The sequence below is a fragment of the Emys orbicularis genome, chromosome 12 (assembly GCF_028017835.1).
Source record: "Emys orbicularis isolate rEmyOrb1 chromosome 12, rEmyOrb1.hap1, whole genome shotgun sequence".
Taxonomy (NCBI): domain Eukaryota; kingdom Metazoa; phylum Chordata; order Testudines; family Emydidae; genus Emys; species Emys orbicularis.
This window is the reverse complement of record NC_088694.1, coordinates 42,892,837-42,964,925: the sequence shown is the minus strand read 5'-3', so window position 1 is coordinate 42,964,925 and position 72,089 is coordinate 42,892,837. Positions and strand designations below refer to the sequence as shown.

The 72,089-nt window shown below is 45.9% G+C and overlaps 4 protein-coding genes across 4 annotated transcripts; 3 read left to right on the top strand and 1 right to left on the bottom strand.

Annotated features, from left to right (window-relative positions):
* Positions 1 to 10,104: 10,104 nt before the first annotated feature.
* LOC135886235 (olfactory receptor 5A2-like) lies at positions 10,105 to 11,034 on the top strand. Its single transcript, XM_065414069.1, has one exon. The coding sequence runs from the start codon at positions 10,105 to 10,107 to the stop codon at positions 11,032 to 11,034; it is 930 nt and encodes a 309-aa protein (XP_065270141.1).
* A 19,797-nt stretch (positions 11,035 to 30,831) lies between these two features.
* Positions 30,832 to 31,758, top strand: LOC135886724 (olfactory receptor 5AR1-like). The gene has a single exon (XM_065414505.1). It carries the CDS (start codon positions 30,832 to 30,834, stop codon positions 31,756 to 31,758), a length of 927 nt encoding a protein of 308 aa, XP_065270577.1.
* A 12,410-nt stretch (positions 31,759 to 44,168) lies between these two features.
* Positions 44,169 to 45,077, top strand: LOC135887146 (olfactory receptor 4E2-like). Its single transcript, XM_065414928.1, has one exon. It carries the CDS (start codon positions 44,319 to 44,321, stop codon positions 45,075 to 45,077), a length of 759 nt encoding a protein of 252 aa, XP_065271000.1. The 5' UTR covers positions 44,169 to 44,318.
* A 4,179-nt stretch (positions 45,078 to 49,256) lies between these two features.
* Positions 49,257 to 50,192, bottom strand: LOC135886234 (olfactory receptor 4Q3-like). Its single transcript, XM_065414068.1, has one exon. It carries the CDS (start codon positions 50,187 to 50,189, stop codon positions 49,257 to 49,259), a length of 933 nt encoding a protein of 310 aa, XP_065270140.1. The 5' UTR covers positions 50,190 to 50,192.
* Positions 50,193 to 72,089: the final 21,897 nt, after the last annotated feature.

Genomic DNA, 72,089 nt, shown 5'->3' with positions numbered 1-72,089 from the left:
TTAGGTGTTGCAATGGTCAATATTACAGCATCTAACCTTTAGGCAGCTGGCCACCCAGTGGAATCCACAAACCCCAAGTTAATCATCTAGGATTCCTGTACAATGAATACAACATAAATAAGGTCCTAGGGAAATCCGAGCTTAAATAACTTACTCAGGGTCACACAGTAAGTCATTGATAGGGAAGAGAATGGTCCAAGTTCCCATATAGCATTCAAGCCACTAGAACATGCTTCCTGACCACTCACCCAGCTGTTGGCGGCAGTTTACACTCATTCTTTAATCACTGAGCCCAGGTGTTACTGATGACACAAGTTGAAAAAGCAGCAGGCACTCAGCCCATAGGTGTTCATAGAGAATCAGCCCATAGGTTCCTTTGGAAACAGAGACGAAAAACTACACAAGAAGGGTATTTTAATCCTTAAAGAGAAATCCCCAGCTGGTGCCAATTGATACATAATGGACACTAGGGGCAGCAGAGGGTGAGGCTGGGGAAGGGGCAGCTATACTGTATAATGGGCACTAGGGGCAGCAGAGGGTGAGGGTGGGAAATATTTTACTGGATAATGGGCATTAGGACACTTAAGGGATGATCAAGGTGCTGCTCTGCTCCATAATGGACACCAGGTGGCAGCAGAGGATAAAGCATGGTCAAAGAGAGGCTGTGTTGTCACACTGTGGTGAAGAATTTTGTTGTATTTTATTTCATTCTCCAAATCATCAGCCCTGCAGTCTGGTCGAATTCTGTTGAATTCAAGGGGTGCTACACAAAATGACATTAGCTGGTAAATTAATGCCCATGCAGCTTTGCGTTTGTAAGCCTTTCATGATGGTCATGCTTTTTTGTGTTAGTCACCCACAGAGGTTAATTATCTCTTGACAGGGCTGGCTCTAGACACCAGATGAGAAAGCACATGCCTGGGGCGGCACATTGTAAGGGGCGGCATTCCGGCCAATCTTGGGGCGGCATATTCCGGCCGCCCTGCCGTGGTTTTTTTTTTTTTTTTTTTGCTTTGGCAGCCCGGTCCGCAGCTCCGGAGCCCCCGTCTGGCTCCCCGTGCTCCGCCAGTCCCAGCCCAGCCCTGCAGGGGCACAGATCCCAGCCTGGGGGCACAGGAACTAGCGATCCCCGCCGCTCACTGTGCCGCCGGGCTCCCCGGGACGCGCCACTCCCCGCCGCCTGCACCGGGCTCTGCCTCCCGCGCTTCTCTGAGCCAGCAGGAGAGGCACCCCAAGGCTGGAGGGGGGAGCCCCTCTCACCCAGCTGCGAGCAGACTGCAGCGCCTGGATGCCCATGGGTGGAGGGAGTGGGCGGGCGCCACCCTTCACTCCCCTGCGAGCTGCCTTGACCGCCCTCCATGCGCTCCTTGTGGCTGCCATTTTTTTTGCTTGGGGCGGCAAAAAAGCTAGAGCCAGCCCTGTCTCTTGAACAGCTCACTTTCCCTTGGAAGGGTGTTTGTAAGGGGGGAGAGCATCACAGGATTATTAGAAATAATGGCAAGGCCTTTGATTATTCCTGCAGCTTTAGATTCTTTTGTTGGCACAGAGCAGTGTATTCCCCGGTTTTCAGAGGCAATCACCCATTTTACTGTAGCTAGGAAGATTAATCAACATCAATAGAATTAATTATTCCAAAAGAGTAATCGCAGTACTGGAAGGGACCTTGAGAGGTCATCTAGTCCAGTCCCCTGCACTCAGGGCAGGACTAAGTATTATCCAGACCAGCAGTTCTCAAACTTTAGCAACTCGAGGACCCCCATTTTGATTTAAAAATTTTCAGGGACCCCCAAGCCCCCCCGCTCAGTCCTTGTCCTGCACCTTTCCTTGAGGCCACACCCCTGCCCAGCCCCTTCTCCGAGGCCCTGCCCCCACTCACTCCATCCCCCTCCCTCTGTCATTTGCTCTCCCCAACCCTCATTCACTTTCACCAGGCTTGGGGAAGGGAGTTTGGGTGGGGGAGGGCAGGAGGGGTGCAGGCTCTGGGAGGGAGTTTGGGTGCAGGAGAGGATGAGGGGCGCAGACTCTGGGAAGAAGTTAGGGTGCAGGAGGGGTGAGGGGTGCAGTCTCTGGGAGGGAGGGAGTTTGGGTGCACATCCCTCTGGCAGTAGCTCCTGGGCGGGGGGTGGGCAGGGGTCTCCATGCGCTGCACCTGCCCGCAGGCACTGCCCCTGCATCTCCCATTGGGCATAGTTCCTGGCCAATGGGAGCTGCAGAGTCAGTGCTCAGGGTCCACAGGGATGCTTCTGGGAGCGGTGTGGGGCCAGGAAATGTAGCAAGCCTGCCTTAGCCCCACTGCGTCACTGGACTTTTAGCATGCAGGAGGTGCTGGGAGGGAGGGAAAGGAGTTGAGCGAGGGACAAAGAAGGGGGAGGAGTTGATCAGCGGGGCCCTCTGACCCCCTAGGGTTCTCTTGGAGACTCCCAGGGTTCCGCGGACCCCAGTTTGAGAATCGCTGACCTAGACCATTCCTGACAGGTGTTCGTCTAACGTGCTTTTAAAAATCTCCAATGATGAAGATTCCACAACCTCCCTAGGCAATTCATTTCAGTGCTTAACCACCCCAACAGTTAGGAAGTTTTTCTTAAAGTCCACCTTGAACCTCCCTTGCTGCAATTTAAGCCCATTGCTTCTTGTCCTATCCTCAGAGGTTAAGAAGAACAATTCTTTTCCTTCCTCCTTGTAATAACCTTTTATGTATGTGAAAACAGTTATCTCCCCTCTCAGTCTTCTCTTTTCCAGACTAAACAAACTCATTTTTTTCAATCTTCCCTCATAGCTCGTTTTCTAGACCTTTAATCATTTTTGTTGCTCTTCTCTGGACTCTCTCCAATTTGTCCACATCTTTCCTGAAATGTGGCACCCAGAACTGGACACAATACTCCAGTTCAGTAATGGTTTGCCACAACCAATGCAAAATCTCCCTGTGTCTTTTGTTGAACTTTTTGCCCCACACTCACAAGTGTAGCCAGGGCAGGAGATATGCCTGGACCTGGTATGGTCCTTGATCATTTTCCATTCACCACAGGATCAATGTGGGCTTGAATTGCAAAGGTGCTGAGGTCTCATTGACAACAATGGGAGCTGTGGGTGTCAAATGTTCCTGTATATTAGGCCCAACGGGGTGACAAATAATTTACCTAGGGAGCAGAAACTTTCCCCTCCCAGGCTGCTGTTGGGACATTTCATTCAGAGCAACAAGGATAATGCAATGGCCTATAACTGTCTCCTAACAACAGTTCCCTACTAATTTGGTGCTGTAGTTTGATTCTGTGTAAAACAGGAGATAATCACTTCTACTCTTCTGGGGCTGTTTATTTCCTAGAGATTGTGTATGTTTGTCTTGAAGCTTCACATCTATTGTAGCTGTGCTTGCTTCATCCCCAAGACCAACAACCACAGATCACTGGTGTATTTAATATTGTCTAGGATTTCACCACATAGGATCACAAAGAGTTTTAGCAATGCAGCCAAAGGCACATCAAATTCATAGAATCATAGAATCTTAGAAGATTAGGGTTGGAAGAGACCTCATTAGGTTATCTAGTCCAACTCCCTGCTCAAAGCAGGATCAACACCAGCTAAATCATCTCAGCAAGGGCTTTGTCAAGATGGGCCTTAAAAACCTCTAAGGATGGAGATTCTGCCACTTCCCTAGGTAACCCATTCCAGTGCTTCACCACTCTCCTAGTGAAATAGTGTTTCCTAATATCTGACCCAGAACTCCCACACTGTGACTTGAGACCATTTCTCCTTGTTCTGTCATCTGCCACCACTGAGAACAGCCGAGCTCCATCCTCTTTGGAACCCCCCTTCAGGTAGTTGAAGGCTGCTATCAAATCCCCCCTCACTCTTCTCTTCTGCAGACTAAACAAGCCCAGTTCCCTAAGCCTCTCCTCATAAGTCATGTGCCCCAGCCCCCGATCATTTTCTCTACCCTCTGCTGGACTCATCCTTTCTGAAGTAGGGGGCCCAAAACTGGATGCATTGCTCCAGACGTGGCCTCACCTGTGCCGAATAGAGGGGAATAATTACTTCCCTCGATCTGCTTGCAGTGCTCCTACTAATGCAGCCCAATATGCTGTTAGCCTTCTTGGCAACAAGGGCACACTGCTGACTCATATCCAGCTTCTCATCCACTGTAATTCCCAGGTCCTTTTCTGCAGAACTGCTGCTTAGCCAGTCAGACCCCAGCCTGTAACGGTGCATGGGATTCTTCCATCCTAAGTGCAGGACTCTGCACTTGTCCTTGTTGAACCTCATCAGATTTCTCTTGGCCCAATCCTCCAATTTGTCTAGGCCGCTCTGGACCCTATCCCTACCCTCCAGCATATCTACCTCTCCCCCTAGCTTAGTGTCATCTGTGAACTTGCTGAGGGTGCAATTCATCCCATCAGCCAGATCATTAATAAAGATGTTGAACAAAACCGGCCCCAGGGGCACGCCACTTGATACCGGCTGCGAAGTAGACATTGAGCCATCGATCACTACCCGTTGAGCTCTACAATCTAGCCAGTTTTCTATCCACCTTATAGTCCAGTCATCCAATCCATACTTTTTTAACTTGATGCTCTTTTCAACTGACCATTGAAATGAGACACCACTGTAGGGCAAAGCAGCTAGGGTATAATGTCACACAATGCTATTAAACTGAATGTTATGCAAAGTGGAAACTCTATGTGTGTGTGTGTGTATGTGTTTCCCTGCTGCCTCCTGCAGGGGTGTGAGCCCTGTGCATAGGTGTGTGCTGCCCCCTGCTCGAGGGAACAAGTCCTGCTAAGTGTGTGATTATGAGGGCACGGCACCCCCGACTGACCTCTCCATCCTGCTCTTTGCACCCAGCACTCCCTGCTGCTATTGTGGAGAGCACTCACTCTGAGTACAGAGCATCCCCTACTGAACCTCCCATGCTGCTCCCAGTAGCTCATCACCACCTTCTGAGATGTTCAAAGGAGCCTTAGGCTACGTCTACACTACGGGGGGGATCGATTTCAGATATGCAAATTCAGCTACGGGAATAGCGTAGCTATATAATATATATATATATATATATAATATAATAACAATATAATAACAACCTGGCTGCCGTATCTCCATTAAAACTGAGATTTAGTTTTAATGACTGCCCTTAAAATACAACAAGAACACACTGTGAAGTGTGAAGAGCTCCCAAATGTCATGCAACAAAACAAAACCTGTGTTAAATAATTCATCCTTTGGGTTCAGAGTTTTTTTCTGATCACATTTTCCCCTCTGACTTCCGTACATTTACATAGTTCTTTTGTTACTCAGGATGGAGAGCTTCCTGCTACATTTGCAAGACCTTGTGTTTCAAAAGATTTCATAGATTCCAGGGCCAGAAGGGCTCACTGTGATCATGATGCAGACCATGCATCTTCCTCTAAATAATTCCCTTTGAGCTACAGCACATCTTAAAAAAAATTCCAATATTGAGTTTAAAATTCCCAGGGATGGAGAATCCTTCATGATCCGTAGTAAATTATTCCAATGGTTAGTGACTCTTAGCGTTAAAAAATTACGCCACAAATCTGAAGTCTTGGTACCTAAAAACCCAAGGTAGATGTTTTTTTTTATCATACTTACATTTCCTTAAGGCTAACTTCAGCTGATGAATTTGAATTCTTGATGCCAGGGTAATTACACCAGCGATGAATGTAGTTCTCATTTTATTCCCTTAAAAATCTGGCACTAAATCTCTGCTGATGTGAATCAGTAGAGCTCCATTAAGTTTATGGGGTATAAGGGATATACGGGACTGCTACGCCTTGAATGATTAATAACCAATGATTCCTTCTGGACCTCAAAAATGAGAAAAGCTATCCCACCTCTGTTTATCCCACAATAGGATCCATCTATGAAGACAATAAGAAAATGCGAGACTCTTTGCCAAAGGACCCACAAATCAGCCAAGATCTGACATTCCCCTCCACAGATATAGGAACAAAATGGCTAAATGAGGGTCTTGTTAATCACCTAAGCAAGAATCTCTCATTATTTCCATATATATAAACCTCTTTCTCCCTCCCAAGCTAGCTAAACAACTCCATGTTACCAAACAAGAGTCACACCCTGTTTTCCTTTGCAAAGTGGCGCATTGAGGAGATTTATGAGGAGAGGCTGAGGGAACTGAGCTTATTTAGTCTGCAGAAGAGAAGAGTGAGGGGGGATTTGATAGCAGCATTCAACTACCTGAAGATGGGTTCCAAAGAGGATGGAGTTAGGCTGTTCTCAGTGGTGGCAGATGACAGAACAAGGAGCAATGGTCTCAAGTTGCAGTGGGGGAGGTCAGGTTGGATATTAGGAAACACTATTTCATTAGGAGAGTGGTGAAGCACTGGAATGGGTTCCCTAGGGAGGTGATGGAATCTCCATCCTTAGAGGTTTTTAAGGCCCAGCTTGACAAAGCCCTGGCTGGGATGAGTTAGTTGGTGTTGGTCCTGCTTTGAGCAGGGGGTCGAACTAGATGACTTCCTGAGGTCTCTTCTAGCCCTGAACTTCTATGATTCACATTGAGTGGATCAAGAAGAAATGGGAAGGGATGCTGGAAGTTAAAAAAAAACCAACAACTAGAAATGTGACTGTAAGATTGAAGGTCAAATTGGGCAAACTGTTACCCCAAGAAACCCAAGCCACATGTTTTCATCCCAAACTTACTGTAAACTATTGTTTCCTTGTAAATCAAATATATCAGGTACAATCTGTCTTTCACCCCAAATTAGAATTTGCACATTTGTTTGGCCGGTGAGTCAGATCTACATCCTTCTATATGTGGAAAATGTCTCGTGTTCTATTGCATGCAGTGTTGTTGTAGCCATGTGATCCCAGGATATTAGAGAGACAAGGTGGGTGAGGCAATATCTTTTATTGGACCAACTTCCATTGCTGAGAGAGAAAAGCTTTCAAGCTAAGACAGAGCTCTTGTTCTATTGTAAGTCCTAAATAATGCTAAAGGCTTAGTATAATCAAAGAATATATGGAGTATGTTCTCCAAATGTAGAAGCATGCAAGGACATTCCTGGTTTTCATTGTAAATAATTGTTACACTATAGAAGTAATAGGAGTTGCCTAGCACAAGGAAGGAGAAATGTCAAAAGATATAAACCAGGGTATAATTTTGGGATAGTAAGAGAAATTGCTTAAAGGGGGAGGGGTCCCAATTGATAGTAGGTGCAAATAATGAAATACAATCCTTGACATTAATCAAATTTAAAAAGCCTCCAATAATAAAAGCATTATAGAAATGTGTTATACACCAGCACCATTTACTGGATATTAATGGAAGCAGCAAAGGAATTAAGAGAGCTGAAATCTCAGGACCCCCTTTGCATGTGTCCAATAGGAATCAGAGGGCGGGCCTCTTCAAGAAGCCCTGAAACTAGGGTATATACACTGAGGTCACCATGTGCTCAAGAGAGTTGACTGAACCCAATACAAGAAGAAGCAGAACTGTAAGTGTACGAAATGCCTGAACCAGCCATGTGAAAAGGATTCTTCCCCATCTCAGGGTTAAGAGGATAAGAAGTGGTAAGATTTCATCTGAAAGATTGTATTTCCTCTTCTCTACTTTAACATAAATAACTGTAGGTTATCTTGCTGAAACTACATTCTCTAGTGAGACCTCAAGTAACCATATTTTAGATTTTAACTTCTTTATAAATCCAAGCAAATTGGCTTAAAAGAGATTGAAAATAATTGTTTTAAACAATTGGTTTTAATATTCTAAACTTGTCCCTTTTAGACCAATCTAGTCAAAGAGAAGTAACCATTGTCTTCAAAGTGTCTTAAAGACAAGTGCACCCTTAAAACTGTAATAAATAAAGAATTGAGAATTGTTGATCATAAGTAAATGTCATAAGAAATCTTGAAATTTGCATTATTCTTTGCTGTAACTACTGAGCTTCAACTCTAGTCTGTGATAGTAGCTTGCAGCACTGTTCTCTGTGTGAAGTACACACAATTGCTTGTGATTACATTTGAATGGTGACCGTTGATTAAATATTAATGTGGTTCTGAGTGAATTAATGAATTGTTGGTTTGTTGAGAATAAGCAAATGTCCTGATTTGAGAAATACAGCTTAAGTTAAAAAGTTGACCTGAAAAAAAACCCCAGCATTAAACTAGTAAGCAAATTCTCCCTGGACTCAATAAGAGGGGTTATCCTATTGGATTCTAATATATTGCCAAATCTAGTTTGTGAGATTTCAGCTTCAAAATCTAACTGGCACCCTGGCAAATTCATAAATCAAACTCCTTTCATGCTCACAGGGGCCAGATTCCCAGCTGGTGTGAATCAATTATCTGCATTTAAAAGTTAATGGAAAAACACTGATTCACACCAAGTGAGAACTAGCCAATTGCCTTTAATGAGATTAATTGGGAGAATAAATGCTACTTATGTTGGTAGGACAGTAATCTAGTTGTGACCTCCATCCAAATTTTCTTTTAAAAATTATCAATATTCAATAGATGCAGTCCATGTAATCCCTTATTTGATAATGTAATGATCTTCTGTCTGTCCCCAATTTCAGCTATGCCACAACTAATTCATTGCTGCATAGCATGTTTTTAAATGTTATGGTTGCAGGCAATATAGAAAAATGATAGATGGTTGGGTGGATGGATAGATGGATAGGTCAGAGATAGTTGATTAGATAGACAAGTGAATAAGGGGAGAGAGAGAGAGAGAGGGAGGAATGGATCAATATAGAGAGAAAAAAGAGTTTGTGTGTCAAAGAGGGACAGATGGACAGAATATGAACAAACAGATTTATAGATAGAGGGATTGATAGATATGTATGGGGTGACCAGAAAGAGAGAGAGAGAGACAGATGGATGAACAGATGGACAAATAAATATTCAGAGAGGGGGGGGAGAAAGAGAGGTAAATAGACTGATAGACAGAGAAAGGTAAAGCAAAGCATTAGGAAACAAGGGGAAATGCCAGCTGTTAAAGACTTAGATAACTTCTCACTTAGACAGCAGGTTATCACCAAGGTGGATGCAGTTCACCCTTCTCTACTTGAGGAGCTGTGGAAAGAAATTATCTCTGTTTGGTGGAGAAAAGAGGTAGAGAACAAAGAAAGGGCATATTGGAAGTCACTGGGAGTCTAGAATTAATTCAGCAAAGGGGATGAGGTTAAAATGGCTGAGATTTTTAAAGGTGCCTAAGGGAATTAGGTGTCCAAGTCTCATTGAGTCCATTGCAATTGGGCTTCTAACTCCCCCTCAGGTCCCTTGGAATATCATAGCCATTAAATACTGGTAGAATTAGTATCTATCTATCTATCTATCTATCTATCTATCTATCTATCTATCTATCCCCATATACACCCATGTATCTATCTAATCAACTGTCTCTCACCTATCCATCCATCCACCCATCTTTAGATATCTCATCTAAATCTGACAAACTCATTTGAAGTGAGTGAATATTTATGACTGCATAATTTATTAGGAAAAAATGCTCCTTGTTTTCTAATTGGGAATTGTACTCAGGTACCTTCTCAATTGCAAAGATGTAGTATTTATTTGAATGGTTGTTTAGTTTTGATTGGACTCGCACTGGTCATATGTTCCTGTTTCTGTCTCCTTATTGGACCAGCATAATCCTTCATTTATTTATTTTTAATGTAAACAAAAGACAAAATCTGAGCTGGAAAATTGCATCATCCAAACATTCTTTCCTATATGATTAAAATTCACTTTTCTCAATTTTTTTTTTATGATTCAGTAGGCTAGTCACAGAACACACATTTTTTCTCTGTGCAGAGGACCCTCACAAGACCTGTATGCTGCTTAATATTCTCTTAACCACAAAAATAAGACTCAATACCTGCAAAAGGTCAGTGTCATGAATTAGCAAACACAACAATGCAGAAGAAATATTTTATTCCAGTGAACTATTTTTGAAGCATTCATATCATTCCAGACATCAGTTGTATCTTCAAGAACAAGCAGAAGATCTCTGTTCTTTCCAAGATCCAAATGAAATCTCCCCTCATCTTTCTCAGTTTCTTCATCCATTAATGACACTGTTGACCTTTATTTCTGGTTTTCCTATCACTGCAGGCTATCACGATTCTGAACATGCTAATGGAGAATCAAACCACACTGAATGAGTTTACTCTCCTGGGTCTTTCCAATGAGCCACACCTCCAGATTTTCCTGTTCCTGGTGTTTTTAGCTATTTATCTAATCACTCTCTTGGGGAACATGATGATAATGCTGGTGATATGGGCTGACCATCACCTTCACACCCCCATGTACTTCTTCTTGAGTAATTTATCCTTTCTCGACATCTGTTACTCCTCAGTCACAGTCCCCAAAATGCTGGAGAGCTTCCTAGCAGAGAAGAAGACAATTTCTGTCCATGGGTGCATTGCCCAGCTGTTCTTTTTCTTTTTTCTAGCTACCACGGAGTGCTACCTCCTGGCTGTGATGGCTTATGACAGATACACTGCCATATGTGAGCCACTGCATTACTTGAAAACGATGAGTGAACCGGTCTGTATGTGGATGGCAGGTGGCGCATGGATAGCCGGCTTGCTAAATTCCCTTGTCAACACTGTCCTTGTAACTGACTTACACTTCTGTGAGCAAAAGGAAATTAACCATTTCTGCTGTGAGCTTCCGGTTCTATTACCACTTTCTTGCACTGACACATTCATCAATGAAATGGTGCTGTTTGCCTTCACTATAATTTTAGGGATGCTCTCCCTCCTGTTAACATTGATCTCTTACATGTTCATCATCTCCACCATCCTTAGAATACCCTCCAAGGAGGGAAGATGTAAAGCTTTCTCCACATGCACCTCCCATCTCATCATTGTTGGTTTGTTCTATGGGACCGGGCTTATAAGCTACATACGAACTGACTCTAGCTACTCTCTCACTCTGGAAAAGGTGGTGTCCATCCAGTACAGTGTCTTAACTCCCATGTTCAACCCCATCATCTACAGCCTGAAGAATAATGAAGTGAAAAGTAGTGTGTGGAGAGTGCTCAGAAATTGCAAATAGGAAGAGATTAATGTGAACTTGGTGTCTGAGGGTGAGATTTTTAAAACTGCCATAAGGTCAGATTTTTAAAGATATGTGGGGCATATGGGATTTTCAAAAGCATCTAGGTGCCTAACACACATTGAAATCAAATCCCTTAACCACCTTTGAAAATCTCAGTCATAAGACATGATAACTATTAGCAGTGAAATAGAAGTATCTATAAATGTGTTGGTAATGTGTGATATGTCTGTTTGTCAGGGCAAGATCCTCAGCTGGTGTAGCTTGCGAAAGATCCATTGACTCCAGTTGGGCCACACGGATTTATGCGAGGTGTCAACCTGGCACATTGCTTTCAGTAGAGCCATGCCAAGTAAAACCAGCTGTAGATCTGGCATCTGGCATGCCTTCAGTGGAGTTACACTGATATAGAAAAGCTAGGGATCAGTCTTCTTGACTCCATTTGTGTTATATCTATTTATACTTACTGGAGATACGATTCGTTGAGTCCAACTCAACTATGCTAAATTACACCACCTGGTAATCTGAGCCCTATTTTTCTATTGAGAAATTCTTCTCACAGTTCATCTATAGAAAATTAAACATGCTTGTAGTACTGCTGTCCTGTTCTCCTACATTTGTTTCACTCAGCTATTAAATTTCTTCTTAATAAAATTGTAAGATCTTTGGTCCATGGATTCTCTTTTAGATCCACCTGTAGAGTTCTTATACTAGATGCTGTGGGCTAGATTCACAAAAGGACGTAGGCACCTCACTGCCACTTTAGGCACCTAAATCCCAGAATCAAGCCCCACTGGGATTCACAAACCCCCTGCTCTGCTTCCACCTAAACTTGTTCAGCACCTACATTTTTACACACACACCAATGCCCCATGCCAGGCATCTGGATGCCTAAGACACAGAGTGATTCAGAAATGGGGAAAGATAGGTGTTCCTCCACCTACCTCACAGTGGTGACTTGGTAAATAAAGAAGGGATAACCTAACCTAACTAAAATCCATATTCCCCAAATGAGAACTGGGTAAACTCCATTTACCCATGTCTACTCTTGACTACGCTATTGCTGCAGGGCCCGGTCTCACCGGCATGCTCCGAGCTTGCCTACCCAATTGGGCCCTGTGAGACTCTGTACTTCAGAGTAGTACCCTTGACCCCCATATTCACCACTGTGATGTGATTATGATGTGTTTTGTACAATGCATTCCTTGTGAGGTATCATTTGAGAAGTCATGATCTGGTGAACATTAATATCCTTTGGAATTATGTGTGTTACCTGAAGTTGTACCTGAAGTAATGGAGTTTTGTTATGTGTGTGTTACTGAAATACATTATGAGGTTGAGAGACGCCCACAGCCCGCCTTTCAGTGACAACAAAGCAGTAACTGACAAGGCAGATTTACATCAGGACCAGCCAGACATGTGTTGATGGCTCATCAAAGAATCAACTCTCCAAGAGACTCCTCAGAGAGGCCATGTACCCAATGGGGGCTGCCTGACCCCCACATCTCAGCAAGGATCTTTATAGCAGCTGGAAGAATGTATAAAAGAGGGACAATGACATTATCACTTGGCCTCTCTCCTCTCCCCATCTCAACATCTGGAAGATCGTTTGGAAGATTGGTTCCCGGCTGGGAAGGGGATCCTGCTTGTGTAATAAGAACTGTAAACTGCCTGTGTCATCTATTAGGGTGAAAAACTGTTTGATTCAAATCTTGCTTAGTCTGGAGAATTTAGACTGCAATTTTATTTTTTATTTCTTATGTAACCAACTTTGATGTCTATGCCTGCAACTTATAATCACTTAAAATCTACCTTTCTGTGGTTAATAAATCTGTTTTATATTTTATCTAAAACAGTGTGGTTTTGGTTGAAATGCTTGGGGAATCTCAGCTCAGGTTCACATGGACTGGTGCATGTCCTCTACCCTTTGTCAGAGAGGCGAACTAATTATGAGCTTGCACTGTCCAAGGGATATTTTAGCAGTATAAGATGGTATATTTCTGGGTTGCAAGGCTGGGAGCTAGGGTGATTTTTTGGTGCCTTTCTTTATACAACTCATGAGTGGCTTAGAGAGGATTCGTGCAATTTAGCTGGGTGTTGGTCTCCACATGTTGATGGCTGAGTGATCACAGCACCTGGAGAGGTTTGCTGCTTGTCACAGGCATAGCATTGTAAAAAACAGCAATAATAATAACCATAATCATAAAGGGCCAGACTGTGATACACTTACTCTACCACCATTTAAGGACAAATTTTCACAAGTATTTAGGCAGGTGAGACACCTAGGCCCAAACCCATCAAGGGACTTAGTGTATTTCCACACTACAACTGCTCCAGTGGCACAGCTATGGTACTGCAGCACAATAGTATAGATGCTTCCTACATCAATGGAAGAGATTTCCCCCCCATCTATTCAGGTAATTCACCTCTTTGAGAGAGACAGTTGCTAAGTCAATGGAAGAACCTAGCTATCAACATAGGTACCATCACTCAGAGAGGTGTTGTTCCTACAATGGTGGAAAATCTCTTCCACTGCGGTAAGCTGAGTCTACGCTATAGGGTTATGCCAGCATAGCTATGTCACTGTACATGCTGCTATAGTCCCCACAGTGTAGACAAGCCCTGAGTATCATACAGACACAGAGAGAGATCTGGGCTTTGTTAGGAGAATGTAGACTGGTTTTGTTCTGTTTCTGTAATTCTGATACATATCCTGAAGGAACTATATTGAATTAAGTTAAACTTTAGTGAATTAGAATTACAGAACTGAGTTCATTGTGGGAGAATCGAGTCTCAGGTTTACACCCATAGGTTTTGGGGTAACAAGGGGAAGAAGAGGAGTGTGAAAGCTCAGACCCATCGCTCTAAAGAGAAAAATGATGCAGGATGCAAACTGTGACACTGACAGACCAGGTGCCAGCTCATGCCAAGGCCTCACTGAACACAGATGAATGCCCAGCTGGAGACGAGTCAGGTTCACCCATACATTAGTATTGTTAAATAGGTATTAGATTTATAAAGATGTGCAATACATGTGAGTTGCTGTCTGCATTAAGCTCACTTATAATGTCTGTATCCATGTTCTCAGTGTTTAATATTTAAGCGTTTGCTCCGTAACTGTAAAAGTGTTTGCCCTGAAACTGTCAAGAAAGGAGCATTACCAAGTGTGAAATAGGAGTTTACCACAAGAGATGTCATCTCCTCTCCAACAAAGGAAGGTCCGTAGACACCAAACAAGCCATTGTGGAACATCAGTGGACCAAAGACTTTGTGGATTGCTTGCCCCTGCCCGTCCCCCACCCCCCAAACACACACACAAGCACTCATCTCATCAGCTTGAGCTCTAGGTGCAAGGAATAAAAATCCATGTTAAGAAATTGTTGTCTCTATGCTGCTAGAACTCTCAGGGTACATCTCCACAGCAACTAGACACCCATGGCTGGTCTGTGCCAGCTGATGCAAGCTCATGGGTCTCAGGCTGTGGGGCTGTTTCATTGCTGTGTAGATGACGGGGTCCGGGCTCTAGCCCCCTATGAGGGTGTTGCCGGCTCAAAGGGCCCGAGGGGGGCAACAGCGGGTTTCGTTGCCCAGTGTGCTTTGCACCAATAATCACACCAGGGGTGGAGAAGCAAACCAACTTTATTCAAGAGCTCTGAATAGGCACTAGGAGACCAGCATGTCTCAAATCAAGCGCAGCAAATACAAGCAAGTGTCCCATTTTATATTCCAAGCTGTTTCTGTGCAGGCTTTGTCTGTTTTCACCCCTACCCCTCCCTCCCAGACAACAGTTACAATAGGCACTCCATTGATATGTGAGAAAAGTTCTTGTTCATCTGTTTATCTGTGGCCTTCGCAGGTTAAGACGTAGAGGCTTCTCCCTCCCCCTTCCTTATCTCTACTGTGTTTGTGAGCGAAACTACAGCTGTCTGCTAGAAAAGCTGACCAGTACATTTCCTGCTACAGCATGTAAGCAGTTAGCATAGAAGTAGGTGAAAGTTCACAAGATGGAGTCACTGTGGCTCACTTAGACCCAGAGCGCAGGAGTTTCATCGGCACTTATGGCCTTCCACTCCCCTGAGTTACCTGGTAGCTATGCCTAGTGATACCAACAATCCCTCCTTTGAGAACACTCAACAAACCTTTGGCAGAGTTTTCTCATACTCTAACAACAAAATGCGATTAAGCTCCATGCAATTGGGATCATCAATGAGAGAATATAAAGGAACCTCTGGGGAATGGGAGGTACAAATCTTACGTATGAGCACTTTACAGCAAGCGAGCAAAAGGAAAAGGACAAAACATATCACAACACCTGTGAGCAAGATGCGAACAATGCTTCCCCCTAGTCCCCTTAGACCAGGTAACCAACCCCAAAGGGAATCAAAAATGGTGGGTTCTCCTTCCTGGGCCTTCCACTGGTTCAAGGCCTGTTCGGCTGACAAGATATGCTTGTTAATATCCTGTGAAAACTCTGGGACATAGGTACAACATTCTTCTCCAATAAGGGCACAGACCCCGCCCCGTGAGGCTAACACATAATCTAGGGCCTGGCGGTTTTGTAGAGCCAGCAATCGAAGCTGGTACAGCTCAGAACTTATGCTCTTCTCTATGGCCAGGGTATCATTGGCAAACTGAGTGAGAAATTTAGACAGTCTTCTGTAGAGTTGGGTTAGCCGTCCCACCCCATAGGTAGGGAGGAATATCATCCCAAACCTGTCTCCTTCACTGATGGGTTCAATGGTAGCTCTCAAGGACCGATAGTACCTAGGGCGACCTGAGGGAGCCTGGGTGAGAACACGGAGGGGAGGAGCGAGATAGCCTTTGTAACAGCTACCATGCCAACCACGAGGGAGCCATTTATAGGCACTATTACCACAAATCCAGAATGCTTCACCATAACTAGCCTTTCCATTGTTACCTTGTAAATCCCGTAGGGTGGCTTGTGGGGAAAGGGCAAAGAATGCAGCGCCGGTTTGCCAACTGGTGGCATTTAGTAAAGGAACAGTGAGACTTATACCAGGACCAATATAAAATCTACACCTACTAATGCCTGCAAACCAGGTATGATTGCTTGTACTGGCTGGCTGATAACATATGAGACCAGTGGGTGGAGACCGTAAACGAATAGGCTGGGGCTTAAGACTGCTACTATAGTGGGAATTCCAAGAGCCATTGTGTAGGCCATAAGGAGCTTCCGCAGTACAGTTAGATCGCAGACTTAAATTGTCAGAGGTGCTACTGCTGGTTACCATCCACCTTTGACAATAGTCTTCACCAATTTTGGGGAACTACTCTCCAGGGCAATCCTGCTGAATGGTGGGGAGTCTGGGCATATATTCAACAGTGGGAGAGATTAAACTCATGGGCAAAGGCAATTTTCAGGGCCTCATAGGTATTGGTAGCCATATCTGCAGGGATGGCTCCCCATCCTGCATGCGATGTGGGTGAAACAGTAGGTAACAGAAGGATTGCTTCTGTGACAAAAAGGAATGTTGTGAGAGACCCTAAACCTGAACCCATATTGTGATTACAACAACCCAAATGCCCAGAAGATAAGAATTATTGACACCAAACAAATAAAAAAATAAAAGGACCAGGACCATAGGTTAGGTCGGCCTTCTGTGAATAGATAAAACCAATGCTCAGGGTTCTCGCGGGGAGTGTGCTGTGGCTGTTCAGAGATATCACAAAGCATTCCCAACGACCCTTACTGTCTTTTGAATAACAGCTTAAGTCCCAAATCGTCACTGGCAGTCTTCTCTGCAGGCTGGACAGTCCACTGTTCAGGAGTGGGTACTGCTTTCAGTCGAGAGTGATGAATCCAGTTCTTGTGTCCTTCGACCTTTGCCGCTGTGTGGGAAACAAGCAGGACGGTGTGGGGTCCCTTCCACTTCTCTTGGAGAGGCTCGTCCTTCCAGGTCCGAACGAGTACAGAATTGCCTGGCTGCAAGGAGTGGACCGGGGCATCCAGCAGAAGAGGCTGTGAATCTTTGGTGTATCTGTGAAGAGAAGAAAGAACAGCAGACAGAGAGCACATGTACTGAGACAAAAAAACACACCCCATCTCCCACTCCCCTGCCAGAACCGGTGTACCATTCAGAGGCCATGCCCTTCCAAACATAATCTCGAAGGGACTAAGCCCTAACCTGCCCTTGGGGAGAGCACGAATGCGGAGTAACACAAGGGGCAAAGCATCAGGCCACCTAAGAGAGGCCTCCTGACAGACCTTTGAGAGGTGTCGCTTGAGTGTCTGATTTGTGCGTTCCACTACTCCACTGGCTTGTGGTCACCATGGTGTGTGGAGCTTCCAGGGGATTTTCAGAGCACTTGATATCTTTTGAACAACTTGAGATGTGAAGTGTGTTCCGTTATCAGATTCCATCCACTGGGGGAGGCCAAAGCGAGGAATGATCTCCTTGACAAACTTAAGAGCCACTGTTTTGGCAGTGTTGTTACGACATGGGAAGGCCTCAGGCCATCCACTGAATCGATCCACCAAGACGAGGAGGTACCTGTACCCTTGGGTCCTGGGAAACTCAGTAAAGTCTATTTGCCACACCAATCCTGGGCCTGGGGTAGGTTCCAGAGTGGCTGGCAACACTGCTACTCCTGGTCGAGGGTTGTTCTTTTGGCAGATTAAACATTCAGCCTGTACCTGTGATGCTAGGGGTTTAAGTCCAGAGGTTAGAAAATACTTATTCATAAGCTGAGTAAGAGCCTCTCTGCCTGCGTGTGTGGTTTGATGCAATTTCTGCAACACTGGTCGAATCAGGCCTTTGGGCAAGAGGATTTTTCCCTCTGTGGAATAAAGCCATCCCTCCTTTTCCTGGAGACCAAACCTGTCAACCAGGTTTCTGTCATCATGGGAGTACTGAGGAGCTGCAAGCTCACCTACTGATGGGATAAGGGCATGCATTTGGGCATTCTCCTCTGTTGGTGACTTCAGGGTAGCAGCGCGCTTGGCTTCCCTGTCTGCTCTGGCATTGCCCTTGATTACATCTTGATCTTCTCTTTGATGGGCTTTGCAATGTACCACTGCTACTGCTGCAGGGAGTTGTACCGCTTCTAACAGCCGGAGAATTTGAGACCCATGCTTAACCGGAGAACCTTGGGTTGTTAGCATCCCTCCTTGCTTCCACAAACCAGCGTGAGCATGCAATACCCCAAAAGCATACTTTGAATCAGTAAAGATATTAACCCGTTTGTCTTTTGCCAGCTCGAGTGCACGAGTTAGGGCCACTAGTTCAGCAAGTTGGGCAGATGTCCCGGCAGGTAAACTCTCAGCTTCCATGGTATCATGGAGAGACACAACAGCATAACCCGCCCTCCTTTGCCCATCTACAACAGTACTACTGCCATCGGCATACCATTCCAAGTCAGCATTTGGGAGTGGTTGATCTTTTAAATCTGGGCGGCTAGAGTAGTGGGCATCTATGATTTCCAGACAGTCATGTTCCTGCTTTTCTGTTTCTGGTAGCAGGGTAGCTGGATTAAGGGAGGGACAGGTTTTCAGGGTAACTTCAGGATTCTCTAACAGTTTCACCTGGTACCGAGCAACCCGATCCTGTGTGAGCCAAAGACCACCCTTAGTATCCAACAGGGCTTGGACCATATGGGGAATATACACTTGCACAGTTCCTCCCAGTGTCAGTTTTTCAGCTTCCCCAAGCACTAGGGCAGTGGCTGCAACCGCCCTCAAGCATGCTGGCCAACCCTTTGAAACCTGATCCAGTTGTTTAGAAAAGTAGGCTATGGGACGTTTCCAGGCACCTAATAACTGAGTAAGCACTCCCAGGGCTATCCCTTTCCTTTCATGCACATACAGTTGGAATGGCTTAGAGAGATCTGGCAGACCCAGGGCTGGGGCTTCCATCAGCTTCCTTTTCAAGATTTTAAATGCCCTGTCTGCTTCTGGGGACCAGTGAAAGGGGTCATGATCCGCTCCCTTAACACATTCATACAGAGGTTTAGCCCACAGTCCAAACTCTGGGATCCATATTCTGCAAAAACCTGCCATGCCCAAAAATGCTCTGAGCCGTTTACGGTTGCTAGGGATAGGAACTTGGCAGATAGCCTCCTTTCTGTCATTTGAGAGCCTTCTCTCTCCCTGCCTGATGTGAAATCCCAGATACTGTACTTCAGAGAGTGCAATTTGAGCTTTGCTTCAAGCTACCCTGTATCCTCGGAGTCCAACAAAGTTCAGGAGACTCACAGTAGCTTTAAGACAAGGGATTAGACCCACAGCAGCAATTAGCAAATCATCTACATATTGCAGAAGGAGGGCTTTGTCCTCATTGTCCCACTCCTCCAAGTCTCTGGCCAGAGCCTGGCCGAACAGAGTGGGGGAATTTTTAAATCCCTGGGCCAATACTGTCCAGCAAAGCTGCTTTTTAACCCTTCTGTTGTCCTCATTATGCCTGGCAGTATTTTGCAGATCTCACAGTTGCTTGGGCACATTCAGGCCCCCCTTTCTCTTGGTTGTCAGCCAAGTCTTAGCTGTGAACAATGTCCTTGGATAGGGCCAGCATGACTGAGCTTGCTAGCTATATTTTCCAGTTAACTCATTCTGTTCTTTTTCCTTCTCCCTTTCTTGGCTTCTTTTAACTTACGAAGGAACCTTCCACTCTTCACTCATACACCTTTTCCCAACAATGAACACATACACATTGCCATTATACACCCTTTCAGTAACATAACTTCTATACAGAGCTTTGGAGCAACAAACCAGGACGAGCACACTCACTTTTGAGGATTCCACTCAGTACAACCTCTGGTGTCCAATAGCTTTCCTTTTTAAACCTTAAATGCCTTCTCTGTGCCTCCTCCCTAGCCTTAGCTATAACCTGATTCCGCTCCACCTCAGACAACAAGGTTCTCATAAGTATATTGCAATCATCCCAGTCAGGCTTATGACTTGCTAGACACCCTTCAAAGATTGAAATAAACTTGCTTGGATTCGTTGAGAATTCCCCTGCTTCTGCCTTAAAGGCAGCTAGGTGCACTGGGTTAAAAGGCACATGAGAGAACACTGGCACAATCTGGGCTGCACGCTCCTGTGTTCCTGGATGGGCTACCACATTCTCAGTAATCAACGGATACAATCCCACCGAGGGGGTACTCTCTGGAGCCTGTGGGGGTGGAGGAGCCGAAGGGGATACCGATTCTGCCATTACAACAGTAGGAGGGTTCTGGGGTTTAGCAGCAGGTACTACCGAGTCTGTCGGAGTCAAATGGCACTTGTGCAAAATATCAGTCCTATTTCTTAACACCATAAATGTATAAGCATAGAGATGTTCATTCCATTTACCTGTTCTCTGACAAAACAAAATTAACTGAAGGATCGTGTTGTAATTAAGTGATCCTTCCGGTGGCCACCTTTCTTGGCACTCTAGCTGATATTGAGGCCAATCAACTGTACAGAACTTTTTCAATTTACTTTTAATCAACTGGTCCGATCCATACACTTTCCAGTTCACCAGAATGCATTCTAAGGGTGTACACTGTACCCTGCCGGCTTTACTCTGTCCCTGCCCCATACTCTAGGGCGTCCCCAGGTCAAAACAGGTAAAGTCCCCACTGGACTGTTCCTACCTTATCCAAGGGTCCGGTTCTGCACCGTTGCCTACAGCTGCTTCTCCACTACTCGAGTGCGTTGCACCATTGTGCCCTCCGGGGTTGAGCAAACCATGTCTCCGCCGAGGCCCCCGATGAAGTCACCGGTGCGCGCTGGGCGTCGGTCGTCGCTGTAATCCGTCGGCCGCCAGGAGGGATCCGGGCACGGCTAAATTTCAGCCTCGAGCCCACCCAGGGACGCCAAAACTGTTGCCGGCTCAAAGGGCCCGAGGGGGGCAACAGCGGGGTTCGTTGCCCGGTGTGCTTTGCACCAATAATCACACCAGGGGTGGAGAAGCAAACCAACTTTATTCAAGAGCTCTGAATAGGCACTAGGAGACCAGCATGTCTCAAATCAAGCGTAGCAAATACAAGCAAGTGTCCCATTTTATATTCCAAGCGGTTTCTGTGCAGGCTTTGTCTGTTTTCACCCCTACCCCTCACTCCCAGACAACAGTTACAATAGGCACTCCATTGGTATGTGAGAAAAGTTCTTGTTCATCTGTTTATCTGTGGCCTTCGCAGGTTAAGACGTAGAGGCTTCTCCCTCCCCCTTCCTTATCTCTACTGTGTTTGTGAGCGAAACTACAGCTGTCTGCTAGAAAAACTGACCAGTACATTTCCTGCTACAGCATGTAAGCAGTTAGCATAGAAGTAGGTGAAAGTTCACAAGATGGAGTCACTGTGGCTCACTTAGACCCAGAGCGCAGGAGTTTCATCGGCACTTATGGCCTTCCACTCCCCCGAGTTACCTGGTAGCTATGCCTAGTGACACCAACAAGGGTGAATACCCAATTTTCCACTGAAAAACTGTTTTTGATGGAAAAATTTCAATCAGCCCTAGATAACAGCATACTGAAATCACAGAGCAATCTTCTCTCTCCCATTCAATAAGGAAAGAGATTGCTAGTCTGGGAGAATAAATCCAGTTCAGTACCTGTTCTGGGTAACACTTTGTATTTATGTTAGTCTTAAAGGTGCCACAGGACCCTCTGTTACTTTTTACAGATTCAGACTAACACGGCTACCCCTCTGATACTTGACACCATGCAAGGCACTGCATTTAGCCGTATGGAATGGAAATCTATCAACCTCATGAAGAAACTTGCACAAATACAGACAGATATCATCTTCCTTTCCAAATGCAAACGGATGGACATCATACCAAATGGACTGAAGGTGAAAAATCCATTGCTATCTACATACTGCACAGACCACAGTGAGAGATTATGCCATACACTATCAAAGAAACTGAGGAACCACCTGATCAGCATCCTATACAGCAAACAGAAAAACATCAAGAAAGAGCTCTCCAACCTGGAGACTTTCATAAATAACCAACCCTCCACACAAATGGACTTTACTAAAATAAGACAGGAGATCTACATTACACACTTCACCTCTCTACAAAGGAAAAAGGACCGTAAGCTGTCTAAAATCCTACCTGCCACTTGGGGCCACAACAGGGGTACCCCTAACTCACCCAGCAATATCGTCAATTTATCCAGCTACACACTCAAGCCAGCAGAAGAGTCTGTCCTATCTCGGGGACTCTCTTTTTGCCCCAGCACCCCCACGAACATGATACAGTTCTGCGGTGATCTGGAAGCCTACTTTCGCCGCCTCCGACTCAAAGAATACTTTCAAGATAACACTGAACAGCGCACTGATACACAGATACCCTCCCACCAACAACACAGGAAGAAGAACTCCACATGGACTCCTCCTGAGGATTGAAATGACAGTCTGGACCTATACATAGAATGCTTCCGCCGACGTGCACAGGCAGAAATTGTGGAAAAACAACATTGCTTGCCTCACAACCTAAGTCGTGCGGAACGCAATGCCATCCACAGCCTCAGAAACCACCCTGACATTATCATCAAAGAGGCTGATAAAGGAGGTGCTGTTGTCATCATGAACAGGTCTGACTACCAGAAGGAGGCTGCCAGACAACTCTCCAATACCAAATTCTACAGGCCACTTTCCTCAGATCCCACTGAGGAATACACTAAGAAACTGCACCATCTACTCAGGACACTCCCCACACTAACACAGGAACAAATCAACTTACCCTTAGAGCCCCGACCGGGGTTATTCTATCTACTACCTAAGATCCACAAACCTGGAAATCCTGGACGCCCCATCATCTCGGGCATTGGCACTCTCACTGAAGGACTGTCTGGATATGTGGACTCCCTACTCAGACCCTACGCCACCAGCACTCCCAGCTATCTCCGTGACACCACAGATTTCCTGAGAAAACTACAATGCATTGGTGACCTCCCAGAAAACACCATCCTAGCCACCATGGATGTAGAGGCTCTCTAAACAAACATCCCACACAGAGATGGAATACAAGCTGTCAGGAACAGTATCCCTGATGATGACACAGCACAACTTATTGCTGAGCTCTGTGACTTTATCCTCACGCACAATTATTTCAAATTTGGTGACAACATATATCTCCAGACCAGTGGCACCGCTATGGGCACCCGCATGGCCCCACAATATGCCAACATTTTTATGGCTGACCTGGAACAACGCTTCCTCAGCTCTCGTCCACTCATGCCCCTTCTCTACCTACACTATATTGATGACATCTTCATCATCTGGACCCATGGGAAGGAGACCCTGGAAGAATTCCACCATGATTTCAACAGCTTCCACCCCACCATCAACCTCAGCCTGGACCAATCTACACGGGAGGTCCACTTCCTAGACACCACCGTACAAATAAGCGATGGCCACATTAACACCACCCTATACCGAAAACCCACCGACCGCTACGCCTACCTGCATGCCTCCAGCTTCCACCCCGGTCACACCACACGCTCCATCGTCTACAGCCAAGCACTGAGGTACAATCGCATCTGCTCCAACCCCTCAGACAGAGACCAACACCTACAAGATCTTCACCAAGCATTCTCAAAACTACGATACCCACACAAGGAAATAAAGAAACAAATCAACAGAGCCAGACGTGTACCCAGAAGCCTCCTGCTACAAGACAGGCCCAAAAAAGAAACCAACAGAACTCCACTGGCCATCACCTACAGTCCTCAGCTTAAACCTCTCCAACGCATCATCAGTGATCTACAACCCATCCTGGACAATGATCCCTCACTTTCACAGACCTTGGGAGGCAGGCCAGTCCTCGCCCACAGACAACCTGCCAACCTTAAGCATATTCTCACCAGCAACCACGCACCGCACCATAACAACTCTAACTCAGGAACCAACCCATGCAACAAACCTCGATGCCAACTCTGCCCACATATCTACACCAGCAACACCATCACAGGACCTAACCAGATCAGCTACAACATCACCGGCTCATTCACCTGCACGTCCACCAATGTTATATATGCCATCATATGCCAGCAATGCCCCTCTGCTATGTACATTGGCCAAACTGGACAGTCACTACGCAAGAGGATAAATGGACACAAGTCAGATATCAGGAATGGCAATATACAAAAACCTGTAGGAGAACACTTCAACCTCCCTGGCCACACAATAGCAGATGTAAAGGTAGCCATCTTACAGCAAAAAAACTTCAGGACCAGACTCCAAAGAGAAACTGCTGAGCTCCAGTTCATTTGCAAATTTGACACCATCAGATCAGGATTAAACAAAGACTGTGAATGGCTATCCAACTACAGAAGCAGTTTCTCCTCCCTTGGTGTTCACACATCAACTGCTAGCAGAGCACCTCACCCTCCCTGATTGAACTAACCTCGTTATCTCCATACTGATTTATACCTGCCTCTGGAGATTTCCGTTACTTGCATCTGAAGAAGTGAGGTTCTTACCCACGAAAGCTTATGCTCCCAATACTTCTGTTAGTCTTAAAGGTGCCACAGGACCCTCTGTTACTTTGTATTTACTCACTCAGAAATTATCTGGGGCATATTGTGACCCAGTAGCCCCCCCCCCCCATGTTTAAAAACCCCTTTGTGATCACTTACCCATTATTACTTAGTGGCTGTGCTACCAAACTCCAGTGGGTGAAAGGGCAGCAGAATACCCAACAAGGAAGTGTTTTATAGTCCTTCCTCCTAATTCTCAGACTTTTCACAGAAGCGAGTAATTCATATCTCCTTTTAAATGCAAATTATTTTGGTGTTTTGTTGTTGACTATGCTATAGAATTATAGGAATTGACAGAAATTGACATAGTAATTATCAAGTTATGCATCTAATCCAGCGTCCTGATTCCAACTGTGGATAGAACCAAATGCAGCAGAGGCAGGTGTAAGGACCAGCCATAGACAGCTGAAGGATAATCAGTTCCCTACATTAGGTATCATCTTGAATCTCTAATAATTAGAGACTGGTGTAAGCGCTGAAGCATGAAATTTAATATACCTTCCAAAATGTATGTGATTATCACTTAACCCTGGATTTTCTTGATATCCATCAAATTGTCCAATCCCTTTTTGAATCTTGTTAAGATCTTGGCCTGAACCATTTAATGCGGCAATGAGTTCCACAGTTTAATTACTTGTGTGTGGGCGGGGAGTATTTCCTTTTAATGGTTTTGAGTTTCCCAAGTTTTATGTTTTAGTTAGCCTTAATTATTATGCCAAAATTGAACTTAGTGAGTTTATTCAAGCCAAAGCAATTGCTCTGACCAGCATTATTGAGTTTCAAAATAGTTGTATTTAAAGGATGTTTTAATATAAAAATAATTAAATATTGAAAAAATATTGAAAATTCAATGAGCCTATGAAGAGCAATGTAACATTTTTTAAAGTGAAAAACAGTATTTAAACTGGTTAACAGACAGAGTTTAGCCGTGCCATTACTGCAAATTGGAACACAATGGTGATTATGGAAACACAACTGCTGCCTCCATAGTACATTCTCTTACACGGAGTACATTTTTTCCCTCTCTGGGTGTCTAATAGATATCAGAACTGATGGACAAGAATAGAACTTCCCAATTATAGGTGTGATCTGCAAATTCAAGGTTTGTACTATGATGTTTTGACTATTGATTTTTCATGTTTTCTTTACTCTCAACAATGCTCACAATAGATATTATGTACATCAGTAAATATGATGTGTGTGATGCTTTTGCTGCTGAGTCTTTCTGCCATTGGTAAATGAGCCTATGTACTTGTCACCTCTAGAAAACCATGTAGTAAGACAGTTGTCTAAAGCAGTTACCACTGTGGCTAGTTCTCTATTACAGAAGCCAATCTCAAAATTGTATTTACATTAATTAGTTGCATTACATTGAATTAAACATAGTTTCTTTGGGCTGCTAGAAGGAGAGATGGAAAGGGTAGACAAATAAACATTAAAAAGGAGACCTTTTCAAGCCTTTAGGGTAAATTTTCAAAAGCATCCAAGTCCCATTTTAAAAAGTGAGTTGGAATTTAGTTCCTGTTTTAAAGTATGTAGGTGTCTGAAGATGCAGAAAGCACCTAGGGAGATTTTCAAAAGTGCCTAGGCACCAAGCTCCCAATAGGAGTTAGGTATCTAGATCCAGATTTTAAAAAAATATTTAGGTGCCAAACTCACTTGAACAACCTGGACCTTCAATGAGTTGAAAAATCCCACTAGGCAGCTAACTGTATCTTTGGGTGCCAAAATACCTTTCAAAATCTGGTCATAAGTGCTTTTGAAACTTTTACCCTTAATTTTACCTGAAATGTTGAGTACTAAGGCCAGTTGTCAGTGCAATTTAACAATAAAAAGGTAAAGGCTTGAGGTTTTCTGTGTGTTTCATGTTTTAGTTTGATGTTACTTGGGGTTTTATTGTTGTTATTATTACTACCTATTTTCAAGGGGGACATTCAGCATCAGCTATATAGTGAGACACTGGTTGTGACCTTAATTAGAGGTGTAGGGTGTAAAATAATACACTCAAAAGGACTACTAAACAAAATAGTAAAATGTACTCCAGAGTTCAGGGGGTTAAGTCAAACTCCCTTTTCATAAGAAAGAAAGAAAGAAAAATGGAAGGCATTTACAAAGAACTCCATAATTATGTATATAATTAGATTCCAGGATTGTCAAAACATATCTCAGGTCTCATTTTGTTCAGAATACCACAAGGTTCAATCACCAGTGGGATTTGTGGTCTGTTACCATCCATTTTTTAAGTTCTCAGCCATTTTGACTTTGAAAATTACACCTATCTGATGTACAGCTAGCATAAGGCATGTATCTATGCCATGCCCAGAGTTCTAGAATACTGGGATTTCAGCGCTAACTCAACCAACCACCACCCTTACACTACGGCTAATTTGCATGCAACAATTTCATTGGCTATCCGAGGGAGACTGCACACATAGGAGGTTACATGGCCCAATTGCCACATGCATTTCATATGTTGTTTCTGATACTGACAATATCTAGATATCGTCATAGATAGATAACAACTCATGATTTTAAGCCAATCTCATTATTTGTTCAGGCCTCACTCGTGATTTTTAAATAGGAAGGACTGGCTTTGCTCCAAGAGAAAATTGCAGCTCTGGTGATATGTGCCAATCTTGCAAAGACATACACATGCTTTTAACTTAACATATGTGAGTAGGGGTAAAGATGTGCATAAAGTCAAGCAGGTGTGTAGGCCATTGCAAACCCAGAGCCAGAGATTGGGCCAAGTCCACTGAAACCAGTAACACTTCTGACTCAGTCAAGACTGAATATAAACTGATTTAGTATTGAATATTCAGTATTTAACCCAGTGGGCCAGAAAGTCCAGTCGGCCAAGTTCACTTAGCCCCACTTACATTAGTGGGGCACAAAGTGAATGGAAAGTGTCTGAGTTAATGACACTCAGGTTTTCAGAAACTGAATTTTTCAAGGTCTGTTTTCTTTGGGAGATCTGCTGCCTCATGGAAAGCACATGGTGACTGGAGCATGTAGGTAAGTGTATGTCAGAAAGAAACAATTTGTTTAATATCGGAATACGTGACCCCTGCATGAAAACACCAAGGTGCAGAACAGTGTCTCTCCTTTCTCTGTGAAAAGAACAGACCGTAGTTAACATTTCATTTATAGTTTCATTGACAAAAAAAGTACAGTGAGGGATGAAAAATAATAGATTTGAAGGAGTAGAAGTGCAGTTCATAATTTTGCAGAGAATATGTATTTAAGACCCCAGTCATGCAAAAACATATAGGTGCTTTGCTTTACAAACTCTGACAAATCTGTTTGATTTTCCCATTGATTTATCTGAACATATTTAAAATATTTTATGAATTAATTAGCGCTTATCAAAAAAATAGAAAACATTGTGAGGAAATGCATAATTTGAAAAATTTTGGTAATTAATTTCTTTGTCTTTATGGTGTGATTTTCCATTTTTTACATTTTCAGTGTAATTAAAAATATTCTGTGCATATGAAAGGATTTTTAAAACATTTTTAAAAGAACAAAGAAGAAATAAATCTCTCTTTCTCAAAAGTAAGATGAAAAAATTTTCACATAAGAAGGGATTAAAATTGTTCCACTTTCATATGAAAAATATTTTGAAAAATTTGAATTTCAAAGATAAAACAAGTTTTGCTTTAGAATTTCAATTAATGTTTAGATTTATTTCTGTGAGGTGTGAAATGGTAAATCCCCATTGTACAGATGGCAAAGTGAGGTACCAATGGTGAGAAATTTTCAAAGGGGACTAAAGGAATCATAGAAGATTAGGGTTGGAAGAGACCTCAGGAGGTCATCTAGTTGAACCCCCTGCTCAAAGCAGGACCAACACAAACTAAATCATCCCAGCTAGGGTTTTGTCAAGATGGGCCTTAAAAAGCTCTAAGGATGGAGATTCCGCCACCTCCCTAGGTAACCCATTCCAGTGCTTCACCACCCTCCCAGTGAAATAGTGTTTCCTAATATCCAATCTGACCTCTCCTACTGTAGCTTGAAACCATTGTTCCTTGTTTTGTCATCTGCCACCACTGAGAACAGCTGAGCTCCATCCACCTTTGGAACCCCCATTCAGGTAGTTGAAGGTTGATATCAAATCCCCCCTCACTCTTCTCTTCTGCAGACTAAACAAGCCCGGTTCCCTCAGCCTCTCCTCATAAGTTATATGTCCCAGCCCCCTAATCATTTTTGTTGCCCTCTGGTGGACTCTCTCCAATTTGTCCACATCCTTTCTGAAATGGGGGCCCCAAAACTGGATGCAATGCTCCAGACGTGGCCACACCTGTGCCGAATAGAGGGGAATAATTACTTCCCCCAATCTGCTGGCAATGCTCCTACTAATGCAGCCCAATATGCCGTTAGCCTTCTTGGCAACAAGGGCACACTGCTGACTCATATCCAGCTTCTCATCCACTGTAATCCCCAGGTCCTTTTCTACAGAACTGCTGCTTAGCCAGTTGGTCCCCAGCCTGTAGCTGTGCATGGCATTCTTCCTCTCTAAGTGCAGGACTCTACACTTGTCCTGGTTGAACCTTATCAGATTTCTTTTGGCCCAATCCTCCAATTTGTCTAGGTCACTCTGGACCCTATCCCTGCCCTCCAGCATATCTACCTCTCCCCCCAGCTTAGTGTCATCTGCGAACTTGCTGAGGGTGCAATCCATCCCATCAACCAGATAATTAATAAAGATGTTGAACAAAACTGGCCCCAGGACCAACCTCTGAGGCACTCCGCTTGATACCGGCTGCCAACTAGATATCAAGCCATTCATCACTATCCATTGGGCCCGACAATCTAGCCAGCTTTCTTTCCACCTCACAGTCCATTCATCCAATCCATTCTTTTTTAACTTGCTGGCAAGAATATAGTGGGAAACCGTGTCGAAAGCTTTGCTAAAGTCAAGATATATCACATCCATTGCTTTCCCCATATCCACAGAGCCAGTTATCTCATCATAGAAGGCAATCAGGTTGTTCAGGCATGACTTGCTCTTGGTGAATCCATGTTGACTGTTCCTGATCACCTTCCTCTCCTCCAAGTGCTTCAAAATGGTTTCCGTGAGGATCTGGTCCATGATTTTTCCAGGGACTGAGGTGAGGCTGTAGTTTCCTGGGTTCTCCTTCTTCCCTTTTTTAGAGATGGGCATGATATTTGCCTTTTTCCAATTGTCTAGGACCTCCCTTGATCACCATGAGTTTTCAAAGATAATGGGCAATGGCTCTGCAATCACATCAGCCAATTCCCTCAGCACCCTCAGATGCATTAGATCTGGACCCATGAACTTGTACATGTCCAGCTTTTCTAAATTGTCCTTAACCTGTTCTTTCACCACCGAGGGCTGCTCGCCTCCTCTCCATTCTGTGTTGCCTAGGACAACAGTGTGGGACCTGACCTTGTCTGTGAAGACCAAGGCAAAAAAAGTACTGAGTACTTCAGCTTTTTCCAAATCATCTGTCACATTGTTCCTGCACCCTCAATGAGGCTTCTTTAAAATACAGCCAGCTTTCCTGGACTCCTTTCCCCCTCATATTAGCCTCCCAGGGGATCCTGCCCAACAGTTCCCTAAGGGAGTCAAAGTCTGCTTTTCTGAAGTCCAGGGTCCATATTTTACTACTCTCTTTTCTTCCTTTTGTGAGGATCCCGAACTCAACCATCTCAGGGTCACTGCTGCCCTGGTTACCCAAGGAATAAGAAATTAATCCATCCATACTGAGGAAAACGCTTAAACATTTGTTTAACTTTAAGCATGCACTTTCTCTTCTGAATCAAGATGGATTACAGCATGTGCTTGTAGAGTTTTTTGGGCAGAAAAATTTCCACCAGCCCAGATAAGAAGTTACCATTTTAACAGGAGCTTTAAACCTTTATTTTAAAAGAATCTGTCATTAAGATGGAAAAAAATCGAAACAGAGAATATAAACTTTGGGTAGCTGCTGAATTTCCATGATGGATTGATGTAAATTAGGACTGTGCAGCCAGAATAAATATTGAACATCAAGTGTTATTATTTAGGTTGTTACATGGGAATATATCTAGAAGTAATAATAATAATAATAATAATAATAATAATAATTAATAAACGTAAGTGCTTAAGGCTTAATTATGTTCCAAAGAGCTTGATAGACAGAAATGCTCCCTGAACTACAGAATGTGGTCTGAAAAGGAAGAGATGGTGGAGCATGTGTTTAGCATACTCATACCTTCTCTCCATTCCACCGTCTTGTATTATCCGCATGTTGTTTTCAACTGAATATATTCACCTTATTTGTCCCTGCACGCAGGTAAAGTGACAGACATGGACAATCAAAGCACAGTGACAGAATTTAGACTCCTGGGCCTCTTGAGCTTCCCAGAAATGCAGCTGTTACTCTTCATGAGCTTCCTGATTATCTACCTGCTGACTTTGGCTGGCAACCTCTCCATTTGCCTGGCTATCTGGGTGGATACCACTCTCCACACTCCTATGTACTTTTTTCTGGTCAACTTGTCTCTCTTAGACATCTCGTACTCTTCCGTCACTCTCCCCAATATGCTAGTGATGTTGTTTGCCAAGATTAAATCTCTTTCCTTCTCCAGTTGCATGACCCAACTGTACTTTCTCATCTCCTTTGCTGGATCTGAATCTTTGCTTCTTGCCCTGATGGCTTATGACTGCTACATGGCAATATGCCAGCCTTTGCACTACACAACCATCATGAACCACAGGACTTGTATGTGCTCTGCCATTGCTATATGGATAGGTGGTTTTGTCTACTCAATGTTACATACGTTCTTCATAGCCAGGCTACCTTTCTGTGGTCCCAATGAAATCAACCACTTCTTCTGTGAGATCCCTCCTTTGATCAAATTGGCCTGCATGGACACCTATTTTAATGAGGTGCTAGTTTTTCTGCTCAGTGGAGCAGTAGGTGGAAGTTGCTTCCTGTTGATTTCCACATCATATGCTTACATACTATCCACCATCATGAAAATCCGCTCAGCCCAGGGCAGACGCAAAGCCTTCTCAACTTGTGCTTCCCACCTCCTCACCGTCCTGCTGTTCTATGGCCCAGGTTTCTTCACCTACCTCCGCCCCTCCTCCAGCTACTCCATGGACATTGAGAAAGTGGTCTCTGTGTTTTACACCGTGGTCACACCCATGCTGAACACAATGATCTACAGCCTCAGGAACAAGGATGTGCAAGCTGCCTTCAAGAAAGCCATGGGAAGGAGTAGGAAATAGCCATGAAGAGGGAGCCAGTTCTTTCTTTGAATGCAACAACATGTTGCCAAAAAAAGGGCTCCCTAAATAATTTGGCAGCTGATTGAGCACCAGGATTCACAGTAGGGATGGAGGGAACTTGACTTTTTCTTCAGTTACCTCTGCCCCAAGTCTGGTGCATTCCCATTTAGTATAGATACCAACCAAAGACATTCCCATCCATTATGGCAGTGTACCTGGCCATTCCCACTCGCCAAAGTCATTGATTTATTACAATAATCCCACTCACCCAATCTAAGGGCTTAAAATATTCCCAGCCACCACATCCACAAGAGAGGCACCATTCCATCCATGACTCTGATCTTGTGAGATCATTCTAGACTCATGAACCATTGCTGTGAAAGTTTAGTAGCATATATCTCATGTACTTTGTACTGAAAACACCCTGGGAACTTTATGATTGTTAAATTATTTCAGTAATTAATTAATTAATGTTGTTTGGTCTGAGCATGTGCACTGCTGACTCACTCTGTGTGGCCAGACACCTAAGCCCCAGTCTGATTTATGAACTGGGGGAAGATAGGATTGTTAGAGGGCTTTCCCTTCACTCCTCCTCTGGTTCTTGTCACACAGACAGAAAGCAGAAGACCAAAAGTTCGAAGTGCAGGCAATGCAATGTTTATTGGGGTTAGTTCCAAGCAAACATATTCATAGCTCTACACGCCGGCAGAGTCTGTTTCCCAGTGTTCCGTTCCCAGCTCTGAAACCACAGAGCCTTGCCTGTGTCCCCATTCCAACCTCCTCCTACTTAGCAGGCCCAAATATACCTGAAATGCACACCTACAGTCCCACCCATTTTGTACCCCATGGGAGGGGTGAGGAGTGAGATTGTGCTATGGTCAGAGACAGGAATTTTGGGGAAATAAGGAATAGGAAATGGGGGCATAGAAGTTAGAGTGATTTCCCTTCACCCCTCCCCTGTTTCTTGTCACACAGACAGAAATCAGTGTTTATATTAAAATATATACATGTGGGCACGGGGGAAGAAATAACAAAATGCTTCCAAATGAATAACTCAACCCCACCAGTTTCTTCAGCACAAAGCTTCCAAAATGAAAAGTGAGGCATTGGAGTCTAACTTAATGGATGTTTGTCTCTTATTAAGTCATCTGCTGAGTCATTGCTGACCTCATTTCCCCAACATACTACAAAGGGATGAGTAAACCCCCCAACAAATGTGAAATTTACTGTAAAACATTTTGTTTTTAAATTAAATTAGTTCTGGGTCAAACAACACACACACACACTAAAATAAATGTACATATATACAAAATAAAATAAAGAACCTAAAATAAAATTCTAAAATAATATAATATACAATAAAGTAATGTAAAGTTAAAATAATCTAAAATGTAATTGAAATAAATATATTTGAAAATTTAGAAAACATCCAAAAATATATAAATAAATGGTATTCTATTATTCACAGTGTGATTAATCATGATTAATTTTTTAATAGCTTGACAGCCTAGATAGATAGATAGATAGATAGATGGTCTTTTTAAAATTTTAGGGCCAGATTTTCCTGATAATACCTAGTTGTTTTGGGCTGAATTTCCAATTAAACTGGGATAACATTGATTGCAAAATCCTTGGGACAGGGACCATCTCTCTGTTCTTTGTTAGTATGATGCCTAGAACAATGGGTTCCCAGTCAATGGGGTCTCTAAGGTGTAGTAGTAATAAAATAATAATAATAATGATAAATAAAATAGAAGGAGGAGGAGGTTTTGCACTCCCAGGGAAGTACCTAGAGTGTACTCTTGGATCTGTTTGTTCCTTTGCAGGTGACTGACTGGTTTAGTTATCTGGGTTACTGTTTATTGGAAATGTGGCTCCTTGGGATTCCACAGCCAGATCCCATGATAGACTATGAAGGGGATAAGGACAATATACCACCCAGGTCCTGTGAGTGATAACTGACAAGCCACCCGCTTGGTCTGTCTGCTTGAATGCAAGCCATGTAAGCAATCTGGCACCTTAGGATTCTGTTGGGGGTAACTCTCAAATGTGTGAGACCTGTTAGTACCTGTTAGGAAATAGTAATACTTTTAGTTCTTTCATTCTGTATATTTGATTTTTATATATTAACAATTCTTTAGAATTTTTAACTTCAACAAAGAGTATGTCCGAAGTCTAAGGCCTAGAAAACTGGTCTTGACCAATAAGTAATCCTATTTAGGAATTTATTCATTTTGCTATATTTAGTAATTCTAGGGTGCCTTCATGCCTATAAAACTCCAGATATGCTTGGAAACTGTCTCCTTAACATATTGTGACAGACCCAGACCAGTGGGGTACAGGAGTCTGGTAGAGGGCAAATATACTGGTCACTGGATGAGTAGTTTTCTGTTCCCTGAGTGACCAGAGAAAGGGCTGCACTAGAGTAATCAGGAACCTGCTAGAACCAGTTAAGGCAGGCAGGCTAATTAGGACACCTGGAACCAATTAAGAAGAAGCTGCTAGAATCAATTAAGGCAGGCTAATCAGGGCACCTGGGTTTTAAAAGGAGCTCACTTCAGTTTGTAGGGCGAGAGTGTGAGGAGCTGGGAGCAAGAGGCGCAAGGAGCTGAGAGTGAGAGGGTGTGCTGCTGGAGGACTGAGGCGCACAAGCGTTATCAGACACCAGGAGGAAGGTCCTGTGGTGAGAATAAGGAAGGTGTTTGGAGGAGGCCATGGGGAAGTAGCCCAGGGAGTTGTAGCTGTCATGCAGCTGTTACAGGAGGCACTATAGACAGCTGCAGTCCACAGGGCCCTGGGCTGGAACCCGGAGTAGAGGGTGGGCCCGGGTTCCCCCCAAACCTCCCAATTGACCTGGACTGTGGGTTCTTCCAGAGGGGAAGGTCTCCCCAACCCACATGGTGAATCTCTGAGGCAAGAAAATCTGCCAATAAGCACAGGACCCACCAAGATAGAGGAGGAACTTTGTCACAATATATATAAAATGTGGACATAAGCATATACAGACTTGGGAAATTAATAAGGGATTATTGTTATAACAGATGTTTTCTATTGGGGAAATCAACATGGAAGAATGATTGTGGGATAAGAAAGACCCACTGAGATATATTAACTTAAAGAATTGTTAGTCCTCTTAGTTGTAAATAATCATGCCTTCTCACATGAGTCAGGTAAACCCGGATCGGCGGGTAGTGATGGATCTATCGGGGATCCCTGATCACTCTGCCATTGACTCCGGAACTCCACCGTGACGAGAGGCGGAAACGAAGTCGACGGGGCAGCAGCAGCGGTCGACTCACCGCCGTCCTCATGGCCAGGTAAATAGACCTAAGATACACCAACTTCAGCTACGCTATTAGAGTAGGTGAAGTTGCGTATCTTAGGTCGACACCCCCCCCTCAGTGTAGACTTCGCCTAAGACTGTATAGAAATGACATCACAACATATGTTTCTGGGAGAATATTCTTGGCAACTAGGGTTTCCTTTGTCTGAAATCCTATATAATGATAGTGGTATGAAAACATAGGTTGGGGGGAATGAAAACTGTGCGTCCCTTCCAGATGCAAGAAAAACACATATCTAGCTCTTAGTCTGACAACAAAGGGCGGTAATGTATCTATTGTGACAAAGTTCCTCCTCTACCTTGGTGGGTCCTGCGCTTATTGGCGGATTTGCTCGCCTCAGAGATCTTCCCCTCTGGTGGAACCCACAGTCCAGGTCAACTCCTCCTGTGTCTGATCAGGAGTTGGGAGGTTTGGGGGGAACCCGGGCCTGCCCTCTACTCCAGGTTCCAGCCCAGGGCCCTGTGGATTGCAGCTGTCTATAGTGCCTCCTGTAACAGCTGCATGACAGCTACAACTCCCTGGGCTACTTCCACATGGCCTCCTCCAAATACCTTCTTTATCCTCACCACAGGACCTTCCTCCTGGTGTCTGATAACGCTTGTACTCCTCAGTCCTCCAGCAGCACACCCTCTCACTCTCAGCTCCTTGCGCCGCTTGCTCCCAGCTCCTCACACGTGCACCACAAACTGAAGTGAGCTCCTTTTTAAACCCAGGTGCCCTGATTAGCCTGCCTTAATTGATTCTAGCAGCTTCTTGATTGGCTGCAGGTGTTCTAATCAGCCTGTCTGTCTTAATTGTTTCCAGAAAGTTCCCGATTGTTCTGGAACCTTCCCTGTTACCTTACCCAGGGAAAGGGGACCTACTTAACCTGGGGCTAATATATCTGCCTTCTATCACTCTCCTGTAGCCATCTGGCCTGACCCTGTCACACTATTTATTTCTGTATTCTATATAGTGCTGTACTAATCTCTGATTTTAGATTAAATAATTTCAATTGAGCCTGTTATTTCTCAAGTCATTAACTCAGACTTGAGTCTGCCAAGTTACCGCCAGTTACAGTTCTGTAAAGGAACAGGCAAGCAGTCCCAATACTAACATTCCCCTACCTAATTCAAAGCAGGTCACCATGAGCGACATCACTCTGATGAGGATTTCAGAGACGGAGAAAGAAAGGATGCTTCGGGAAAGCATGCAAAGACCAGGGCCGTATGCCGCCATGCTCTGCAAGGCAATGATCCCGGAGTACTTGCTTGTCTCCTGGCGCGGAAAAGTTTCCTACCACGGAGGACCCAATAAGGCCGCTCTCCCCAGGAACCTGATGCAAAGGCTTTCCAATTACCTCCAGGAGAGCTTCGTGGAGATGTCCCAGGAGGATATCTGCTCTATCCCCGGACATATAGACCTTCTTTTCCAGTAGCTGCACTGGCAAGGACTAAAAAGTAGAGCGCCTAGGGCAAACTAATCATCATAAACCGGACATTGTTTGATTCTTTTGCAGTAGTTGCACTGCCAAGGACTAAAATGTTAAGTGCCTAGGGCAAACTAATCATGAAAAACCCATTGTTAATATTGTTAATATTCCTGTTCTGTTCAAAATAAATGTTTACATGTTTTAAACACTTACTGACTGATCCTTCCCCTGATTCTGGCTCCAGGTTAATGCCTGGGGACGGTTGGTAGGGGATCTCTGTGAGGGTGATGAAGAGATCCTGGCTGTCGGGGAAATCAGCGTTGTAAGTGCTGTCGACTGCCTCGTCCTCCTCATCTCCTTCCTCATCTTCCCCATCCCCTAACATCTCCTAGGAAGCGGCCCTCGACAATATCCCATCCTCAGAGTCCACTGTCAGTGGTGGGGTAGTGGTGGCGGCCGCACCTAAAATGGAATGCAGTGCCTTGTAGAAACGGCATGTCTGGGGCTGGGATCCAGAGCGTCCATTTGACTCTTTGGTCTTCTGGTAGCCTTGTCTCAGCTCCTTGATTTTCACGCGGCACTGCGTTGCATCCCGGCTGTATCCTCTCTCTGTCATGGCTTTTGAGATCTTCTCGTAGATCTTTGCGTTCCGTCTTTTCGATCGCAGCTCAGAAAGCGCGGACTCATCACCCCACACAGCGATCAGATCCAAGACTTCCCAATCAGTCCATGCTGGGGCCCTCTTTCTATTCAGGGATTGCATGGTCACCTCTGCTGGAGAGCTCTGCATCGTTGCCAGTGCTGCTGAGCTCACCACGATGTCCAAACTGGAAATGAGATTCAAACTGGCCAGACAGGAAAAGGAATTCAAATTTTCCCGGGGCTTTTCCTGTGTGGCTGGTCAGAGCATCCGAGCTCGGACTGCTGTCCAGAGCGTCAACAGAGTGGTGCACTGTGGGATAGCTCCCGGAGCTATTAACGTCGATTTCCATCCACACCTACCCTAATTTGACATGGCCATGTTGAATTTAGCGCTACTCCCCTCGTTGGGGAGGAGTACAGAAGTCGAATTTAAGAGACCTCTATGTCGAACTAAATAGCTTTGTTGTGTGGACGGGTGCAGGGTTAATTCGATTTAAAGCTGCTAAATTCGACATAACCTCCTAGTGTAGACCAGGCCTAACAGAAGTATTGGAGCATAAGCTTTCGTGGGTGAATGCCCACTTCATCAGACGCAAGACATTTTGATAATTGATAATTAACATTGATAATTTTTACAGTTATGTTCAAAGTTAGGGTAAATTTTTAGCCCCAGTTATCATAACAAGGTTCAACTCCCTGCTCTCCCTAAAAGGAAAAAGAAGATCTGAGCCAGGGTCTCTCACACCTTTCAGGACAGTGTGCTAATCACTGAGATATGGGATATTCCAATGGAAAGCTCTCCTGTTGAAGCTGTTCCACTGTGCGCTAAATAATTGAAGAGTCATTGAGCCAGAATAAAACTGGATAGCTTGGGCCTTCATCTCTGAGGTGGGAGACCTGGAGTCTAGTCTAGTTTTCCTGCTTCATTGACAGTGGAGCAGCTTCAACAGTAGAGACTGAGGGAGGGCTACATCAGAATATTACACAGGTCAGTGGTTTGGCCACATTTCCAAGAGTTGGGACACCCCTGTATAAATCCTTTCTCCCCTCAGGTATAGGGGGGCTGTGACACTTTGTGCCCCAAAGCAACACCCTGGCACCCCCACATTCACCATTGTCATATAATTATGATATGCTTTGTACAAAAGATGCCTTGTGAAGTATCATTCTAAAAGTCTTGATCTGTTGAACATTAATAACCCATTGGATTGTATGTGCTGTCATTGTATGTGAAGTTATGAAGTTTTGCTATATGTGTGTTACTGAAAGATGTTGTGAAGTTGGAAACACCCACCACTAGCCTTTCAGATACAACTGTGCTAATGGACCAGCAACAAAGAGAATGGACCATGGAAGAGCTTATCCTCAACTGTGGATGCTTCAGTCAGCCTATGGACAATGGCTGCCATGACTCATTGGCAGCAGGCAAGGACTTGTGACCAGATCATATGATACTGAACTCCATTTTGGTACCTGTGTTTTTCCATAAACTGGGCTGGGAAATTGGCTTGAAACCAAGGGATTTCCTCCATATGGAATAAACTATAAAGTGGGGAAGTGACACAGCAGCCCACTCCCCACACAAGAGAACACTTGGAAACACCTGAGGAACGAAGACTGGACTTGGGGAAGTACTGGTGCCAGGCTAAAGGGATTTCTAGCCTGTGTATGGAAGCTTGATGGACTGTTGTACTATCTAACGGGGCAAGACACTGCTTGAGTCACATCATCATCTTCGCATGCACTTGTGGGAGCGTAGATCTGGATGATTTTGAGGGTGCTGTTTCGGTTCAATCAGAGGTAAAGCACCCCAATACAGAATGACTTAAAATAGCATGAGACAATTTTTGAAGACCATTCCTTGAAATTGATTACTTTCTGATCGATAGACGACGCATCATGCAGGATATTTCTATAGTGCCATCATTCAATATCGGTAGCGATCATCACCTACTGAGAGCCAGACTCGTGTTCATTGTGAAGGTGGAGAAAAAGGCGCTGTGTATGGCAAACAGAAGGCACCAACCGGTAGCTTTCGATGAGGCAATCCTGAAGGAAAAGATTTCTAGGGAAGATTGGAGTCTCCTGGACGACTGTGACAATTATTCTAATATGTATTTGTTATCTACTGCCCTATTTTCATTTGTTATGCTTATATTTTTGTTTCTGTTTTAACAGCTACTTTCACTTCCCCTCTTAGCCAAGATGGGGCTTTTGACCAATGTTGTTTTCTTTCAAAAATGGGAAATGGTGGCTTTTTTGGCTAGTTTTGATCCACCAGAGTGCACAAACTCCCCTCCCCCCCTCCTGCCGGAGCTCTGCTTTACTGTGTTATATCCGAATTTGTGTTATATTGCGTTGCATTATACGAGGGTAGAGGTGTATATGTTAAAAATAATAAAAGAGCCCAAGCTTATGCTAATAAGCTTATCAGAGATCACTCCGATTCCATCAGGGGCTCTGGCTGGAGCAATCCTTCCAAACCCCATCTGTCATAGGTTTCACCCCCACTCTGAACTTTAGGGTACAGATTTGGGGACCTGCATGAGAACCCCTAAGCTTAATTATCAGCTTAGATCTGGTTGCTGCCACCACCCAAATAGTTTTAAACAGCTGTTTATGAGTTATTTGGGAAACTTTGTCTTCCCTCCCAAAATCTCTCCCTCCCAAGTACTGTAACCCTTCCCTGGGTAACCTTGAGAGACTTTTCCACCAATTTTCTGGTGAACACCGATCCAACCCCCTTGGATCTTAAAACAAGGGAAAAAATTAATCAGGTTCTTAAAAAGAAGACTTTTAATTAAAGAAAGTAAGGTGAAAGGAAAACCTCTGGGAGAGAGCATACAAGTTTCTCTCACAGACAACAGATTTAAAACACAGAGGATGTTCCCCTGGGCAAAACCTTAGTTACACAAAAGAAATCCCAATTTGATTATCCCTCTAATGCACAAGACAAGTTACAAAAGAAAATAAACATAAACCTATTTATTTCTTCTCTAATACATACTACTTTAATAGGAGGCGAGGCTGATTCCTGGATCTTTCCTCTCCGGCACAAAACTAAATGAACTTTGAGACAAAGGAAATCTTCCCTCCTTCCTCTTGAAAAATCTTGTCCCCCCATGGGTTCCTCTGGTCAGGTGTCAGCTAGGCTAGGTGAACTTCTTAACCCTTTACAGGTAAATGAGGCATTAACCCTTAACTGTCTGTTTATGACACCATCCAAGGGGTTTCCTTGTGGATTCAAGTTCTTCACAGCTTCAGCTCAGAACAAGCTACCAGGCATATGAAGCATCAGTAGGCCCAGTCCTTCTAACCTTACCCTAAGGACTGGGGCCCTCCATGGACCATGAGTCCTGTCCATTTGCTGGATCAGGAAGAAGGCCCTGAGCCAGTTTAAAACCAGGCTATTTATCCAAAAATCCTCTTTGTCTGCTGGTCCCTGGAGAATCCAATTTGAACTAGTGTATGTGAACCTCTCCGGGGATGGTGTCCAAGGGCTGAGAACAGAGGAATTACATTAGATCCTAGAAGAGTTACACACAGTTCCACCACAGCATACACACAACTGTATTTTAATGCAATGGAAGGTATTAAAGCTAAGTCAGTAAGGGTTTGTCTTAATTCCATAGGGTTTGTCTAGCACATTGCGAGATAGTGTCGGTCTGTCACAGCAACACAATGGCTGATGGCATCCAGTGATGGCCATTGCAAGGCCGGGCCCATTAGAGGGGATGACTGGAACAATTCACACATGCCTGGGATTTTCAAGGAGCCAAAGGAAATTAGGTGTCCAAATTCAATATAATCCCTTATGATTCCTTGAAATTCCCAGCCAAAATTAGCACTGGCCAGTCTTAGTTCCCTTGGGCCCCTTGGAAAATCCAGCAGTCAGAAAAGCAAGTGTTAAATAATGTCCTGATGCTATTGTGTAGATTGGTGGGACTACAAGACGCTGACTTTTATTTTTCCTGGTGGGTACTCCATCCCCATTCCACCCCAAGACCCTGCCCCCACTCCACCCCTTCCCCTGAGGCCCTGCCCTTGCTCCACCTTTTCCCACCCCCCTCCCCCAGGGACCCACCCTGTGTTTGCTCACTTGTTTTTTTGTTGTTATTCAGTTGTTTTTCTCACCACATATTTTACTCAGACATCTGACACACACTTGGGAGGAAATCTGCCTCTATTAAAGATTCACTGCTTCACACCCCTTCTATTGAGTGACAGACCGATGCCAACACATTACTATATAACTCGAAAGTCTGACATACACTTTGGAGAAAAGATCTCTGATTTAAAGATTCAGCCACTCAATTCTTTGGATTTTGACCTTCATCAGCATGAAGGATTCTTAAAGTAGGAGTAAAATGTTAGTTAAGATTGCATACAGACATGTGCTAAAGTGAAAGTCCTCTGATTTTGCATCTCAAATGTTGTTATTAATATTTGTATTACAGTAACAATAAGGAACTCCAACTAACTGAAAGTTCCTGGCCGGCTGTATTATTAGTCCCATTTCAGAGATGAACAATGAGGCACAGAGAAATTAGACCAGCTCTACCTCCCCACCCACTAGGCCACACTTCCCTCCCATGAGTCCAGATTTCTAGTCCCTCTCCCCAGCACTAAGGACTGTTATAGGACAGGCAGTACTTATGTTTCAGGAAACATATCTCTTTGGGTCTGATTCCTCTTGACACTTTAATAATTCTTTTCTATTCTATTCAAGTTCTCCTTACGGAATGAAAGTCAGGACTCCTGGGTTCTATCCCCACCCCACAGCTGTGGGGTGGGAGAAGAGCAGGATCTAGTGGGCTAGAGGAAGGGGGCTGGGAGTCAGGACTTCTGGGTTCTATGCACAGCTATTGGAGAAGAGTGTAATCTAGTGGGTTAGAGCAGGGGCCTGGGATTCAATATGCCTGAATTCTCCTCCTTGGGTCGATGCCCTTGCATCTGATCAATGCAAAGATGTCTTGCTCCTCTATTAAGCATAATACAATCCAGCTTAAAAACCCTAGTGAATTGTGGGATGTGTTATTGTTTGTGATCAGCATTTCTAAACTCAGTGTCAGTGTGCAAACCTTCCGGGGAGTCCAGCCCTGCACGCCAATCTCACCCACGTGAAATAGCTCAGCCAGCACATCAGCCAGCACATCAGGAGAGAGAGAATTTGACTTGTGCTGTTCTGAAGATCTTCTGCCTGCACATCAGTGGAAAGAGCTCATGGCTGCTTCTTCCATCAGGATATTACCAGATCCACTGGCATACAATGGGTTAAATCCCCCCACTCTCTTCATCCAGCCTGCTTACCTCTGGAGAAGCTAAGAGCAACTAGATTGCAGTGTAGACTCTCATACAAACCCATCTATCTCTCACCATACACCTCTCGCTCGCTCGCTCGCTCACTCTCTCTCCTTGTATCTCAGGCATGTTTTCCAAACATTAATCATTCTCATGGCTCTTCTCTGAACCCTCTCCAATTTTCTCAATGTGTTGGCACCAGAACTGGACACCATATTCCAGCAGTGGCCGCACCTGTGCCAAATACACAGGTAACATTTTTGTCATATATAGTTGCTTTTCAGTGAGGGAGTTATTATTTTTTTATAATTGCTTGTGCTTCCCCTGTAAGCCAGGCTGTTATTTTATCATGACTGTAGGCTTCTTTTTCATTGTGAGCTTGTGGTCTTTTGGGCATTTAGTAAAATGTTTTAAACAATACCCTATGATCAGTCACATTATTTTCTGTTCATTCTTTCTCCCAGCTGATTTGGCTTATGATTATTTTCAGCTTTGTGAAATTGGCCCTTTTAAAGCACCATATAGATATAGCTATAGCTATAGGTATAGCTATAGATATAGATATAGATCACTGGTCTGGACTTTATTCTGTTTGCACATTGTAAATGTGATCAAGCCATAATCACTTGTGCCTAAGCTACCATTAATTTTTAATTCCGTGATCAGTTCTTACTTATTTGTCAAGGTGAGGTTTAATACAGAATTTCCCTGCGTTAGATGCAACACCTTTTAAGTTAGAAAATTGCTATCTGTAATATTTAGAAATTTCAAGGATGCTTTAGTAGTGACAGCAGGAGACACCTCCACCCCTCAGCTTATGTTACTCCAATTGGAATCTTCAGTAATTACGCAGGGCTTTTTTTTCCACTACACATCATTGATAGCTGTTCATCATTGATAACTGCAATGATAGCATTAAGGAGCTGTTCATCTATCTATCGATCTATCTGTCAGTGTTGGTGGCTATTTGCTGTTCTGAAACTGCAGGGTTGATTAAGCCTTAGTATTAATTAATGTAGGATAGTAAATGCTTTAATTACTAAAGCATTCATACCCAAAAAGCAAAATCTTTATCTGTATTGCAGAGTTTTGCAGTGGAAAGAAATTGCCATCTCAGCACCATGGATTCAGCAAATTCCACGCTGTAAGATACCAAACATAGCTGTGTGTGTATATATTTGTATTAAAAGGGTGAGGCTGAAGTTTAAATGCAGTAAGTAAGGAGAATAGTGGATGAATGAATGGATGGTTGCAGATGGATGAACAGATGGATGGATGGATAGATATAGACGGATGAACGAATGGATATATGTAGATGGATGAATGGATGGATAACTGGGTAGATGTGTGTGGATGGATGGAATGATGGAAGGATGCAGATGGATAGATGCATGAAGGATCTCTCTACCCATCAATTAATTCCTTTATCTATCCTCTATCTCTCTAAGCACTATCTCTCTGTCTAAGCTCTGACCATCTGCCAGTGTCTAGTTCTCTTTGTCTCTAGGTTGTCACACTGTTGCACCCCTGAGGTGTCTGGGGCTCTTACTAAAGGCTGTCCAGTTGGTTCCCTAGCAAAGGCCTGGGGAGCTGTCTGTCCTGCCAGGCTGGGCCAACAGGGAGACCAGCCAACACCCAATAGCCACGGCATTTTGCTCTTCTATTTGTGCAGGTCCAATGACCCGCTGAGACCTGGCAACACTGGCGCAGTGCATGAGATTGTCTTGCTGGGCCTCTCACAGCCCCGGGTCCTTAGCCTGGCTTTAGCCATCCTGCTCCTCCTCTCCTACGCCACCGTGCTGCTGGGGAACCTGTCCATCATCCTGACCATCCGTGCCGAGCCGCGCCTGGCTGCCTCCCCCATGTACTACCTCCTGGGCAACCTCTCCCTGGTGGACCTGTGCTACACCTCGGTCACCACCCCCCAGATGGCCCTGGGGCTGCTCTTTGGCCATGCCACCATCTCCTTGGGCGAGTGTCTGGCTCAGCTCTTCTTCCTGCACTTCTTGGGCTGCACTGAAATCTTTCTCCTCACCGCCATGGCCTACGACCGCTATGTGGCCATCTGCCAGCCCCTGCACTACATGGCCATCATGAGCTGCCGCACCTGCGCCCGGCTGGTGGCCGGCTCCTGGATGGGGGCCCTGGCCCACTCTTTGGTACAGACCCTACTGGCCACCACCTTGCCCTACTGCGGCCCCAACCGCATCGACCACTATTTCTGTGATGTGGCCCCGCTGCTGGGCGTGGCCTGCACTGACACGTCCCTGGTGGAGATCCTGGTGGTGTCCAACACCGGGGCCATCTCCCTGGGCTGCTTCCTGGTGCTGCTGGTTTCCTACGGGGTCATCCTGGCTGCCCTGCGGCGCCGCTCCGCTGAGGGCCGGCGCAAGGCCCTGTCCACCTGCACGGCCCATCTGATGGTGGTGGCCATCTTCTTTGGACCCTGCATCTTCATCTACACTCGGCCCTTCTCCACCATCCCAGCTGACAAGGTGGTGTCGCTGCTGGCCACAGTGGTGACGCCCATGCTCAACCCACTGATCTACACCCTGAGGAACACGGAGATGAAGGGAGCCATGAGGCGGCTGTGGGGCAGGTGGGTGAGAGCAGAGAAGTGACTCAAGGGCCTCTCTGGGTGGCTTGCCAATTTGCTGTTATTCTGCGGTTTAATGTCTTGGCCTTAAAGCTTCATGCCTCTGCTGGGGTATAGGCAACCGGGTAAGAGCTGTGCAGCAATGCCTCACAGGGTTGGCTCACTCAGTGCTGGGATGCTCTGGGGTTGGGAAGCTGGGTAACATCCCCACAGAACACCACATGTAGATGGCTCACCTGAAGCAGAGATGCAGCTATCTCTGGGGTGGGGCAGCTGGGTAACATCCCCACAGAACACCACATGGGGATGGCTCACCCGAAGCTGTAATGCAGCCAGCTCTGGGGTGGGGCAACTGGACAACAGTGACATTGTGTGGGAAGTGGCTACACAGCAATTTAAGATGGGAAATGCAGACAGATTTAGGCCCATCTCCTCAGAGGCATGGAGGTGCCTAATTCCAATTGGTTTCAATTAGGCACCTAAGTACCTTTGAGGGTATGGCCTTAGTTACCTGTTGGCACTTTGTGGAGCTTTGTGAATTAATAATGATAACAAGAATTGTGTTTTCTGCATTTTCTCCTCCTGCTGCTGACCACAAAGAAAACAGACTTTCACCAGGACACTGGATCTAACTTAATGCCCCTCCACTTCCACAGCAATCACCAGACGGTCTCTGATGACTCCAGCACAGCTCCCTTTAGCACCCCGAGGTGGCTGTGGAGTCAGTGCTCATTCTGAGGAGAAACCGCCCCCTACTGAGCCCTCTGCCCTGCTCCCTGCAGCACAGCACCCCCTAGAGCCCTGCAAAGCTGCAATGCCCCATTACAGTGCTAGGGGGCGCTATGCTGCAGGAAGCAGGATGGGGGCTCAGTAGGGGGCGCTTTGCCCATGCTGCCCCAATACCCCAGCATGGTGCTTGGGGGCGCTGTGCTGCAGGGAGTGGGGTGGTAGCGCATGGGGCAGGCTGTGATATAGAGCACTCCCTTGTGCAACAATAACTGCCCAACCCAACAGAGACACCACTCTGGATCTCAGCACAGGGCAGCTGGGCCCAGGTACTATGGACATGACAAGGAGGAACTGACCAACTGGCTAAATAGCCTGGAACTGGGACAAAACCTTGGTGATCCAAGGTGACCTCATTAAACAGAAGGTGTCCCTGAGTTCAGGACTCCTGGGTTCTGTACCTAGCTCTGGGAGGGAAGTGCATTAGAGTGGGTTAGCGTGGCAGGGGCTGGGAGTCAGGACTCCTGGGTTCTATCCTTGGCTCTGGGAAGGGAATAGAGCCTAGTGGTTACAGTGGGGGGAAGGGGAGTCAGGACTCTTGGGTTCTATCCCTGGCTCTGGGAAGGGAGTATGAACTAGTGGTTACAGCGGGGGGCGGGAATGGGAGCCAGGACTCCTGGGTTCTATCCCCAGCTCTGTGAGGGTAGTGAGAGCTGGCAGGTCAGAGTGGGCAGGGCTAGGAGTCAGAACTCCTCCAGGGTTCTATTCCTGGGTCTGCCACTGACTCATTGAGTGACAAAGCCACTTCCCTGCCTTGTGCCTCAGTTTCCCCATCTTTAAAACAGTACTAGAAATGCCCATCTTGCCCTAGGTAAAAAAATGTAGTGTTGTTGTAGATTTTCAAAGCTTTGGATGCCCCTTCAAATTAATGGAAATTCGATGCTTATATCTCTATGTAGCTTTGAAGATTTTAGCCATAAATGTAAAATGATAGCATTACGCTGTCTGCCGGCATGTGCGTCCATAACAGGGACATCATCTGAGCTTGAGCTTTGGACCTGCAGCACCTTTGCATGACCCACTCCCACTTGAGCTAAAGGAGCAACTCCCTCAGGAAATAGTAGTACTAGGCTTTTATCCTCCATATGCACCAGCCATTGGAAAGGGACAAGCTACACACTTGGCCAAGGAGATACACTTTCTGTAACCTGATTTGCATGCGCAGATATTCTAGCCATGCTCAGTAATATGAGTGTGCAAATTTCCACACTCAGATGTGTGTGTGTGTGTACACACACACACACACACACACAGTGTTTCTGTACCACTTATACTCTATGGCTCAGATTTAAAAGAGTATCCATTTATTAATCTTAAAATTATTTAAATAAACTATTTACAGTATGTCTTACTTTATACACTGGCATGTTTCAAATAAAGCCCTGCTAAAACCCACTCTCCAAAAGGCTGTACAGAGATAAACAAGACAGGGGACTGGAAGGTGGATGGAGGCAGGGATGAATACACACAAGTCATGAACATTTTTACACCATTCTCATTAAATTGTTTTTAACTTGCCCCCTCCTACCCAACACCCTCAAACCAGCTCCCAATTCTTCCACCATGAAAAACCAAAACACTGATGGGTCCTGAACAGAGCTGGGCAAAAGAATTTTAGCAACTGGTAAATTCACTGGAAAATGCACTTTTCGGGGCACCAAAACTATATAGCCAGAGAAGGAGCCATCTCCTTTCTAAGTGGTAGGGTACTCAGCTGGGATGTTGGAGATAGCTCCTTCTCTGGCTATTTTGTGAATGTTGTCTAAGTTCTGGGGAGAGGATGGGGGGTGGAAATTGTCCAAAACTATTCACCAATTTGTGTCAAATTCACATATAGTGCATTTTTCAGGAGGAGAAAGGATATGAAGATAGGGGAGGGTCCCAGAACCCGGGATCTAGCCCAAGTTTAAACATCTACACAGTAATTTAAAGCCCTGCCCAAGTCAGCTCACATGGGCCAGCTATGGTGTTTTATTGCAGTGTACACATACCCAAAGAGAGCACCACATCCGAAAATCCCATAGACCAGGGCATGGTGGGAGACCCAAATTTAAATCCCTTCTCCCCATCAGGCAGAGAGAGAAATTGAACTCAGGTCTCCCACATCAGTGGCCTAACCACCCCTCTAACCCATATAAGGGCAGTAACAGCTGTCCCCCTCAGCTACTTTATGAATCAGGCCTTTTAAAAACACCTGGAGACAACATGTTTCAGATTGAATTAAACATTTTGTTCGACCCAAACCAAAAAAATTTCAATTTGCCAAAATTTGTTTTCAAATTTTCAAATCTGGTTCTACTTGAACCAAGTTTTTTTGGTTTCAAAAAAAATGTCCGGACTCTCATATTTGGAACTGCCATTATTCACCCAGCTCATTTGAAAAAATTGCATGGATACTTGTGAAAAAAAAATCACCGCTTCCCCCTATCACCCACATCCTTCATAAGGAGAAATCAAAATAATAACTTCTGAAGCCGTATGAAAAATGTTGTATTTATCTTCCGGAAGAACATGTTCCCCAGTTCTTCCCAAAAGCTTTCTTTTCCTTTATGAGAGCCCTGGAGTCTTGAATCCATGTGAGAAATTTCACACACAACTCCAGGGAAAACTTTCCCACTATTTTCCAACAATGCACTGCAACTGGGTCCCAGCTGAAGGGGACCTGCAGAGTTGTGGAAACTGGCACACAGAGCCCAATGCTGCATGAAAGGTTGTGCATGGATCATCATGAAAATCTTTTTCACGAATTCCCCTGTCCACTGCCAACAACTTAAACCCAACCCCCCAAACCTACTTTATGAAATAAACCCGAAGCATTAAGGGATCATGTATGACTCCATGATTCTAACCTTGTGCAAATCTTTCTTACCATTACTCCATGACCCCCCATCTCCTTCCTAACAACAACCCAAAACCAATTAGGGCACTGAGACCACATGAAAAATTCCTCACTGATCCCATTATTAAATGTGACATTTTGCACCAGTCCTCGTGAAAATCATTCCAACCAATTCCTTCCGCCACCAACCTTAACACGACACCAAAAACACCGAGACAGTCCAAAAGCCACATACGTTTTTTCCATTGCTCCAGATGTCACATGAAAAAATTTCCACGAATCCTGCTGAAAAACATTTAACCTCCCACCCACTCACCTTCGAGACTCACTGAGGAGACACTGAAACACAAAGGGTGAAAAAAATGTGCAAGGATCCCAGTGTCACATGACAAATTTGGCAGAAATCCTCATTAAAAACTCCCTGACACCTGCCTAAGAAGAAACCAAACATATTCGTAAAACCGCATGTTTTTTTCACGTAGATCCCTATGCAATGTGCAAAACTTTACACTGATCCTCGTAAAATAAATAAATAAATGAATAAATAAATCACTCTTTTTCTCTGCTCCCATTTGACTTCTATGTCCAACAAGGGAACCAAAGCCTATGCCTCAGTCGCTTCATGGCTTCCTTGACCTCCCGATTCCTCAGGGTGTAGATTATGGGGTTCAGCACTGGCGTGATGATGGTGTAGAAGATGGAGGCCATCTTGTCCATCCGTGAGCTGGAGAAAGGCCGGAGGTAGACGAAAACGCAGGGTACAAAGATGAGGCTCACCACCATCAGGTGGGCGCTACAGGTGGACAAAGCCTTCCCACCACCCCCATCACCAAAGCGTCCCCTGAGGGTCACCAAGATGACACCATATGACCCCAGCAAGACCAGGAAGCAGACCAGAGAGATCAGGCCACTGTTGGACACCATGAGTATCTCTACCACATAGGCGTCGGTGCAAGCTAGCATGACCACCTGGGGTACATCGCAATAGAAATTATCCAGCTTGCTGGGCCCACAAAATGGCAGCCGGACCACCAACACCAGCTGAGTGGCAGAGTGGAGCAAGCCTCCAGCCCAGCAGATTGCTAGGAGGCCCAGGCAGCGGTGGCGGCGCATGGTCTCGGCATAGCTCAGTGGGTGGCAGATGGCCACGTAGCGGTCGTAGGCCATGAGTGTGAGGAGGAACATCTCGGAGCCACCCAGGAAGTGAAGGAAGAAGAGCTGGGCCATGCAGCCCCCATAGGAGATGGTGCTGCCCTCGCTCAGCAAGTCGCCAAGCATCTTGGGAGCAGCCACTGAGCCGAGGGCCATGTCGATGAGCGAGAGGTTGGCCAGGAAGAAGTACATGGGGGACTGGAGGAGGCGGGGGTCCACCCACACGGTCACCACAATGAGGAGGTTGCCCAGCAGGCTGGCGGCATAGCAGGCCAAGACCAGGCCGAAGAGGAGAAGCTGGAGAGGGCGGGAGTGGGACAGGCCTAGGAGGGTGAACTGTGAGACCGCCGAGCCATTCATCAGCTCAATGCCTGGAAGAGAGAGGAAATAATGAAATTGGGAGGTAGCACATTGGAGGGAACCCAGGAGCTTTGGCTTCCATTCTTGCCCCTGCTTTTACCCACCAAACCCCACCCCCCACCCAGCACTGTGATAGAACCCAGGAGTCCTGACTTCCAGCCCCCCCCCCTGTAACTCATTCATAGATTTATACATTATAAGGGACCACTGTGATCATCTAGTCTGACCTCTTGCATAACACAGCCATCAAACTTGCCTGAATTAACTCCCATTTGAACTGGAGCATCACTTTTAGAAAGAAAAAAGATCCGATCTTTATTTTAAAATGGTTCGACTCCACCACAGCCCTTGGTTCAATAGTTAATTGCTCTCGCTTTTAAAATTTTGCACTTTATTTCCACTTTAAATGTGCCTAGCATCAACTTCCAGCCATTGGATCATGTTAGACTTTTCTCTGCTGGATTGAAGAGCTCAAATATTTGTTCCCCATGTCGGTACTTATAGACTATGATCAAGTCACCCCATAACTTTCTCTTTGTTAAGCTAAATAGACTAAGCTCCTTGAGTCTCTCGCTCTAAGACAGGTTTTCCAATCCTTTAATCATTCTTGTGGATCTTCTCTGACCCGTCTCTAACTTAGCAACATCCTCCTTGAATTGTGGACACCAGAGCTGGACACAATATTCCACCCCTGCCAAATACAGAAGTAAAATAACCACTCTATTCCTACTTGAGATTTCCCTGACTAGGCATTTTAGGATTTCATTAGTCCTTTTGGCCACAGTATCACACTGGGAGCTCATATTCGGCTGATTATCCACCACGGCTCCCAAATATTTTTGAGAGTCACTGCGTCCCAGGATGGAGTCCCCGACCCTGTAAGTATGGCCTACCTTCTTTGTTCCTAGATGTATACATTTACATTTAGCCGTATTAAAACACATCATGTTTGTTTGTGTCCAGTTTACTAAGCAATACAGATTGCTCTGAATTTGTGACCTGTCCCCTTCAGTATTTATCACTCCCCCAATCTTTATCAATTATGATTTTATATTCTCTTCCAGATCATTGATGAAAATGTTAAAAGTGTAGGGCCAAGACTGACTTCTGAGGGACCCCACTGGAAATACACCCTCACTATGATGATTCACTGCTTACAATTACATTTTGAGCCAGTTTTTAATCCATTTCATGTGTGCCAGGTTCATTTTGTATTCTTCTGGTTTCTTAATCAAAACATTGTACAGTAGCAAGTCAAATGCCTTCCAGAAGTCCAAGTCTATTACATCAACACTATTACCTGTATCGACCAAACTTGTAATCTCATCAAAAAAGATATTATTAGTTTGACAGGATCTATTTTCTATAAACCAATGTTGATTGACTTTAATTATATTACCCTCCTTTAATTCTTTATTAATCAAGGCCTATATCAGCTGGTCCACTATTTTGCCTGGGATTGATGTCCAGATTGATAGGCCTAGGTTTCCCCTGGTTGTCCCATTTACTCTTTTTAAATATTGTCACAATGTTACCTGTCTTCCAGTCTGGAGCCTCCCCACTGTTTTGGTCATTGGGGCAGGGGGGCTGCCTCCTGGGTTTCTCCCAGCCAGCCTGAGTGCTCTAACCACTAGGCTATAGAGTCATTCCCAAGCTTGCTCTTTCGCCCAATGACTCTGTAATTATTTAGTCAGAGTGGAACAGCTTCAACAGGAGAGACTGAGCAGACCTCCCTCCCCCAATAGTCCAGTGGCTAGGGCCCATGCTTAAGAGGAATCAGAGCCCTGTTCAAACCTCATCTGCCCATCACTTGGAAGGGGAACTTGAATCCATGGTTTCCCATACCCCAGGTGCATATTGTAACAGCTGGACTGAAATGAGGGAGCTGCTTCTTTCTCCCTCCCCCTGCCCCCAGCAGCTTTCTGTGGGCTCCCCTGCAGGCCCTGATCTGGTAGGATTGGGCCCTGCAGGTGAGTTCGGCAGAGGAACGTCTGTATCCCTCCCCCCAGTTTGTACATCACATGGGGGCTTAGGTGGCTGGCCCCTAGAGCACATCTGCAGCACACAACACTCAGAGGCAGAAACATAGGCACGGAGGGAACTATTATTGGGAAACTGAGGCACTGAGTTAAGGCACCTACAGCATGGGGGGGGGGGGCAGAAATCCCAGTGAGGCCAGATTCTTGTATTTAGGTGCCTAAAGTGGCAGTCAGGGGCCAAAGTCCCTTGGGGAATCTAGCCCCCATTCACACACAACCACAGTCACACACAATACAGTCACTGCCACACTGACTAGCCCCTCTCCCACCAGCCCCATGCCAAGCTGTTAACCGGGCTCACCTCCCCATACCCACCCCTGTGGGCAATGGGCAAGTGCCCTGCAATGAGTCATACAACCCAGCCTCAGCTCCCAGCTGGGGAGGGGGTGCGCATTGCACCCCAATGGTCCTGCAGAGAGCGCTGTCCCTTTGTACCCCAGCCCAAGGATCAATACCTCTAATCTCAGCTGCCTTCACTCCCTTCAGGGGCAGCTCGGCATCCTCCAGGGCTGGAGACCTTCTCAGGGCACAGATGGTCCCCACAGTGACTGGTAGCAGGGAGCAAAGATCTGATCCTAGAGTGGATGGAGTCCCACTTGCTTGCCCAAGAAGAAGCAACAGGCAGGGAAGGAGAATGTGCAGGGTGAGTGTAGAGATAAGGCTTAGAACCCAGGAGTCCTGGCTCCCAACTCTCCCTGCTCTAACCCACCAGACCCCACTCCCCTCCCAGTGATTGGGATAGAAACCAGGAGTCCTGAGGCCAACATAAAGAGGCAGCCCTCATCCTTTACCCTATGGCAGCTACAGCTCAGACCAGCTATACAGAACAGTCTGTCTCCAAAGCACCAAGACACAGCAGAAATATTTGACAAGCCACAGACCCCCATGGAGATGGCACCCTGGGAAAACACATCTCTTCAGTCAATGGCAGTCCCCACAGAAGAGCTAATCAGAGACTCTGATGTCAGAGCAGGGTGGGGGCTGGGAGTCAGGACACCTGGATTCCAGCCCCAGTTCTGGGAGGGCAGGGAAGGCTAGTGGCTAGAGCTGTGTTTCCATGGTCCCCTCAGTGTTTGGCCTCTCTGCTGAGGCTGCTGGCCAGGGAACTGCTTAGTGCAGCTGGGATGGAATTTTCTTCCACAGGGTCAGCTGTCTCGCTCATACGGGGACCAAACAAGGTACAATGATAATTATAGGCTTATGACAGAGTCATAGAGAAATGGACCCTTACTTCTTCCCCAACCACTCTGCGCCAGCCAGTCACCTGCCTGGAATCCCCTAGAGGGGAAAGGCCCCATATCCCATTCTCTGTCCCCCTAAGCCTCCTATCCTGGGGCCATATGGAAGCCAGCTCCTCCTATGGGAAAGGCCTCATATTCCATTCCCCACACCCCTGAGCCAGCCAGTTCCCTGCCCTGGGGCTGGAGTGAAGCTGTGCCCCCTAGGAGGGAGAGACCTCATGCCCCATTCCCGACACCCCTGAGCCAGCCAGTCCCCCGATTCAGAAGAATAACACTTCTGTAATGGCCAGGTTTCAGTCCTACAGCAGTGGGCAGCAGACAGTCTGTACATGTACAAACCCCCATAGGTGTGTCTACACCGCAAGCCTGGGTCTGGGACTCGAGCCCACAAGCTCAGTGTTTCTAAGCCTGGGCTTGAGTGTCCAAACTGAGTAGTCACCCTGAGTTTACAATTACTGGACCCTGTTGGAGAATAACAGAGTTCTCACTTTTTGTTTGGGTACAGCAAATCAGATACTTTATTTTCTTTCTCTCTATCAATTGCATAGAGGGAGAGAGCTAAGCAGGTCTCTCAACAGGTAAACAATTACAGCAAGCATTTATACCTTTTGTTACAGACAATAATAAGCAACAGTTGCATTTTGTTTATACATAGGTCATTCTGATATCTTGTTTTGCTCACTAATGTAGACTCTTAGTCTACATTCCATATTATCTACACATTATCTACACAAGGTCGCAACAACTTCTCACACAGTTCTTTCCCACTCGCCTCACACATTCCTCACTTCAACAAATCTCGCGTTATTAGGGTTACAGTTAACCTAACTCTTGCTAACGAACTGTCATGCATTGCATCCCCTTCCTGTCAGTTCTTTCTCTGCTTCCACAACACCCCCTTTTGTACTACTAGTACAACAAACATTTTCAAATCTCTATTTGCATTAAATCTCGGAATTCAGATTCTACATCAGATGCTTCAACCTTAGGGGTTTTGATTGGATGTAATGACAATGCATGATGAGCATGGACATGAAAGGTATTACTATTATTACATCCTTTACAACGACAATAACATACTCCTGCACAACACAAGCAATAATATTCCCATAGCGATAATATGATGGGGTTGTTGTACAATCTTAGTCCTATAACACAATACATCATACTTAGTACATAAGGTGGATACTCTATAAGCTGTCTGAAAGGCATACTTTTTAACTTGATATATATTTTGAAGCATGTGAATTTGCCCTTGTAATTCAGAGATTTTCTGAACCTCTGGTAACAGTGAAAGCAAATTTTGAAATCGATCAGGTACTAAACTAGTCCAATTAAAGGGTATCTGGAACCTAAGGACTACTTGCAAAATTCTATCTGCAGGCCAGTAAATAATATGATTGCCTGCAGTGGTAATGAGATTAAAATGTATGTCTTGCAATGTGGTGGCTTTAACATACACACAGCTATCATTAGCTTGAAAAAAATAAGTGTCCTGTCAGGGTAGTTCCTTGTCCCCTACCCTCCCAGCAAACATAGTCATGAAGAGTAACAACTTCTCCTGGCTTCAGTTTACGGATACACTGAAGCTGTGGGGGTTGTAACGGCCAAAATGTCCATTGACTCCCTAACCCCATCCAAATGTCAGATATAATCCCAGGAGCACTGACTAAAAATCGATTGGGCATACCAGGAGGTCTAATTTCCCAGATGTCTCAGTGAATTACCCAATCCCACATGCATCCTCCCCATGGACCCGGCAGGATTCGGTATGTGGGAGCCCACACCCCCCCCCCCAACCAGTCCATATGCTTGGAAGGAGCACTGAGAATGTCTGCACTTCCACCCAGAAAGTCTCCAAGTATGTCTCCATGGCCACAGATCAGATGGTACTCCTGATGTGTCTGTAAGGGCAGTGGGCCAAGACTGATGCTCTAGATCATTCCGAATGGCCATTAGCTGGTCATTCAGGAAATCCTGAATTTCTGAACATGCTAGATCCCACTGCAATGCCTTCCCAGCCTCAGTGATATTCAATACCATCTCTGTCAGCAACTTCTGGGTCATTGAACTAAGGGCAGAAATAACATGTAACTCACCAACTCCAGCCTGTACCTGGGTTAGTTGTACTCCAGAAACAAGGCCAGTAGTCTTCTCTAGTTGCCCCAATTTCTCATCATGTTCTTGGTTCTTAAAAATATTCCAAACTGCTGCTGCACTATTGGCCCCATCCCAAAGGGATCCGGTCAAGTCTCTCTTCTTTCTAGAGGAAATAACCCAAGCCCTCTGTTGTGCTAATCTAATGGCAGCCCCCTGTGAGCAATTTGGGTATGTAGAGGTAATCTGGAAACTGGATAAGGGCAATGAAAATTTAACAGTCCCTAGTGTAGTGTTAATCACAGTCCATTGATATCCTAATACATCTCTCTTTGGTGTAGTACTATACCACATCTGTTGGTTGAACACCTTTATGTAGTTCCGGGAGGCATTGATATTAATGGCATAAGAAGGGGTGTATTGCAATAAGGTACAGGTCACATAATTAGTCACTGGAATAATTTCTATGCAGGTAAAATTTCCAGTGGCAAAACAAACTCTGGGTATTCGTTTAATTGTTCACTAATTGGGTGACCAAATAACAATAAGGGCCTCTCTCATTTAACACAGTGCAAATTCCAGGAACATTTGCTATAGAACCCATCAATTGTAATTACAGATTCTTGGGGTTCACTGGTAGTGATATCATATACTTTTATCTCCACTGATCCATTCAATTGTTCGCTTATATGGGATATCCTGAACCTTAAAAATATATTTCTTCAAACAATATTTAAATAAATCACTAAAGTGTGAAGGCCTTAGTCATTGGTTTTATCAAATATATGGCATTGTCTGTATTTGGATGTGTTACAGGGGTAATAGTGTAATGGAGGAGATGGCAGGGGCAATGGCAACAAGGTGCCTTTGGTACTTATCATTTAAAATCCAATTAGGGAGGGCAATACATGCTGAAGGACTTATCCAAAACACAGGGTGCAGCCTGTAGAATAAACCCCAAAATCCAATCAATACCACGTTCCCAAGCATGGGTCCCACAAGTTTCTTCCTGCCACTGTATAATTCTTTGTTTCTTCACCAGGGTCAATTCTTAATGTCTCTTGTAGTCAGGAATCCCTGGACTTTGTGGTTTCAATGAAGCAAGTGTTCCTTCTTCTCTTTTCCTGAAACAGTGTGGTTTAGCATCATACAGGGGAGAGGTTACTAGCACATCACCCTGTAATGGTTTTGCTTCTTCTAGAAAAATCCAAAGGCACAGTAGGTCTGTCAGTGGACAAGGGAGAGGTTACTAGCACTTCACCTTGTCTTTTTTTTCTTCTTTCTTTTTCCTGCTGTCCAGAAGACACAGCAGAGCTAGAAGGAGAAATAGGCTTATCATCAGTCGGAGAGTCCTCCCGAGGTGGAGGGGTCTTTTTACAGTGAGAAGCATGGGTCCAGGCAGGTAGTCCTTGGCACTTCACAGCGGTGTTGGTGGTTAACAGGACTTGGAAAGGGCCTTTCCAGCATGGAGCCAAAGCAGTCTTTCGTTGATGGACTTTACGTAGACTCAGTCTCCTTGTTTCAATGAATGGCAGGGCTGGTAGGGTCTTTGGGTAGCACTTCTTTTATCTGTGAGAAAAGAAACCTAACACATTTCATTAATGCCTGGCAGTGTTTTGCAGATCTCATAGTTGCTTGGGCACATTCAGGCCCCCCTTTTCTTGGCTGTCAGCCAAGTCTTAGCTGTGGGTAGTATCCTTGGATGGGGCCAGCGTCTCATCTTTGGACTGAGCTTGCTAGCTATTTTTTTCCTCAGTTAACTCATTCTATTCTTTTTCCTTCTCCCCTTCTTGGCTTCTTTTAACCTACAAAGGAAACTTCCACTCTTCACTCATACACCTTTTCCCAACAATGAACACATACACATTGCCATTATACAGTACATTAGTCTTATTATTCAATGTATGCCATGTACACCCTTCCAGTAAAATAACTTTATTACAGAGCTTTGGAGCAACAAACCAGGACAAGCACACCCACTTTTGAGGAGTTCACTCGGTACAACCTCTGCTGTCCAATAGCTTTCCTCCCTTCCCAGCCCTCTGGCTAGAAATCTGAGGTAGCCAGAAGGATCCCATGGGCAATATGGGGAGTGGGTTAACCTTCCATGTCCTTGCTTCCAAAGACTGTTGGTATGCAAATTTTAACAACAATTTTTTTCAATTAAAAAAATCTGGCCAATGAAGTTTCTTTTTCTTACTTAAGCAAATGTATTAGACTTTAGTATATCACATTTTCCTGGTTTATCCAAACACTTTGTATTCCAAGTTGAATAAAACAAGTATCTGCTTTTTGATTTAACCCTTCTATTTAATTTTGAACTAGACTGTCTTATGAAAATATTAAACCCAACAATTCTGGCCACAAGACAAACACCACAAGACAGGACAAAGAATACAAAAATAATTCCTATTGTACCAGTAAATGCATGGTACATTGAATGCTGTTCAGCTGGCATCCGTTTTCTCTGATGATCTGAAAGACAAAAGAACAGAGGTCTACCCCTTCTGGGTAGTCAGTCATTGCATAATAGATTTCCTTTATATACACATACTCTTGTTGATTTTAGACAAAACAGAGAAATTACCCCATATTTCCTTGTATTTGTTTCATAGGCAGCCCAGATTTCAGTGGCTTCTACCTTATTAGTTAGAAAATTGCATTAATACAGATGCTTTCTGGCTTGCTTCCAGATCCAAAGCTATCCACAGCTTAAAGATTCTTACTTTAAAAGGGTCACAATTAACTTTCCCAGACTTTTGATTGCCTTTTACTTCTAACTCCTGCTTTCAAACACCCAGTGATCTGAAAGAGACAACACAACCTATATTGGTAGGTTTGCATTTCTTTTACCTCTGCTACAATATACACTGCACATGTTCTGGGGAAAATGCACATCCTATCCACAATTCAATTTCCACAACACTAGCCACATCAATTTCTACACAAGGTGGAACTGTTTCTTTTGTGCTTACAAAATCTCTATGCACCCCGAGTAAAGTGACAGCTCGACCACACAGAGCCAGGGGCACTGTCCTTCTCTCTCTTTTTACCAGATATTTTATCTGCTATTTTGTTACCCAAAAACAAATTCAAATATTTTATTCTTGACCTTGAACGCAGATTAACTTTCTCTTTATCTCTGGACCAAGCTGAATTTCAAATTAACCCGTTCCTTTCCTCAATAGACAAATTGCTCCCATTTTGTGTCAGAGGCTTTTTGGTGATTAAAAGCTCCTCTGAGATGTATGATCTTATCTAGATTGAAGATACCTTCTAGTGGGCATTGTTTAGATGAATTTTCACGCGTGTAATGATTCCAATTCTCTAAATACCTGCAGGTTTTAGGACCATAATGTACATACATGAAATAAGCTGGGGTACCCTTAGGGGGTGAGAGGGAATCCTTAGACTGTCCAACACCCATTTTCCAATCACACACACAGGGAGGATGCCCTGTCCGCTCTAGCGGCACATAAACTAAGGATCTCTCCCTACAGGGTACTCACATAGGAGAGGCTAACGAGGATGGCCATGACCCTCCTACACCTCCCTTCAGCAAAGAGCGTCGGCTAGTCTCAGAGAGACGGCGCCGCTTACTCTGTTGTATCCAGTGAGATGATCAGACTGTCAGTGGCTCACACGGAGAGGAAAAGGGGAGGGAAGATGGGTTCACACACTCCTAGACCCAGGTAGCCTCCTCGCCGGACGATGCCAGGCCGAGTTAGCCCACCGTGGGTCGGATCTCCTAAAAGATCCTCTAGTTACCGGGCTTGCGTTAGAGTAGTTCTGGTCACGAGCCAAAAGACTTCGCAGAGTACTCTGGGCGTCTTCCGGTAACACTCAATTCACACTGGTGTACACACACACAAACACACACACCAAGGCCTTATTCCAGGTACTATTCCCAAGTACCTCGATGCATCACTCGAGGCAGTAACAACCCCTCCTGAGGCGGTAACAACTCCTCAGCACCGGTGCATACCTATGCACCTCGCATATGCGTTCAGGGGGTGGCAAACAATTCCCCTACGCCGCTCTGCATCTGACCTTGCTGCACAGTCAATAAGTTCGGATGGCGTGAGCCCAACAGGGACAGACGGCCCCACGGACAGTCCTCCTCTGACACCCCAATAGAGATTTCAAAAGGTCTCCTACCTCTATTGTGGCGCCATGGGGTTCGAAGGGGAACGATCCGTAGCAGCTGCCGGTGCCTCTGTGGGCGTTGCCATCCCGGACGAGCCCCCAAATTGTCGGAGAATAACAGAGTTCTCACTTTTTGTTTGGGTACAGCAAATCAGATACTTTATTTTCTTTCTCTCTATCAATTGCATAGAGGGAGAGAGCTAAGCAGGTCTCTCAACAGGTAAACAATTACAGCAAGCATTTATACCTTTTGTTACAGACAATAATAAGCAACAGCTGCATTTTGTTTATACATAGGTCATTCTGATATCTTGTTTTGCTCACTAATGTAGACTCTTAGTCTACATTCCATATTATCTACACATTATCTACACAACGTCGCAACAACTTCTCACACAGTTCTTTCCCACTCGCCTCACACATTCCTCGCTTCTACAAATCTCGCGTTATTAGGGTTACAGTTAGCCTACTCTTGCTAATGAACTGTCATGCATTGCATCCCCTTCCTGTCAGTTCTTTCTCTGCTTCCGCAACCCGGATCTCACAACCATGCTTATGTGTCTGCACTAAGCAGACCCAAGTCAAACCAACTGTCCCCAGGATTCCTTGCACCCTCCACAGCTGTAGCCACTCCAGCCCTGTGTTTGTGGCACCCTGTGGGAAAACTTGACTGTCCATCCAGCGATACGTTACTGGAAATTGTCTCAGCTCCTCAACACGTCCTTTTGAGCCATCTTTTGGATCTGCACACTCCCAGCAGCCAGAGTCAGCAACACGGAGGAGGCACCATTTGAAAAGCTTGTCCTGCTTACACTTTCACTGCTGTTTCAGGAAACAGGCCGAGCCTCCAGGAGACATTTGAGCAATGTTTTCTAACCTACTGAAGGCACCTGCTGGGGGAGGAGGATGACACAGACATGGCAGACTCCAACTGGCTGAGGCTACTCACGATTCTCGGGATAGTCACTGAAGCCTTCTATGTAGATTGGCCTTTCTGGAGAGGGGCCACAAGTGCAGACTGGTGGGATCACATCATCATGAGGACCTGGAATGACCAGGAGTGGGTCTAGAGCTTTTGCACGGAGAAAGTGACCTTTCTGGAGTTTATTGAGCAGCTTTCCCTGCCCCTCCCATTCCAAGATACACATATCTAGTATATATCTATGAACAAAGAATGTCGGCCATATTTACAGGATAGGAGCTCTACCCTGGGAAGCAGGGACTCTGAAAAAGATGTTGGGGTCATTGTGGATGATCAGCAGAACATGAGTTCCCAGTGTGTTGCTGTGGCCAAAAGGACTAAGGTGATCCTGGGATGCATAAGCAGGGGAATCTCCAGTAGGAGTTATTCTACCTCTGTATTTGACACTGGCACAACCATTGCTGGAATCCTGTGTTCAGTTCTAGTGCCCACCATTCAAGAAGGAGGTTGCTAAATCGGAGAGGGCTCAGAGAAGAGTCACAAGAATGATTAAAGGATTAGAAAACACGCCTTATACTGATAGACTCAAAAAGCTCAATTTAATATACAGACGGTTAAGGGGTGACTTGATTAAGGTCTAGAAATACCCACATGGCAAACAAATATTTAATAATTGGCTTTTCAATCTAGCAAAGAAAGATATTACTCAAGCCAATTGCTGGAAGTTGATGGCAGACCAATTCAGACTGGAAATAAGGTATACATTTATAATGGTGATAATAATTAACCAATGGAACAATTTATCAAGGTCATGGTGGCTTCTCCATCATTGAAAATTTTTAAATCAAGATTGGATGTATTTCTAATAGATCCGCTCCAGGAATTATGTTGGGGAAGTTCTGTGGCCTGTGTTACACAGGAGGTCTGAGTAGATTATCACAATGGTCCCTTCTGGCCTTGGAATCTGTGAATCTATGAAACCATAAGGTTGGCCATGCTGGTCCAGAAGTGGGTTGCTATAACCATCTGGAACCTGGTGACTCCTGACTGCTACATGCCTGCTGCTAACCAGTTTGATGCTGGCAAGTTGACTGTGGATGGCTGTGAGGCAATCAGGAGTGTGATTTACCAAATGTGGTGGGCATAAACAATGCCCTGGAAGTAATTGCCCATTTGGAGAGAATGGCGGTGCCTGAGCCATTGATGGAACTTGTGCCCATAGTTTGCCCACAGCAAGGTACACAAGAATACATAACCACTAAGGGTACTACTCCAGTGTTACACAGGGTCATATGGACCACAGCGGCCAATTTATGGATGCCAACATGGGCTGCACTGGAAAAGTTCATGATGCTAGGGTTTTCCACCAACCAGGAGTCTAGCGTCTTGGACACTGTCATAAATGACATTGTTACAACTGGAGTAACTGTTCCCGCTGTATAACAGAGAAAGGTATAACACCATCCAGTGGCTAAAAGTTGAAGCTAGACAAATTCAGTCTGGAAATAAGGTATAAATTTTTAACAGTGAAAGTAATTAACCTATGGAACAATTTACCAAGGGTCATAATGAATTCTTCATCACTGACAACTTTTAAATCGAGATTGGAGGTTTTTCTGCTCTAGGAACTATTTTGGGGGAGTTCTCTGGCCTGTGTTATGCAGGAGGTCAGACTAGATGATCACAATGGTCCCTTCTGGTCTTGGAATCTATGAATCTATGAGCCAGCCAGTCCCTCCACCTGGATCTGATCCAGATCCTCCTAGAGGTAACAACCATGAAATGAACAAGTGAGTTTCCAGTGTCTATCTGCCAGCAGCCCCAGAAGAGAAGCTGAGGGCGAATGGACCATGGAAACTTAGCCCCTCTCTCTGCCCTGTAGGGCCAAGGGGGCAGATTGGCATAGAGGGGGCTGCTATATATTGGGGCTTGGAGGGATCACAGCCCCCACTCTGGGTTCCATAGGTGCCGACTCTGGGTGCTCAGCACCCACTGGCAGCCAGCTCCCCCCTCCCTCCCAGCGCCTACCTCCACCGTGATCAGCTGTTTTGTGGCATGCAGGAGGCTCTGGGAGGGAGTGGGAGGAGTGGGGATGGGGCATCCTGGGGGAAGGGGCGGAACTGGGCGGGAAGAGGCAAGGTGAGGGCTTGGGGGAAGGGGCTGGGGGGGGGGGGAGGGCCTGAGATGGAGCGGGGGGTTGAGCACCCACCCCCGGGCCCGGAGGAAGCCGGCACCTATGTTGGGTTCACACAGAGCCATTTACATCATGCTGTTTTTAATACACGGTAATTGGGCACTCAACTACATGGCATTTCTCTGCCTGTCTCACCATAACAGGATAACTTTGGAAAGCCACATCGGAACAATTCCAGCATTTCAGGGAACGTTCTAGGCACCAGTCGGTAGAAACCTATTGTGATCCAGGAGCCCCATGTTGGCAACAAACGGGTACACACTTATGAGTCTATACCCGGGGACTTGCCTAGACAGGCCTAGAGGAGCATGTTTCCCTGCGATCGCCATCTTCACCATACTTCACTGAAGGAGCCGTGTGTGGTCTTTGCCGAAAACTAAGAACCCTTTGGTTGTCATGGCTATTGCAGGATGCATGTACGGAAAATATTTTAAGCTTTGTCTAGCCTGGAGAACATTGTGTTCCAAAGCTGCTGGCAGTGAAACCGGTCACCTGGGGTGGGGGGATCCTCAGCGCTAACTCAGCCAAGAATGAGAACAATTGACATCTTTCAACCCAGCCCAGCCAAGCATTTACAAGCACAAAAGAGGGCAAGAAAAAGACCTTGAATATGGAGACCATTGGGGCAAACTGAAGTTAACTAAATGCCCTGGTGACAAAAAGAGACAAAAGGTCTGGAACTGTGTAATAGCAGAAAGGGCAGAAGACAGGATCCACTAGGTAGGCGACACTCTGCCAGCATGAGCGTCTCATGACAAGTGGATCCCAGCTCTCTCAGCTGGACAAGTACTGTCTGGACCGATCACTGGGTGAGAAATACCTTATTAGCCAGGAGAGGAAATCGTTAATCAGTAGGGGCTCTAGATGGAGTTTTATATTTGTGTTTGATCTGTAGCCATGATTCCAATCCTTATACTGGCTTCTGTTTGAATCTTTATCTTAAGCTTTGTCCACCAAACATCTCTTTGGTTTCAGTATAGACACGACTAAGCCGTGTGCTAAGGCTGAACTGAGGTGAAACTAGTGAACTGGGGGACGCTGCTTCCAGGGAGGCAGCGAATCTGTGTGCACTGCAGATGTGCAGAGGTTGAGGGACTGGGCACTTGAGTATAGCGCAGTGGGGTGTGCAGACAGGTTGGAGGGATCTGTGCCCTGGGACAGAGCAGGACTCTGGGGGTAACAATCTCCAGAGATATAGGCCCAGATTCTCTCTGCCCCACCCCAAAAGAGTCTAAGGGCTGGGGGTGCAAATTGCCAGCCTGCAAAGGGGAAGAGTGAGTCTCACAGAGCCTGGAGTGGGGCACTTGTGTTGCCAGCAATGGATAGTTCGGGGTGAGTTTCCCCAAGTGGGCACAGACAAGGCTCCCTCGTGCTGTAAGCAAGTGGTAGCGATTCACCCTGTGCCCCTTGGGTAACCCCATTAGGGTCACAGTGGCTGATTTAGGTGAAAATGGGAAACGTGGAAAAGGCTGATTTCCATTACAACCACCATTTGGTTGCTCTGGTTACAGGGGTGAGGAGTGACTTCAGGATTAGCATTTGGGTAACGGTTGGAGTTCGAGTTAGTGAGCCCTTCATCCCACTCTGTGCAGTCCCTCCAACCAGCCCCCTCACTGCTTCTCGCCAACCAGCCATGCTTCTCACCCCCACTCCATCTAGCCCTCCCAGCCGGGCCTCTCACCCCTCCAGCCAAGTCCCTAACCCCCACTCCAGCCAGCCTTCCCAGCCAACCCTCTCACCCCCACTCCAGCCAGCCCCTGTCCAGCAGTGTGCAAGCCACTTGCACACACTAGCGCGACCGAGGACAGCTGCTGGGGAGCCTGGTGTCCACCCCAGTGGGCGGGGCTGGGGGCAGTACAGCCTCGCCACAGGAGCAGCAGCCTGACATACTGCTGGGGTTCCCGGTAGAGCCCTGCAGCTCCCCATAAATCCACTTTATATCCACAGATATCCACATCCACGGATGTAAATTTTGAATCTGTGCAGGGCTCTAACCTTTTGCTTTCAATAGCTTGTTAAGTTAGGTATTTGTTGCGTTTACTTTTCTTTTCTTGTAACCAAATCTGAGTTTTATGCCTCATTTCTTTTAATCACTTAAAATCTAGCTTTCTGTAGATAATAAACTTGTTTTATTGTTTTATCTAAACCAGTGTGTTTGGATTGAAATATTTGGAAAGTTCCATGTGGGATAACATGGGTTGTTCATCTCATTTTCTATTAATAAAATGACGGACTTTCTATGAGCTTCTATTGTCCAGAAGGAGAGAACTGGGCAGTGCAAGACGCACATTTCTAGGGGCAAGTCTGGGACTGGGAATTTGCTGTTTTTGCTCTGCAGTGTAAGTGAAGAGTGGCTGCCCATAGCACTCATACAATACAGCTGGGAGTAACTTATATGCTGGAAGCTGGATGTGAGCAGACCAGGAGTGGGTGCTCTCATGGTGAAGCAGCATAAAAGGCACCCCAAGTTGGAGAATTGAAGGGACACAGCTAATCAACAGTTCAGATTGTAGCCAGGGTAATGTCACAGGTATAAAAAAAGAAAACTCTTAAAAGGTTCATTGCTAATACCTGATGACCACACTGGAGGTGAACAACATGGTCTAAGCACTCCTGGATTTAGCCTGTTTGTAAGGAGCTTGATCAAATGCTTATAAATGTTTTGTTATTGTTTGGATGTAGTAACTTGCTTATAATTTAGGCTTTATAGGCATGTTTAGAGCAATTGTATGGTTAAGTTAGTGTTGTGATAATATCGTGCATAAATAATAATAATTCCAACATCCACTTAATTCAAATGCCTAATTAACATGGTGGAGAAAGATACTCTGTTTTAAAATGAGAATCCCTCCACCTCTTCAGTGCAGGTTAATTCTCATAGTAAACATCTCCCAGTCCACCCAGTAATGACCCAATAAAAACAGGGAAGACCATACTTTACAGCCTCACCCATTTCAGCCGCAACCAGTGTAACTCATGCTGTGAATTTAAACCAATATAGTTAAATGAATGCAAAGGTGATGTGGATGTTCTTAATTCAGTTTAAACCCGATTATTCTGGTTTAGTTGAAATCAATTAGGAATAGGTTTAAACTAATCTGAAATTAGCTTCTTTGAGACCAAAATAAGTGTGTCCACACACCGGTTTAATTATACCAGTTTAAAAGCCAATTCAAATTATACTAGTTGCTGTGGCCTAAATTGTTAAGAGCTCCCAGTAAACATTCTTATACTGTCCAATCGTTCTTCAGCAAAAAGCAGATTTACATTTCAGACTACCAGGCAGACACACAGATAAATTTTAAAAAGTAACTGTGAGAACAAATAGTTAGACACATAGATAAATCTAAATTTAAAAGAAAGAAAAATGTTTTCAAACATTTTAGGTGGACCTTTCCCCGCTCCCCTTTCATAAAGAAAAGAAAAGAAAAGAAAAGAAAAGAAAAGAAAAGAAAAGAAAAGAAAAGAAAAATTCTGATTCAAAAAAGATTCTGATATGTTGTATATACTCTGCACTCAGATAATTTACCCCTCACTTTCACCAGGATTTATAATATTTCGGCCCCGCAATGGGACAAGCAGGGTCAGTTTTGACATCTCACAGCCAATGGATTTGTGCACTATAACAAGTGACCTTTGTAAATAGGTTGTTCAACCTCTTAGAAATAAGATTAGCAAAAAAAGAAAGGGAAAAAAATGATGTTTTGCATCTTGGTTTCTAGTTGGATCAAGGATCTCTGCAGTGGGGGAGGCGGGCAAGCATGGGTAGGGCGGGTTGGGAGTGGGTGTGTGAGATCAGGGAAGGATCACAAGAGGGAGGGAGGTGGGTGGCTTGGGGAGCACAGGCCAGGTTGCAGGGGAGTGCATGTAAATCAGGGGAGGTGAATGACAGGGTGTGCACAACCTGGGGAGGGGGTAGGGTTGCCAGGTGTCCAGTGTTCGACCAGAAAATCCGGTCTGACAGTGTCCAGTCAGAAACACAGATCAGACCCCAAAAGTCTGGTTACCACCTGCAGGGGCACCGGAACAGTTGGGGCCAAGCAGGCGGGCTGGCGGGCAGGGAGGCACTGCAAGGGGGCCACGGCACAGAGCCGGCAGCGGGAGCAGCAAGCAACCATGACCCCCCATTGCTTCCCCCAGCGCTTGCCTGTGACGGAGCCTCCCTGCCTGACAGCCCGCCTCCTCCAGTGGCAGCAGCATCAGCAGCGGTGGCAGCAACAGTGGCGGTGATGGGCAGCGAGAGCACGCCCAGAGCAGTCTGGGCTCCACCACTCCCCCCACTCCCGCTGTTGCCCCAGCGCCCCCAGGCAGCAACCTGCCAGCTCCTGCCTTGCACAGATGAGAGGCCGGGGAGGGTACGTCTCCCCCGTCCATGCACCAGCAAGCCCCTGCCCGGCGCCCGGGGCATACCGTGGGGAAGGAGGTTCCCGCTCAACCCCAGCGGGAGGATCCCTGCTCCCGAAGGTGGAGGGGCTCTGCTGGCCCCCTGGTGGGGGGAGAGGGCTGCAAGTAGCATTTCACTTTGCTGCCAACCCCCTCCCACACACACAGCCCGGAGCTGCTGTGTCCCCAGCCAGCCCCTTCAGCTGCTGGCTCTGAGCCTCACTCCCCTTCTCGGGCGTGCACCTGCCCCCTCCCCGCAGGACCTAGAGCCGGTTCCCCTCCCAGGAGAAACACAGAGACCACAATCCACCCCCGGATCCCAACACCCTGGAATTACTGTGCGCTGCATCCTCGCCTCCAGTGTGTGTGTGTTTGAGGGGGTGGGGGTGGTTGTCATTGTGTCAGTATTAGAGCTTATTTAAAGGTCTTTAACTTATTTAGGAACCTTTTTTTTTGGAGGGGGGGTGCTGGAGGTTTAACTCAGTAGAGGCAGTATCTCTTTCTCCCTACATTTCCCCCTCAATGATGTGTCTTAAAGAGGGACCTAAATACCCGCTGCCTTGTTGGGGTTATTACAGGACTTGCTTAGTTGAGCCATGGAACTTTTTCTCTGTACAGCACAGAGATCTCCGTAGAGAGGAATGTTTCACCTAATCTAAATGTGATTTTGGTGAAGGTAAGGTTAAGATTGGTGAAGGTAAGGTTAAAATTGAAAGAGGGGGTAGCAAACATGCCACTTTCTGCAACAATTCCTGCTTTGGGGTTTAGGTGTTTTTGTTTTGATTGGAAGGGAGAGGAGTGAGTGGGGGGAGAGGAGGAGAATCTTGGGGAGGGGGCGGAGCAGGGGTGTCCTGTTTTCAGAAATTGGAAAGTTGGCAACCCTAGGTGGGCAGCGCAGGTTGGGGTAGAGTCATACCTGCCAATATTCCAAGTGACTAAAGTTGGATGGGTGCTGCCTCCAGGGGAAAGGAGGCCTGGGGATGTGGGGGCTAGGTGCTGCCTGGGGGTGGGAGGCCCCTGGGGGGTGAGGTGCTGCCCCCAGAGTGGGTGGGTGCCTGGTGGGCTGTTGGGGGTGGGGGGAGTTGCAGACCAAGCCTATTCCATACTCACCCTACAGTGGCAATTCCTGTCCTGTGGGGCTGGCTGGGCTAGGCTCCCCACTCCAGGTGTTGTGCTATGACTCCTGGTGTATTGAGTCACAGCGACGTTCATGTTTGGCCTGGCTGTGTCCCCACTCCCCGCTCAACAGGGCCAGGCTAAATATGAGCATTGCTTCCAGGACACTGCACCCCATATTCATCATGGGGGGACGATTATGATATAAAATGACATAATTACGATCTTGGCTGTAGCCTCTCTATTGCTGTTGGTTCATGCAGTGTTTGGTCAGCCTGCATGTAACTGCAGCTGGGTGTGTCCCTGCCTGTGCAAATGCTGTGGTGAGAGTGTAAGTCTGGGAGTGGTCTACAGCTTGACACAGCAGCACAGTGTAAGAGGGAGCCCAGGCTGGTGGGTCAGAGGGCTCAGGTGGCACCAGTTCCAGGTGGCACCCCGGGGGGACCCCATCACAGCTTCAACTCCATGCACCAGGAGTCAGGGCACAACGCCTGGAGCAGGGAACCAAGCCCAGCCAGCCCCACAGGACAGGAGCTGCTTCAAACGGGACATGGGGGTAGGTGTCAAAGCATCAAAGCAGGACAGTTCCACAAAACCCAGGACTGTTGGGAGGTCTGTAGGGCTGCCACCTCTGAGATACAAAAACATGTGACAGCCGCGATGATCCTGAGCCCGTCACACTGGAAAGCTGGCAGCGCGTACCAGGCTCCCAGACCGACTTCCCAAGTCAGCTACGAAGGGTCAATCCTGGAAAAACATGGACAGGTGGCAACCCTAGCAGGGCATGGAATTAAAAAGGGATCCCAGGAGGGGTTGTGTGTATATGGGGGGGAAGGAATGCAAGGGAGCAATCAAGGCTATGTGTGTGCAGAGCAATGGGCAGGGGATGTGTGTGCAGAGCAATGCAGGGGCTGTGGCAGGGAGCGCAGTGCAAGAGCTGTGTGTGTGTGTGTGTGTGTGTGTGTGCGTGCGCGCAGAGCAAAGCAGGTGCTGTGTGTGTGCAGAGCAATGTAGGGGCTGTGGGGTGTGTGTGCAGTGCAGGAGCTGGGTGCGTGTGTGCAGAGCAATGCAGGGGCTGTATTTGTGTGTGTGTGGCGGGGTGTCATAACTATAAAGGGAAGGGTGACAGCTCTCCTGTGTACAGTGCTGAGATCCCTCCTGGCCAGAGACTCCAAATCCTTTTACCTGTAAAGGGTTAAGGAGCTCGGGTAACCTGGCTGACACCTGACCCCAGGGACCAATAAGGGGACAGGATACTTTCAAATCTTGGGGGGGGAAAGGCTTTTGTGTGTGTCCTTTGTTTAAGGGGTTGTTCGCTCTTGGGACTGAGAGGGACCAGACATCAATCCAGGTTCTCCCCATCTTTCTAAACAAGTCTCTCTTATTTCAAAATTGTAAGTAAAAGCCAGGCAAGGCGTCTTAGATTTACTTTGTTTTCTCAACTTGTAAATGTACCTTTTACCAGAGTGCTTATCTTGTTTGCTATACTTTGAACCTAAGACAGAGGGAATTCCTCTGAGCTCTTTAAGTTTGATTACCCTGTAAAGTTATTTTCCATACTGATTTTGCAGAGATGATTTTTACCTTTTGCTTTAATTAAAAGCCTTCTTTTTTAGAACCTGATTGATTTCTCCTTGTTTTAAGATCCAAAGGGGGTTTGGATCTGTATTCACCAGGAGTTGGTGAAAGGAAGGAGTGGGGAAGGGTCAATTTCTCCTTGTTTAAGATCCAAGCAGTTTGGATCTGTATTCACCAGGGAATTGGTGAAAGGTTTCTCAAGGCTTCCCAGGGAGGGAATCCATCGAGAATGGTGGCAGCGGGACCAGAGCTAAGCTGGTAGATAAGCTTAGCAGTTTTCATGCAGGCCCCTACATTTGTACCCTAAAGTTCAAAGTAGGGATACAGCCTTGACACGGGGTGTTCTGCCCTCAGACACCATAGTCCTTGGTAGTTACTGACAACAAAGTTTGCAGCATGAACAGGTTTCCAGGCGCTGTTCATTAGTTGAGGCTCCTAACGGCACCCAGACAAGCAGCTATCAAAGGTGTAGGGGGGAATTGGGGTCAAGTGTTGGCGCCATCAGCATGGCTGGCTGAGCAACTCTGCAGGGCTTTTCCTTCACAGGTTCAAAGACAGGAGTGTGTTGTCATCCCCGGATTACAAACTGGGAAACAGAGAACTCTTTCTAATAGCCGTTTACTAGCAGGTAGTGTGTGTGATGGAAGCTTTACAGAGTAGGAAGCTACTTCACTGTCTCTCCCTGTTTGCTTTTCTTTTTCAATAGTCTTCTCCCTAGGGCAAAGCATGCAGATGCTGTGTAAGGACAGAAAATCACTTGTTTCATAGTAAATCTACAAATATGTGGCCCAAAATCCTCCTTATTTAGAATAATATGGAAACTTACTCTTGAAATTAAAATGAAGACACTGGGTTTGATTGTTCATTATTTCTGCCCCCAGTAATAAAGCTTCCAGGTGTTTTTTCTCAGGGTATGTCTACACTGCACAGTTGTTGCCAAAACTTTTGTCTTTCGCAGGTACTTAAAAAAGCGCTCTCCTGCCAACAAAGCTTATGCCGCTTGCAGGGCTGGAAGTATTTTGTCCGCAAAAGCTCCCAGGCTCTGTGGAGAGTCCACAGGAAGACTGAACTTTTTCACAGTCCATTGTCATCGCTAATGGCCCATTAGCCCTGTCTGGCTTTTCCATTGTTGTACCTGAAGGGCTGGTTGCAGGGGCGGCTCTAGGCACCAGCTAAACAAGCCGGTGCCTAGGGCGGCAAAATGTATGGGGCGGCAAAATGCTGGGGGGGAAGTGGCCGCTGCCGCGGGAGAGCGGCGTGAACAAGCCGAGGAGTGGCCCGTCCTCTACAGCCAGGGCAGGGCCGCGCTACCGGCGCCTGCCTGGGGGGGGGGGTGGCCGCTTCCCGCTGCCCGCGGGAGAGCGGCGTGAACAATCTGAGGAGTGGTCCGTCCTCTACAGCCGGGGCAGGGCCGCGCTACCGGCGCCTGCCTGAGGGGAGGGGGAGGTGGCCGCTTCCCGCTGCCCGCGGGAGAGCGGCGTGAACAAGCCCAGGAGCGGCCCGTCGTCTGCAGCCGGGGCAGGGCCGCGCTACCGGCGCCTGCCTGAGGGGGGGGGGCGCTGACAGCGGGAGAGCAGCGGGAGCCGGTAGCGCGGCCCTGCCCCGGCTTCAGAGGACGGGCCGCTCCTCGGCTTGTTCGCGCCGCTCTCCCGCGGGCAGCGGGAAGCGGCGCCCCCCCCCCAGGCGGGAGCCGGTAGCGCGGCCCTGCTCCGGCTGCAGAGGACGGGGGAACATGGCGCCCGGGCGGTCCTCTCCTCGTCGGCTTGGCCCCGCCTCTGCCTCCTCCTCCTCCTCCTCCTCCCTGCGCCGCCTCCTGCCAGGGGAGGGGAGAGGGGAGTGGAGTGGCAGCCCGGGCTGAGCCCAGCTCGTGCCAGAGCCAAGGTGAAGCCCAAGGATGAACTGGGCTGGGATCCAGCAGCAGCCCCAACCCCTGGACCTGGGAGCAGCGGTGACCAGAGATGACTCCACCTCAGGCCAGATCTGCAACAAGGTAAGAGTCGGGCCAGGCGGGAGGGTCCCCAGGACCCCTGGGGAGCTTCTGCCTGCTGGAGCCCCAGAGGCTGCTGCCTCCCTCCCCAGCCCCTCACAGCACTCCAGTGCCTGGAGTCTCCTTCTGCCTCCCCTCCTGCAGGGGGCGAGCGACCTGGCAGAGAGGAGCAGCATCTGCCCAGCAAGCCCAGCACC

Bases quoted from the DNA above. Each gene is read 5' to 3' on its own strand.
- LOC135886235 (XM_065414069.1), top strand. From the start codon at position 10,105: ATGCTAATGGAGAATCAAACCACACTGAATGAGTTTACTCTCCTGGGT.
- LOC135886724 (XM_065414505.1), top strand. From the start codon at position 30,832: ATGGACAATCAAAGCACAGTGACAGAATTTAGACTCCTGGGCCTCTTG.
- LOC135887146 (XM_065414928.1), top strand. From the start codon at position 44,319: ATGTACTACCTCCTGGGCAACCTCTCCCTGGTGGACCTGTGCTACACC.
- LOC135886234 (XM_065414068.1), bottom strand. From the start codon at position 50,189: ATGAATGGCTCGGCGGTCTCACAGTTCACCCTCCTAGGCCTGTCCCAC.